At 45.4% G+C, this 60,545-nt stretch overlaps 2 protein-coding genes across 8 annotated transcripts; both read left to right on the top strand.

Annotated features, from left to right (window-relative positions):
• The first annotated feature begins 432 nt into the window (after window positions 1–432).
• On the top strand, window positions 433–36,420 carry LOC118846937 (MYCBP associated protein). Its single transcript, XM_036755607.1, has 19 exons — window positions 433–504; window positions 17,385–17,585; window positions 18,091–18,247; window positions 18,436–18,542; window positions 19,772–19,955; window positions 20,695–20,810; window positions 24,629–24,770; window positions 24,904–25,019; window positions 25,139–25,251; window positions 26,433–26,544; window positions 27,330–27,519; window positions 27,857–28,044; window positions 28,931–29,077; window positions 29,270–29,662; window positions 30,387–30,508; window positions 32,543–32,658; window positions 33,817–33,941; window positions 34,116–34,295; window positions 36,243–36,420. The coding sequence occupies exons 1-19, from the start codon at window positions 433–435 to the stop codon at window positions 36,363–36,365; spliced, it is 2,904 nt and encodes a 967-aa protein (XP_036611502.1). The 3' UTR covers window positions 36,366–36,420.
• Window positions 36,421–38,898: 2,478 nt separating this feature from the next.
• On the top strand, window positions 38,899–59,893 carry EPN3 (epsin 3). 7 transcript variants are annotated; one of them, XM_036756290.1, is made up of 10 exons: window positions 38,961–39,233; window positions 43,295–44,026; window positions 50,808–50,926; window positions 53,664–53,747; window positions 54,129–54,251; window positions 56,048–56,135; window positions 56,520–56,780; window positions 57,088–57,201; window positions 58,283–58,513; window positions 59,071–59,893. In XM_036756290.1, exons 2-10 carry the CDS (start codon window positions 43,456–43,458, stop codon window positions 59,403–59,405), a joined length of 1,926 nt encoding a protein of 641 aa, XP_036612185.1. In that variant the 5' UTR covers window positions 38,961–39,233; window positions 43,295–43,455; the 3' UTR covers window positions 59,406–59,893. The 7 variants fall into 7 exon arrangements, with proteins under 7 accessions (XP_036612190.1, XP_036612185.1, XP_036612187.1 ...); XM_036756292.1 differs by lacking the exon at window positions 38,961–39,233 and adding an exon at window positions 41,185–41,269 and having other exon boundaries at window positions 53,667–53,747; XM_036756293.1 differs by lacking the exon at window positions 38,961–39,233 and adding an exon at window positions 41,185–41,269 and having other exon boundaries at window positions 57,133–57,201.
• The last annotated feature ends 652 nt before the right edge of the window (window positions 59,894–60,545 follow it).

Below are 60,545 nucleotides of genomic sequence, written 5' to 3'. Positions count from 1 at the left end.
AGAGCTATTTGGTGACGGGCCTCGGAGGCGCCAGGGCTGACGGCTCCGACCTAGGGCTTCTGGGGGGCGAGGTCCTGCTTGTGGGCAGGCTGGGCAGGCCCGCTGGCGGGCCGGGCGGGCTCGCTGGCGGGCCGGACTGGAAGCGCCAAGAGGCTCTTGAAATCGTCAGTATCTCGGCTAGCGGGTGAGGATGGCGTTCTCTCCTTTGGGGCGAGCAGTTGCCATGGAGGCTGCGGTTGCCGTGGCGACGGCGGCGCCTGACTAGACTCGCGAACGCGGGCGCGGGCGCGGGCTCGGGCTCTGAGCTCTGAGCTCTGTCGCGGCTGGAGGTCCGCGTATTGCGCTCTAGATCTTGGAAATTGGTAAATTAGTGCGTGGTCCGGCGTCAGGGTCAAGATTAGAAAAAGGGGTGTTTTCGGGGGTGACGGAGTCATGAAGGCTCACAAGAAGGAACCGCGGACCAAAACTCCCCCGGGTAATACCTGGGGTTCTCTGGGAGATGTGGTACTTCTGATACTTGACCTGGGGATGCACGTTCTGGGGGCCTGAGATGGACGTGCTGGGTCCTTGAGAATGGACGTGCAGTTCTGGAGGACTTGAGGTTGGGGATGCACATACTGGAGGGGCTGAGCTTGAGCTGCAGGTGCTGGGCGTGCCTGAGACGGAAGACATACTTGAGGGTGCACCTACTGGGTACTTGAGCTAAGCATGGGGCAGGTGCTCTAAGTTTCTGAGCCGAGGATACCCAGACTGGGTGCCCGAGATTTAGGGTGCAGATGCTGTGGCTGTCAGAGAGGAAATGCATATGATGGGGTCTGAGATTAGGAGTACAGGTGCTGTGGATCCCCGACATAGGCATGTGCGTACTGGAGGGCTTATGCTGGGTGTGTGAAATTGGTGATGTTGTAGGGTTCTGGAGGTGCCCCTGCTGGATGTCTGGGATTGGCGGTGCAGATTCTGGGAAGTGTCTGAGATAAGGATATTCTTTCTGGGAAGACCCTGAAATTGAGGGTTCATATGCTATGGATTTCTGAGCTGAGTATATCCCTGCGGGGGTGCCTGAGATTAGAGGTTCAAATGCTGGGTTAGTGCACATACTTGGGAGGGTGGGGCTCAAGAGAACAGGGAGCCTGAATTTGGGGTTGCAGTTTCTGTGTTAGCCTAAGAAAACGCACATAGGTTATGTTGGGGAGCACGATAGAGGTAGGGATAGTTTGGGAACCTGAGGTTAGAGGTTTAAGGTGCTGAAATTGGGAGTTCCAGGTACTAAGGGTTTGCTGAAATTAGGAGGTACTGTTTTGGATGATGCAGGTATTGGGGAGATTAGTTTATAACTAGTTTGGAGGTATGATATTGGAGGGAATACTGGGGATCTGAGATAGGAAGGTTGCAGGTATTCAGAGGGCTCTAAAATATGCATACACCCCTCTTCCCCACCCCCCCCCCAAGGTCAGTATTCTCAGTGCGAGGAGTGGGATACATGACAGCATCTAATTAAGTGATGAGTTGTTTCAAAGTGCTCTTCTCTGATACAGGAGAATTCAGTGAAGGGCTGGAATAACCAAGAAAATGGTATTTGGTACTGGACTCCAGGGGGTGAGTTTGGATGATTGTCAGTGAGAACAACCAATGTTTTCCTAGTCTGTGGAGGAGACACTAAAATCATGATGCTTTCTCCTCAGTTCCTCTTCAGACCTGAGGACAGCTATGTAGAAAGCAGCTCTTCACTAGTTCATTGGAGTTCTTATCACTTGGACATCTACATCTGATTACCCATTAATCATGGGTTTCTTCCAAGGCACTGTTCTGGGCCCTCTTCTCTTTTCCCTCTGAACCATCTTACTCTATAATCTAATTAGCTCCTCTAGGTTTAGTTATAAACTCTATGGAGATGACTCCCAGATCTCTATTTCCAACCCAAGTCCCTCTCCTGAGCTCCAGTTTCCTTTTGGACATCTGGATGTCCCATAGGCATTAGGCATCTCAAGTTCAATATGTCTAAACCGAACTCATCATATCTTTTACCAGAATACTCCTATCTTCTAAAGTTCCCTATTACTTTATGGGACATCACCATCCTTCCATTCACTCAAACTAGCAACCTTGGTATCATTCTCAACTCCTCACTCTCACCCCATAAACTTAAACTATGGCCAAATCTTGTGGTTTTCACATTCACACCTGTCCTACCAGTTCCCCACTCTCTTCACTCGCACAAAGTGGGCTGCTACCTCCGTTGGGGCATCGAGGTGATACAATGGATAGAGTGCCGGGGGGACCTTGAATCAAGAAGACCTAAGTTCAAATCTGGCCTCAGATGCTAGCTGTGTGACTCTGGGCAAGTTACTGAGCCTCAGTTTCCTCATCTGTAAAGTGGAGGTAATAATAATAGCACCTACTCCCAGGGTTGTTATGAGGATCAAATGAGATAATTGTAAAGGGTTTAGCACAGTACCTGGCACACAGTAAGCACTATAGAGATGCTATTTATTATTATTGTTATGGTTAAAGCCTGCAATATTCTCCTTATTGGTCCCTTTGCTTCAAGCCTCTCCCCATTACATATCTTTCACTCTGCCCTTGTCACCTCCCTCCCCACAAAGCACAGTGGTTGCCCGTTACCTCAAGGATAAAATGTGTAGTTCTCCTACATTTAACACCCTTCACAGTTTGGCCCCAGTTTCCTTCAGGAGTCCGCTCAAATTCCGCCTCCTACAGGAGGTCTTTCCTAGTACCCCACTTATCAATGCTTTCCACTCTGAGATTTTCTTCCACAGCCTTTGTATAGATCTTGTATGTCCCTAGTTACTTACACGCTCTCTTTCCTATTTTAATTTGAAGGCACAGAGCTGGTTTTTTTCTTTTTAATATCTCCAGTGCTTTGCATAGTGCCTGGCACAGAGGGAGGGCTTAATAAATGCTTATTGACTGATTGTAATAACCTCCTAGTTGACCTTTTTGCTTCTAGTCTTTGCCATCATCCATCCTTTATACAGCTGCCAGAATAATCTTCATAACACATAAATCTGCCTGTGACACTCCCCTTTTCTAAAATATCCAGTAAGAACATATTCTCTAAAATATAAAATATTTTGCTAAAATATCATATTGCCTGCATGATATTATCCAGGCTCCTTAGCTTGGCATTGAATTCACTCTACAGTCTGGTTCCAATCTACCTTTCCAGGTTTATTTCACTCAATCGCCTTCGCTCACTCTGTCGGTCAGCCAAACAGGACTCCTCATCATAGTCCTTATTAACACATACTCATCATCGATAGCATTTCTATAGCAACTACTATGTACCAAGCACTGTGCTAAGTGTTTTGTTTTGTTTCATTTTTTTTGCAAAATAAATGTCATTTGATCCTCACAACAACCCTGGGAAGGAGGTGCTATTATCATCTCCATTTTACATATGAGGAAACTGAGGCAATCAGAGGTTAAATCACTTGCCCAAGAACACACAGCTATTAAGTGTCTGAGGTCACATTTGAACTCAGGTCTTCCTGACTCCGGGACTGGCACTCTGTCCACTGTGCCACCTAGCTACCTCATCTTTCGCCTAGGTGTCTTTAAATAGGCCAGCCACATTTTCTGGAATTCACTATCTTTACACATTGACCTTTCAGATTCCTTCATCTTCCTTCAAGGTTCATCTCCACTTTATGGAGCCTTCTCTGAGCCCCTTGGCTAACTGTTTTCTTCCTGGCCAAACAGCATCAGCTGGGTGGTCTTGGGAGAGGTTGCTGGGGCTGAAATCAGAAAGACCCAAGTTTCAAATCCAGCTTAGACACTTAATAGCTGTGTGAACTTGGGCAAGTCTCTTGACCACTGTCTTCCTCAGTTTCCTCCTCTGTAAAAACTGGGATAATAATAGCACCTCCCTTAGAGTTGTCGTGAGTGTCAAATGAGGTAATAATTGTAAAAGCACTTAGCATAGTACCTGTTACACAGTATGCACAATATAAATGTTACCTGTCATCATCATTATTATTTCTGGGGTCCCCCTTCAAATGTTCTGGGGATATATTGTTTGATCTCTCCTTGGCCCCATCACTATCTGCCTTGTACTAAACTTGTCAAGCTACACAGTCATTCTTCCCATCCTCTCAAGTAGAACATAAACTCGTTGTTTTTTATTTTCTATGCTTTGCATTCAATAGGCCCATAATATGGTGGTTTTTAAAAATTTGTTGGAAGATTATTGAAATGGATTTCAGTGGGCCTGGGTTCTAGGCCTGGCTTTGTCAACAGCTAGCTAAGTAATCTTTGGCAAGTCACTTTTCCCCTTCTGTGCCTCAGTTTCCTTCTTAATAAAATGAAAAGATTTCTCTCTGAGTTACCTTATATCTGCTTCATGTATGTTTTACATGTTACTATATACATATATGTTATCTCTCCAATTTAAGTTTCTTGAAGAGAGGGGCTGTTTTGTCTTTGAATGTCTGGTACCTTGCATAAGTACATAATAAGCACTTATTGATTAATTGACTGATTGACGTTAAAGATCTCTTCTAGCTTTGACTCTCTCTATTTCTGAGGTAGAAGCATCGCCAAGTCTCTTCTCCCCTACTACCTGTTGGGTTTTGAAAGATGACGACGATTTAGTTGGGTGGAGGGAAAGAGACCAAGCTTTCCCGATTAGGTGAGTAATGATAGAAAAACAGCTAGGTGGTACAGCAGATAAGAGTGCCAGGCCTGGAGTCAGGAAGACTCATCTCCTGAGTTCAGATGTAGCCTCAGATACTTCCTAGCTGTGTGACCCTGGGCAAGTCACTTAACCCTGTTCGCCTCAGCTTCCTCAGCTTTAAAATGATCTGGAGAAGGAAATGGCAAACCACTCTGGTATGTTTGCCAAGAAAACCCCAAAAGTGGTTCTGAAGAGTCGGACACAACAGAAATGAAAACATTTCTATAAATTCTTACTGTAAACCACTGTGTTAGACACTAGGGATACAATGATATAGATATATATGTATTTATAGAAAATATGTAGATAATATATTATATGGAATATACACAATAGATAACATACATATTATCTTGTATAACTATGTTAGTTATCTTATAATTCACAATGTCACATAATGTATACATTGTAATATAGAAGATACACTATTATATGTGTATTATATACATTCTATATCTGTATATGTCTGCATACATACATATTATATATTATATAACCAAACATAAAAATATATCTTTTATATAAAATATTATTTTATATATAAAAAAATCAAACCAAGCCAAAAACCTTTCTTCAGCAGTCAGTCTGTAGCTTTCACTTCCACCATTTTGCTGAAAGGGTTTTTTTCATAGGCCACTGCTGACCAAGTTCCTAGTCATCAGATCCAAGGTACTTTCTTATCTTTTTTACTTCTTCACACCTTTTGACACTACATTTTTCTTGAAATTCCCACCTCCCTTGGGTTCCCTGATGCTGGACCATCACGATTTTCCTCTCTAACCACTCCTATTTCTTTTTCTGGCTCTTCCCAGCCCCTAAATCTAGTCATCTCTCAAGGTTCCATCTTTAGAACTCTTCTGGCTATATACATTGTTGCCCTGGAAGATCATCTATTCCCACATGATCACAACCATTACCTCTGTGTGAACAATCCCTAAATTTGTCTCTAGCACTGACTGCTTCCCTTAGCTCCCCATCCCAGATTTCCAACCTCATGTTAGACATACTTCTGTGTATATCCTACCGGTAGCTCAAGCTCGCTGGGTTTAAGACTGAACTCATCCACCCTCCCCCACAGATCTCCTCTTTCTGATTGGTCTATTTCTGTTAATGGCACCATTGATTTCCCACTTAAGTTAAAAAAATTCCTAGTCATCCTTAATTACTGTTTTTTCCTTAGCTTCCATACCCAATTAGTTGCTAAATCTTATCCAGCTCTAGAATAGCAATTAGGTCACATATATGTGTATCTGCTTTCTAGTCCCACTGTAACCTCACCCCTTTTCAGGTCCATTTCACCCCTCACCTGGAAAAACTACCTCCTCCTAATTCTTTTCCCTAAATCTAGTCTCTTATTCCTGCTCTTCCATCCTCATGTAGCTTAGGTACAACTGCCATGTTAATTTGATCCCCTGACCTTTGATTGTTGATTTGATCATAGGATTTGATCCATTAAATTGATCATAGGATTATGCATTTAGATCTGGAAGGGACCTTAGAGTTTGATTGTTAATTTGATCATAGGATTTGATCCATTAAATTGATCATAGGATTATGCATTTAGATCTGTAAGGGACCTTAGAGTTTGATTGTTAATTTGATCATAGGATTTGATCCATTAAATTGATCATAGGATTATGCATTTAGATCTGTAAGGGACCTTAGAGTTTGATTGTTAATTTGATCATAGGATTTGATCCATTAAATTGATCATAGGATTATGCATTTAGATCTGGAAGGGACCTTAGAGGCCATTTAGTCCAACCCTGTCATTTTGCAGATCAGGAAACTTGAGATAAAGAAAAATGACTTGTCCAGGTTCACCCACCTAATGAGTGTCTTAAGTAGGTTTTGAACCTGGCTAGGTCTTCCTGTCTCCTAGTTCAGTGTCTTAGCCTCTGTACCAGGCACTTTACTGCTTAAAAACCTTTACTCAGGGGCAGCTAGGTGGCACAGTGAGTAGAGCACCGGCCCTGGAGTCAGGAGGACCTGAGTTCAAATCCAGCCTCAGACACTTGACACACTTACTAGCTGTGTGACCTTGGGCAAGTCACTTAACCCCAATTGCCCTGCCTTCCCCCCTCCAAAAAAGAAAAAAGAGAAAATAAATAAATAAATAGAAAGATAAAGTATTAAAAAAAAAAAAACAAACCTTTACTCAGAAGAAATTCCAGTTTCCCTAGCCTGGCATTCAAGACCCTCCATGACTTAACCCAAACCAGTTATTTCCAGACTGTTCATTCATTGTATCCTATGCTCCATCCAAACTGGACCACTCATTGTCTCTCTTTATATGTGTCTTCTACTTCTCTACCAACCTTTCCCTGGAATGCTCCTTTGCCCCATCCCCTGTCTTTGAAAAAAAATTTTTTTATTGATGCCTTTTGTTTATTATAGCAGTCTTTTTTCAAAATTGGCTCCCCTAGAAGACTCCTTCTATTTAAAATTATTTTTAAATTTAAATTAATTTAAGTTTTTAAATTAAAATTTAATCTGAATTTTTAAACTTAAATTTAATTTAGATTTTTAAATTTAAATTAATTTAATTAAATTCCAATTTTTAAAATTAAATTCCATTTAAATTTAATTTTTAAATTAAATTAAACTTCATCTAAATTTAGTTTAATTAAAATTTAAAATTTTTAAAAACTATAATAGACATGTTTGTCAATGTATTCAGTCAGTAAGCCAGTCAACAAGCATTAATTAGGTACTTAATTAGCAAGCACTTAATAAAGTGCCTACTGTGTATTAGGTACTATAATCTACAATATTTCCATTGGAGAGGAGGGATCTCTGTTCTATCTTCACTCCTTGGGAACCGATATTGGTTGCAATTCATCTGAGTTTAGCTGCCCTTTAGGGTTCTTTTCCCCACCGTCATTGTGGTCACTCTGTATATTTGTCTCTTGGTTTGGCTTTCTTTGTTCTCCATCAATTCATATAAGTCTTTTCATGTTTCTCTGAATTCCCCATATTTAGTATTTTTAAAAAATACATTTATATCTTTTATGTGTACATATCTTCATTTCCAACTATATCCTTTCCCTTCCACCTCCCCATGGAGTCCTCCTTTTTAATAAAGACATAAACTAGCTCAGTAAAACCATCGAACACATAAACCTGTAATCATATGTTATTTCTCGCTTCATTATACTCAGATACTACAGTCTGTTCAGTCTTTTTCAGTAAGTGGGCACCCACTTTGTTTCCAGTGTTTTGCAATCACACAATGGGATGCTCTGTTTCGATGAACATGGCACCTTTCTGTCTTTGACCCTCTGGTCATACATGGGCAGTTGGGGGATCACCAGGTTAAAGGGTATAAATCTTCCCTGTCCCTCCCTTCCCCCTTCCCCCCATTTCCCCTGCTGAAACACTCCGTGTGTTCGAAAGCCCAGCTCAGGTACCACATTTTTCCTTTACCTGTATGCCCCAACTGGAAGTAATGATTTCCGCCTCTGAACTTGTTTGGCGCTAAGAGGATAACTAGGCATTCGGGGGCAAATTCAGTTGGAGGGGGAGGGGAAAGAACCTCCCCCCCCACCCCCACACACCTCGAGCCTGGAACTTCTCTCTCCTCCTGTGCCCAGGGGGCAGACTGAGCTTTCTCAGTTGGGTAACAGCCCACTGGCCCAGTGGTGGGGTAATTGGCCCCGGAGAAGGGCAGTGATGATTTCGGGATCCTTGGAGGGATGCATCGGCCTGGGGCCAAGCTCGGGAGCCAGGAGGGTTTGGCGGGGCCAGAGGGTACTCCCATCTGGGCGGTGGGAGGGCCATCCCCCTTTCTCAGTGGTTAGTATGATTGCCATAGGGTTCGAGGACTGTATCCTTCTCCGGAGCTCTGAGGCGGATAACCAGCTAAATTGCATCTGTGGACCAGGGCAATATCTCGCCGCCGCCGGCACCCCCCGCCCCCGCCATTGTTTTGTTGTTGTTTGTTATGTTTTTTGTAAGGTCCTTATTCCCCCCACCCACTGCTGCCCCTTCTCCTCTGTAGAACGTAAACTTCCGCAGAATAAATTTCAAAGGCTTTTCTGTGTTTGCGTCACCATCCCTGCCTCCTCCACCGCCTTAGTAAATCTTTGTGGAGTGAATAGCAAATATATGTATGTGTGTGTATGTATGGGTGTATGGGAATGTGTAAATATGTGTGTATACACTCACACACCCATATTATGCAAAGCAAGTGGGAACACAGTGCCGATTTCGATTCAATTAATCTTTAGCAAGGTCCTACCCCATGCCAAATATTGCTAGGTTGGGGGTGGGGGGGACTGAGATACATAATTTAGATAAGACAGGTCCGTGCCGTCATTGAGCTTATAGTCTAGTACCAGGAAGTCACATATAAAAGTGATTAGGGGTTAAGTGATAGGGACTGACCTGTGGTTTCATTGCTACAAGTAAGAAAACTCCCTCAATGCAGTTTATGGTCTTAGATGATGGGTTCCAGCACCGAAAGGTTCAGTGAGTATGTGCCAGAGGTGAGACCTGAAGGCATTTCTTCCTGGCTTTGAAGCTGGCTCTCTGTGCACTATAGACACGATTGCTTTTGGAGGCATGCAGCATGTAAACCGATAAATATTATGATATATAATATGTACATTATAATAATAGCTAGAATTTATATGGTACCTCAAGGTTCGCGGAGCACTTTACAAACAACAACCCTGTGGGGTAGATGCTGTTATTATCCCCACTTTACAGCTGAGGAAACTGAGGCAGAGAGCGCTCGAGCAGTTTACCAGCTAATAAGCCAATCAGTATCCGAAGCCAAATTTGAAGCCAAGGCCTGGGCCCAGCTCTCTCTATCCACTGTGCCACGTAGCTGCCGAATGATAATCTGGGGAGAAGGGAGACAGCCCTAATTATTACGGGGACCTGGAAAGGCTTCCCTTTGATGATGGCACATAAGCTGAGCTTTGAGGGAAGCTGGAGATTCTAAGAGATGGAGGTGAAGAGGGACAGACTGCAAAGGCATGGAGGAGGAATATGAAGTGTCAATTTTGGGGAACATCCAAATAGATCAGTTTGGATGTAGATACATACAGTGGAATGTAGAGCACATAAAGAGGCATAATGTGCAGTAAAACAGGACAGATAGGCTGGAGTCTTGAAGGGCTTTGAATGCCAAGTGATGAGTTTGGATTTCATCTTACAGGTCTCTCTGTGCACTATGACACTGCCTTTCTGTCAAGTATAACACAAGTCAATTCCCTCTCTTTAGTGGTTTATGATCGGAGAGAGACAACACTAGGGTACAGCACTGGAAAGGCCTTTAGAGGCTGTGTAGTCCAACCCCCTCGTTTTACAGATGAGGAAAGTGAACCCCAGGGAGGTCTCGACTTGCCTAAGGTGAACCTAAACTATATGCAGTTCAACTAAGATCAGATGAAATTGACCTAACGTATTAGCATTATATGTTCCACATGTTAGATGGAACCTATAAGAAACCGAAGAGAGTAGGAGGATTTGGTTAAATAGGATGAGAGCAAAGAATTAATTAACTCACCTAGGGAAGGCTTCAGGGATGTTGAGGGGTGTTAGGAATTTTAATGAAAGAAGAAAAGGGGTTGAGACAGAATTGAGGTTTGAGGTGGTATTCTTAGAACTAGGCTGTGGCATAGGAGAATTAATCAACAAGCATTTATTAAATGCCATCTGCTTGCTTACTAGGTGCAAAAATGAAAGTGTCTGCCTTCAAAGAGTTTATGTACAACATTACACAAATAAATACATACAAAATAAGGCATTAGAAATAGGACTTTTATGATCAGATAAATAGTGTAATTTCAACAAAAAAAGCAGTAGTAATTTATTTGATCTTTTACACCTTTATATATTTATAAAAAACTAATTGTCTGCCCTGAGGGAGGGGCCATGTTGGAATTATCCTGGTCAGTGCCAAAACCCAAACATACTTGGGTGAACTGAGGAAGAAGCTTTGAAGGAAACTAGAGATTCTAAGGCACAGAAGTGAGGGCGGCGTTCCAGGCATGGGGACAACTTGTACAAAGATGAGATGGAATGTCAGGTGAGAGGAACAGCAAGAGAGCATTTATCACACGCTGCCTGTCGACTTTTGTTGAGTTAGCAATCCATTCAAATTCCCAGGACTTTTTTCTTCCTATTCTTATCTTTTCCCCAAAAGCTGCTTCTTCTGACTACCCAATTTCTGTCAAGGGTGCCACCACTGACCCAGCTACGACTACTTCCAAACTCAGTTTCCAACTTGGACTCTTCTTTTTCTTCACTGTGCCCATCCCAGAAGTTGCCAGTGTGTGTCAGATTCCCCTCTTGAGCTCTCTCATCTGTCCCCTCTGCAGCCTCCCTAGCCCAGGTCCTCATTACCACCTGCCTGGACCATCGCAGAAGCTGACAGCTGGCCTCTTTGCATCCCACCTCTTGCCTCCTCTAGCCCAGCCTTGACACTGCTACCAGATTCATCTTTCTTACACACTGATGGTCCTGTCATTCCTCTGCTGAAACCGTAAAGTCTCTCCCTGCCGCCTACCAAATAAAATGGAAACGACTTAGCCTGATGTTCAAAGCCCTCTACAATATGGTCCTATTTCTCCTCTTTAGCAATGTCTTGGACCCCCCTCTGTGGTCCAACCATGTCCTGAGATCAGTGTGAACAGTGAATCTGGAAGTCCCACAGGATTCAAATTTGCACTGAATATTTCGATTGGACTGGAACCAATTGCCAAACTGCACATTTTTGTCACTTCAAATAGTGCAAATTCAAATACATGCAACTACCTCGCAGAATTCCTTTTTTTCATACTACTCGGAACTTAGCTGTACTGTACATTCCACAGTCTAACCAAACTGGACTACAGCCCTCCGTTTCATCTCTGCACTTTGAATTCCTCTCCTTTTTTCAAGACTGAGCTCGAGGTCTACTTTTATGAAGCCTTCCCAGATCCCCCACGATGGAAAAAATCCTTCCATTGTCATACCTCGTAGAGAATTTGAACTCCTCTGATTTTAGCAGTTATTGGCCCGTGTGTCTTATCTTCCATGGTAGGATGGAAGCCCTCCGAGAGCAGAAAGCATTGTCTTCTCCTTGATCCTTCGATTTCCCCTAACACCTGACATAGTGCCTATCCTTATTTCTACACTTAATAATAAAATATCTAACAATTATTTTCTATTTATAGTAATAAAGTATCTGTACAGCTTTTTGTGACATTTCACATTTTCACATACATCATCATACTTGATTCTTTCAGCAGTCTTTGAGGTGGTCAGGGAAGAGACTGTTATTCCCTTTTTATAGATGGAAGTAAAATGATTTGCTAATGATCACAGAGCCAATAAATGGGAGAACCAGGACTCTTTCAAATCAACGAGTTGATGCTGGAGGCCTGCAAATTCACAGCCTGCAAAATTACCCAGTTCAACCTGAACCAGATTAAAATTAATTAAATTGTAATTTAAAATGTAAAATGTTTCACAAAATATAGAAAAATACAATACAGCATTTGTTGTCATGTTGAGTCTGACTCTTACATGACCCCATGGTCATTATATCCATAGGGTTTTCTTGGCAAAGATACTGGAGTGGTTCGCCATTTCTTTCTCCAGTGTGTTCCCATTTTATAGATGAAGAACTCAGGTAAATAGGGGCTAAGTGACCTGCCCTGGGTCACACAGGTAGATTTGAACTCAGTTCTTCTTGACTCCAGGCCTGATGTTTTATCCACTGCACCATCTAGCCGCCCCACAGTACACCATAGATAATGTTAATTAGATTGTGAGTCCCTTGAGGGAGTATCTTTTGCCTCATTTTTTTAATCCCCAGAGCTAGCACAGTGCTTGCACATAGTAGGTGCTTAATAAATGTTTCTCAATTGACTGACTGGTTTTCTAAGTCATTATGTGGCTTTCGGGGATCCATTTCTATTTGATTTTGACACCATTGCTCTGCATTATGCTGCTTTGCTAAATCAGTGCTTTCTGTAAAAAATGAGATTGTGCCTTTATCCCTGTGAATTCAGTTCAACCAGCATTTGTTCATTTGTTACTGCAGAAATGGACTGCATCTGAAACAAGCACAGATGGTGAAATTACTCAGTATACCATGAAGGACCATCACCATCTTTAGCGAGACGTATTAGTCCCTCTCTTAACCACCTATTCAACGGCATTGCTCTATTGGTCAAAAGACCAGTAATTTATACTTTAAACTGGACACATTACCCTCCCTCCACTACCCCAACTGTATTGTTTTGAGAAAATGTCAAATAATTTTTGAAGGAAAAAAAGAAATGTTTCAGGTTTATATTATCTGCCTCCTCAGTTTTTAAACTTGCTCTGACTTTCTCTTGCTACTCAGCATGCTCTCATCTCCTTCCTCTATTGCCCAGTTTGTACATGCTCAGAGAATGAAAAATGTTTATATTAGTGAAGCGATTTAGGAGAAAAAATCAACCACAGATAGAGATGGCTTTTGGATTATCTGCACACCTGTTTTCATCATCACTGAGAAGCCAGGCAGCTGGCCTCGAAGCCAAAAAGATCAGGGTTCCAGTGCTGCCTCTGACATATATTGGCTGTATGACCCAGGAGGAGTCACCTAAGATCTCAGTGCTCTAGGCAGCTCTCTAAAACTCTGAGCTGTGGAAAAGGTGCTGACTTAGAGTGATAGAATTTCTTCATCCGGGAACCCTAGATTGGTTGTCCTTTCTTCTTGAAGAGAACATGACATCACTGTGTTGGGGTCAAAGTACAGTGGCTGATCAAACCAGTATGAGCTCTAAAGGCTATACCACAGGTCAGGCCCAAATGGTCCATATGAACATTTGGAGTAGGGCATCTCATGCTTCTTTTGAGCTCCTACAATTCTGCTTCGCTCATACAGCACAGCGCCTTCTTTGATGTGGGCACACCATGCTGGGCCAGACTGTGCCAGTGTCTCCCACGTCTGATAATTGATCCCAAAGTTCTTCAGAGAGACCTTGAGAATGTCTTTGTATCACTTCTTCTGACCTCCATGTGAATACCCTGCCTCATGTGAGTTTTCCATAAAATAGTAGTCTATTAAACAAACATATTTTTGGCATTCTAACAATGTAGCCAGCCCATTGGATTAATACTAGATCAATGAAGCAATAGATCCCATTTCTTTCTTACCTTAGCACATTTCTGCCCTGTATTCTGCTCTTTTTCTTTCTATCTGGACATTTTGTGGGGGGGGGGGGAAATTTGTCATGTAATAAACCTTTAAACCCATCTATCTATCTACATGTTGTTGTTTATTCATTTTCCTGTTATGTCTGACTCTTCATAACTCCTTTTGGGGTTTTCTTGACAAAGATACTGGAGTGGTTTGCCGTTTCCTTCTCCAACCCATTTGACAGATGAAGAAACTGAGGCAAACAGGGTTAAGTAACTTGACCAGGATCACACAGCTAAGAAGTTTCTGAGGTCAGATTTAAACTTAGGAAGCAGAGTCTTCCTGACTCCAGGCCCAATCCTCCACCCACTGCACCACTAGCTGCCCTCTATCTATCTATCTAGCTAGCTCTCTCTATAGAGAGAGATACCAATATATAGATAGAATTTTATTGATGTTCTTTTTAAAATCGCTCTCACTTCTTAATGACTTCCTACCCTCAGTAGAGCCCTTCTTTGTACTAGAGAAGTAGAATCTACATATTGTTCTTGCCTGACAAATGCATGCTGCATTCTGCATCTGTAGGAGCGAGGCTTAGTTCACAATCTTTTGAAATTGCCATTGGTCAGTGAATCTGTTGTAATTGTGTGTGTTTCCATATTGATTTCCTTCACATTATTGTGTGGACTGTTTTCTTAATTCTGCATACTTTACGCTGCAGGAGGCCGTATACGTATCCCCAAGTTTCCTTCAATTCTTCAAAGCTTATTTTATACTATACAATAGCATCCCATAACACTTATATGTTGGGGGCAGCTAGGTGACACAGTGAATAGAGTGCTGGGCCTGGAGTCAGGAAGACCTGTGTTCAAATCCAGCCTCAGATACTTCCTAGCTGTGTGACCCTGGGCAAGGCACTGAACTCTGTTTGCCTCAGTTTCCTCATCTGTCAAATGAGCTGGAGAAGGAAATGGCAAACCACTCCAGTATCTTTACTAAGAAAACCCCAAATGGGATCACAGAGAGTCAGTTACAACTGAAACGACCGAACAACAACATTCACATATCAATATCGCCGCAGATTTATTAAGCACTTACTGTATGTAAGCCACTATTCTGGTAGGTATTGGGGATGCCAGGACAAGATAAAAAAAATTCATATGTTTCATTCCTTTATTCTCCCCTAGGCTGTTTTTTCTACCATTCCACAGAAACCTCTGTTTCCCTGAAAGCTCATTCTGCCCTTGGACTTCACATACGGGAAGTAACCTCCACACCTGTAGCCTCTTTCTCTGATTGGCTAGTTCCCCCCAGAAACTACAGTTTAAAGGAGGATGCTCAGGCCAGCTATATCTTCGTTCCTCTCCAGACTGCGCTCTTGACTCTCTGGACTTTCTCTACCATGCCCTCCCCCAGCCCTCATCTCTTCCTCCTCATCTTGTCTCTCCTTCCCTCCATTCTTTCAACTTCCTTTTATATATTGTCTTCCCTTGTTCGAGTGTAAGCTTCTTGAGGGCAGACACTGTCTTTATTTCTGCTCGTATTGGTTTTCTCAGCAGTTGGCGCAGTGCCTGACACATAGTAAAAACTTACTAAATGCTTGTTGATTTGATTTGACCTCTCCTCAAGGAGCTTACATTCTACTCAGTTCCATCCTATTAGATTCAGCTTATCAATACATTTTGGGAGCCAGTTTTGTCATTCAGAGTATTAACCATCTCTCCTCACTTCATGTCATCCGCTAGCCGAAGAAACATGCCATTTATGTCTTTCTCCAACTTATTGGTAAAAATATTTTGCTCTCTATGGTACATGACTTAACACTTCTATCTGGGCACACATCTCCTCCCTCCATTTTTAGTTTTTAAACTGTCTCGATCACCTCAGCAAGTCTCTGGGCAAATAACTTTCTTCCTACTGCTCACCCAGACACGATGTGGGCTTGACCAAGTGTAGAAAGGAGCAATTGAAGGTCCTTGAGCAAGAGAGAATCACATTTAGAGTTGTGCATTAAGAAAATTAGGCAATGGTTTATAGAACTGATATGAAAAAACTAGAGGCAGAGAAACCATTGTCATAGTTTGCTGCTGTCTGTCCTTCATTCTCAAAGAGGACCATGACATCAGGAAGTTGATGCCATGACTTGCAAATGAATTGGATTTAAGTGAGGCAGGGCTGTGCAAAGTCACCAGTCTCACTTTCTCCTCCGGAGCCATCTGGGTCCAGTAGCTAGATATAGATCAGGATGACTGGAGATGGACTCTGCCATAATCTAGGCAAGATGATAATGAAGATACGAATGAGATTGGTGGTTACATTTACATAGAAAGTGTTTCACATGCGTTATTTCCTTTTATCCTAACAACAGCCCTGTGAAATACGTGCTGACATTTTTTCTCATTTTACAGAGGCTGAGTTTACAAGAGGCTGAGTTGTCCAAGCTCACACAAATAATAAGTGTTTCAGGCACGATTCAAACAAGTCTTTTGGCCCAAAGTCTAATGCTCTATCGTCTCCAGTCCACTTCTTTTAGAGAGGGACAGACAGATTCAAGAGAAATTATGGAGGCAGAATTCATAAGGTTTGGGAATAGGATACAGGGGGCAAAAGAGAAGGAAGAACCAAAAATGATTCTGAGGTTATGAACAGGGATTACTGAAAGAACTGTATTACCATTTAAAGAAATGGAAGTTGAGAAGAAGAGCAGGTTTTGAGGGAAAGGTGATGAGTTTTAGGCATTTTATACTTTAGATTCCAACAGGAAGTGCAAAGAGAGACTCTGGCACATGGTTGAAATCTGGAAAAGAAGTCAAGCCTAGCAATAGGGTTTGGGAATCATCTGGATAGAGTCAATAATTAAAGTTATGGGAATAGTCATAGAAAAAGAAGAAAAAAGGGTTGAGGACAGAACCTTGGTTGGGGCAGGGAGCGGTTTCCTGTATCAAAAGAGTCAGGAAAAAGAGATAACAGAGGAAAATTTACTCTGGGGAAAGCCAGGAGAGTTCTGTCTCAGAGAAACCAAAGTGGTAGTTTGGTTTGCAGCATCATATGTGACATATGGGGCAGCTAGGTGGCACAGTAGATAGAGTGCTGGGCCTGGAGTCAGGAAGACTCATCTTCCTGAGTTCAAATCCAGCCTCAGACACTTCCTAGTTATGTGACCCTGGGCAAGTCACTTAACCCTGTTGGCCTCAGTTTTCTCATCTGTAAAATGAGCTGGAGAAGGAAGTATCTTTACCAAGAGAACCTCAAATGGGGTCACAAAGAGTCCAAAGTGACTGAACAACAACAATAACATGCAATGATGATGCCAGGAATTCCTAGGCACTCATCTCCTCCCATTCTCAGTTTTAAAGCCCCTTTTAACCAGATCTGCCAGTCTGGACAAACACTTGAGCTGCAATCTGCCAGGCCATTAGGCCTGACGATTCGGAAGTCATCATTGACCCTTGAAAGAGCCAAATTATAGTGTGAGGAGTGAGTGGGTGGTGGAGTGGAAGGAGGGAAGCTTCCTAGACCGCACCAGGTAGGCTGCTGTCATTAACACATTTGTCTTTTCCTCCACAGAGCCTAATACAGGCCTCTCCTTTAGCACACCTGTATAAAAACGTTTGCAAACAGACTGTCCCTTGCCTTCCAGAGAGGAGACGAGCGAAGCTCACTGAACTCGTCACTCCTCCCATCCAGGAGGAACCGGAGCCTGTCAGCAATGTCCTGCAGGGAGATGATATCCTGGCTTTGGCCATTAAACAGGAGGACTTAAAGAAGGTGGGGATCACACTGGGTGAGCTTTTACTCTAGAGTTGGCAGTAGCACCCATGCCCTGCTCTTTTTAAAACTGAACCACATCCACAATCATCCTTGGCTCACTCCTCATCGTGCATCTGTTGTTGTTGTCTTCATTGTCGTGACTCATCTACCTTAAAGGAAAGACCGATTGCACACAGGCACTCATCATTTCGAATTCCAAAGGAACTCCTGAATCACACATGTTGACATTTCAGATTCTTGTAAGGAAAATAAAATAAGGTTGCATGTGACCACATGTTGTATCTATGTAGGAACTGCCTTCTGAGGCTCCAAATGCTAGAAAGAAACTCATTAATTTTTTTTTCTACATCCCAGTGAGGGGTTTTAGAGACCATCTTTCTTATCTCCATTTCACATTGATTTTCCAGCCCTAAGTAGTTTCATCGAGGAGGAGGTAAGAGTAGCCAGTCTAGTGCACGTTTGTATGTTCTTCTTCTGATCTCATGGAATTTTGTTTCTTTAGCAACACATTCCCCGTCCTCCTGCCCCAGAGGAGAAAACTGTTACCCATCAAGTTTTCATTCGAAAGCATAAAATCCAAAAGGTCAAGAAGGCAAAGCGTCACTTAGTAGCTCGCCCTGCTACTCCTGAAGCAGCCACAAAGCCCTTGGATTACTCTGGTAAGACCAGAATTTATCCTGGCTCCAAATGCATAGGCCATCCTTGAAAGCAAACTGGCCTCTTCTCAGATAGCAGGGGCTCTTTTCAGAAATTTCATGGTTGATAAAGGTCCATGTAGAGATGTGCTTGGTGATTAGTAGTTTTCAACAATTTCAGGAATTTTACCCCTCCTTTTTCCTTTTATCAGGGCCAGCAGAAGAAAGCCCTGATGGCAAAGAACAGATTCTCCCCCACAACATTTTGGGAACTCTTTATGACTTCAAGAGAATCGCAGTTGCCCGAGGAAACACCAAGGTAGAACTGTGCACATGTGGGAAATCACCCAAGGCTTTTTGTCTTCTCCACCACCTCAGACATTTTTAGGCTGAAATCACCTTGAAGTGCCATCTGTTTCAACCTCCTGTAATGGTAACCACACTGGCATACCCAGGATGGCTGCTAGCACAGGTTCTTTGATCTGCTTTTCTAAAGGAAAGCAACTTTAAAAGGTTCAACAATCTTATTTTAATTAAACATGTATACCATTCACTTAGTTCAGGGGGAAAGTCAGCACCTTGAACTTCAGAACAAATACAGACAGAAATTACAAGCAGAAATTAGCAAACAGAGAAAATAACACAAATCAACAGACAGGGCTTCTAACTGTCTGACTGTAGCAATACATGCATAGTTATCAGAGAGAGAAGCACCAATATCTGGGTTTTTCAAAACTGGGAGGGGCAGTCCTTAACGGCTACCCAGAGTCTCATCTGGCCACATCATATGAACACTCTTCCAATGAGTGAGCCCCAAAAACAAAATCTCACCTCAGAGTATACATACCCTTTTCAGAGCCAGAGGGCATCACAACCCTCCTGAGGCAGTGCCTAATCAGAAATTAGCAAAAGGTGTGGGCCTTCCTACACATGAACCTCTCCTAATCAAGCTTCCTTTAACGGGCTCCACATGGAGCCTATTAATGGGCAGGGAAGATCTTCAATCACATTAACATTACACCTTCCAATCAGGGGCATGCTGGAGCCAGCTTGAAATGGCTTGCGAGAGAGCCCATTGTTAAATTGCTTGAGAGAGACACCATCGTTAAATTTCAGTGGCAAGCTTTTATACCTCAAAGCTACAAATAAGGGCTTGATTTATTATTTTTGTTGTTTAGATTTAAGAAATTGATGGAGAAAATAGTAATGGCGCATATTAAACTTAAAAGTGTGTCAAGTATAAATTTTTTCCCCTTTGGAGAATCTGTTGTTAAACATTTACCAGAATACCCCTGTTTGCAGTGCCATATATCAGACAGATGCTCCGAATAAGGGCAGCAGTAACTCTGTTCTGTCATATAGGAAGAACTGACTTTCATTCTGTTATTACCTGTCCAAGAAACCTAAAGGTAAGTGTTCCCATGGAGGAGGCAGGTATTTTAAATGGATTGATCTATATGAAAATGCCTGCTGATCCCCAGGACATCTCCTGTCCAAAGTAGTGGTGGGTGCAAGTAAGGGGATCTTTCTATCTCTTACATTCTCCAGTTAGCCGAAATGATCCCAGAAACCACCGGTGTGGACAGTGTCATCATTGCAGTACCAGAGGAGCCAAAGAAACAACCCAAAAAAGAGAAGGTAGATCTGTGGGTACCACCTTCTCAGCATAAATCTCTGAAGAACTGGAAACGCAACATGACCTTGAGGAAGAAGCAGCAAGAAGCTCTAAGCGGTAAGTAAAGTCTGGGAGCCTTGAGTCTGAACTTGTGTACTACTGTGCTAACCTCCTGTCCAGCTCTCTGGAAGGCAGCCGCTGGCTGGTGGAGAGGGCCCTGGCTGTGGCCCTTCACTAGCCATGGCCACCTTGGGCAAGGTGTTCAACTCCTTACTTATCTGTTAAAGGGGGGGATAATGACATTTATACCAGCTACCTTCCAGGGGGTGGTAATGACCAACTGAGATAGTGGGTCTAAAGCACTTTGTAAATCATAAAGGGGGGATATAATTATAAGTTATTATTACTATTGGTGATGCTAATTGTGATGATGAGGTTGTCCTCTCTTTACCATCTGTCCAAATCCTGGAGCCTGGGACCAAGTTGGTTACCTCTACTTCCGGGATCTGTCTAGGCATGTGTGCCAGCTCAGGCCTCCTGCTTGCTTATTTTCAGTGTGAGCGTTTACATCTTGGAAGTCTACAAATTGGTGCCTGACCTATTGTCTTGTTAATGGTCTAGACTTAAGAAAATTATGGAGAAAATGTTAATAATGCAGGTTAAAATGAAAAGGCGTTTTCAGAGGGCTGGTTTTTAAACATTTACCAGCACACCTGGATCTGTCTCTTTCATAAGTCTGATAAATGTACTAACTTGGCTGCATAAATACCAAATGACTGCTATGAAAAGATAAAATGAGAGAGGCTAATGGGACTGGGTGGCTATGGAACAAGGGGTGACATGTCTTTGTCAATAGAACATCTGAAGAAGCCAGTGAATGAGCTGCTGATGAATACAGGGGAGGGCTTCAGACGGGTACAGGAAGAAAGGAATCTGATTGAACGTTCCATTTCTGTTTTACATTATGGGAAGGTAAGAAGAGACATCCCCCGCTTTTCATTACTAATTTGCACAGTTCATTTTGGGGGGAAAGAGCATAATTTGGACATTAGGGCAAATAATTTCATGTAGTAGAGAAAAGCCTTGCCCATTGCAAACCTTGGGAGTACCCAAGGGACCTCTTCTTAACAATAGCAATAATAAGCATTAATTAAGCACCTGCCATAAGGCAGCTAGGTCATGCAGTGGATAGAGCACCAGGCCTTGAGTCAGGAAGATCTGAGTTCAAATTTGACCCCAGATACTTCCTAATTGTGTGACCCTGGGAAAGTTTCTTAATCCTGTTTGCCTCACTTTCCTCAGCTATAAAATGAGCTGGAGAAGGAAATGGCGAACTACTCCAGTATCTTTGCTAAGAAAACCCCAAATGGGGTTGCAAAGAGTTGGACACAACATGACTCAACAACAAGCACCTACCACATGTAAGGCTCTGCACTAGGTACTAGAGATACAGGGAGAAAACCAAAAACAGACCCTGCCTTCAAGAAGCTTGAACTCTGATGGGGAAAGACATTGTTTCTGCAGATAAATACACACTAGGAGAGAGAGAGAGAAGGGAGAGAGAGAGAGAGAGAGAGAGAGAGAGAGAGAGAGAGAGAGAAGAGAGAAGAGGCAGATAGAGGAGAGAGACAGAGAAGAGACAGAGAGAGATGGAGAGAGATAGAGAGATGGAGAGAAAGAGGAGAGAGGAGACAGAGAAGAGAGAGAAATAGAAGAGAGAGAGAGGAGGAGAGAGAGGGGAGAGGGAGAGAGAGACACAGAGAGATGGAGAGAGGAGACAGAGAAGAGAGAGGAAGAGAGGGAGAGAGAGAGAGAGGGAGGGAGGAGAGAGGAGACAGAGAAGAGAGAGAAATAGAAGAGAGAGAGGAGAAAGAGAGAAAAGAGAAGAACCATTAATTAGAAAGATCAAGAAAGTCTTCCCTGTAGGTGCTGGTACCTGAGTTTGGGCCTGAAGGAAGCTAAAGATTCTGAGAGGTGGAGGTGGAGGTGCAGGTGAAGAGGGAGTACATTCCAAGCAAGAGAAACAGCTTGTACCAGTGCATTAGTGGTGGGAAGTGCATATTGAGTTTGGAAATAGCAAGAAAGCCAATTTGGCTAGACTTTAGAATATATAATGGAGAACAATCTGAAATAAGCCTAGAAAAGTGGTTTGGAGTCAGGTTGTGAAGGGATCTAAGTCCCAAGCCAAAGGATTGGTTTTAATCTATGGGTCATAAGGGATCACTGAAGCTTCTTGGTCAGGGGAATGGCATAGACTTGCACTTTAGGAAGGTGATTTTGGCTGCTGTGTGGAGGATGGATAGGACCAGGGAGAGAGTAGAAGAAAAGAAGCTAATTAGGAGGCGGTTACTATAGTCCAGTAGTGAGGTAATGAATGGTTGTATGGGTAGAGAGGAGGGGATAAAAAGGAGAGATGTTATAGAGGTAGAATTGGTAAGATTTAGTGAGTGATGGAAACGAAAGAGTTAAAGTTGACCCTCCAAGGCTATGGTGCCCTCTCATAGGAAGTTTTGGATGAGAGTTGGGTTTGGGGGGTGAGGTGGGAATAATGAAGTTATGCATTTTAAATATGTTGAGCTTAAGATGCCAATGGGACATCCAGGTAAAAATGTCCAGAAGTCATTTTGGAGATGTTGGACTAGAGTTTAGGGGAGCTATTGGGACAGCCCATATTGATTTGGGTAGATAATTGAACCCAAAGGAGTGAATGAAATCACCAAAAGAGAACATGTCATGAGAGAAGGGCCCAGGACAGAGCCTGGAGGGACCCCTGTGGTTAAAGGGTGGGACGTGGATGATGATCCAGTAAAGGAGACTGAATAGGAGTAGCTCCATAGGTAGGATGAGAAAACAGTGTCATGAAAGCTGAAGTAGGAGGGAGTCTCCAGGCAGAGGGGTAGTCAGCAGCATCAGAAGCTGCAAAGAAAGAGGTCCCCAAGGATGAGGACAGAGAAGAGATCATTGGCTCTAGTAGTTAAAAGACAGATTCATGTTAACCACAGAGAGAGCAGTGTCAGCATGTTTTGGACTCAGATGCCAGACTGTGAGGGTTTGAGAATAGAATGGAGATGAGGAAGAGGGGACAACAATGGTAGAGGGCTTTGTTCTAGGAGTTTAGCTCTCAAAGGGAGGAGAGATTTGGGATGATGACCCGAGGGATTGGCAGGGTTTAAGGACAGAGGAGACCTGGGCATGTTTGTCATCAGCAGAGAAGAAGACTGTAGAAAAGGAGAGACTGGAGATTTAGAAGTGGTAAGCTCTCAGAGGAAAGAGGATCGAAGCTACAAGGAGAAGCATCAGTCTTGTCAAAGTCAGCAAAGGAGAGAGTGGGGAATGATTTAGAGGGCAGTCACTGGTACTATTGACCCTTGAATTGGTACAAGAACTAGACCCTTTGGTGGCTCACTGTTGTTCCTAGGTTAAACCAAAACTCCTTAGCTTGGCGTTCACAATTCTTTACAACCTGACTCTACATTACCTCTCTAGGCTCCCTCCATATTATTTCCTTCCTCCTTTTTGCCACTGCTTACATTCTCCAGCTTCCTTAGAGGCTCTTGTCAGATGTCATTGTTCATCCCCTCCAATGCCCACTAACTGGTCCAATCCAGTAGTTCTTATGGGAAGCCTTTGCTGAGGCCTGGTGGTTAATGCACTATCTCTCCTTAAACGGTCACGTATGTCCTTATCTGCTTATGTATTGTATTCCTCCAGTACAGTTTACACTCTTTGAGGAAGACCAGGATTTTTTCAGTTTATCTTTGAATCTCCAGTGCTTAGCATAGAGCTATATACATAGTAAGATCTTTTTAATAGAAAGCTTTTCTATTTATTAAGTACAGCTTAAAAAGGGGGGAGTAGCACTTTGGGAATTAAGTGGCCCAGGATGTATTGCCATAACTTCAGGGATATTATCCAGCCAAAAAAAGCAAGATTTTCTCCCTTTTCCAAGGACTCACCCAAACAGGTCAATGAACTTCTGGCACCCGGAAAAGGAAAGAAGCTAGCATTTATTAAGTGCCTGCTGTGTGCTAGAACCTTTACTAAGCACTTTTCTAAGCATCCTTTCTCATGTGTCTCTGCACAACACTTCCCAGTGCTTCAAGATGTCAAAAAAAGCACATCCGAAGAAGTGGCCTGCTAAGCACACATTGATAGATGTCTCATTTGATAATAAAAATGTAACTTTCTTACTGAAACATAAAAATTCAAAAATATATAATAGGCACTTAAATGCACTTTGAATTGGTTTGGATTGGCTAATGGGTGTTGGAGTGATTGAGTCATGTCATTTAAAGTGGCCAAGGGGAATGTGTAGGATGATGGGGTCCCAGGTGACAGAAGACTGTAATCATGAGAGAAGTCAGTTTATATATCCTGAAAGCACAGAGTTGGACACAACATTTCAAATAGTCTTCAAAGAAGCTAGGAAATGTGAATGATGAAGATGAGGAGGAAGATCACTCCAGGCATGGGAGAAAGCCTGTGCAAAAGCATAGCCAGTAGCCAGTTTGGTTGGAATGTAGGTAGTCCCCAAAGGGTACTCTTTTGGATCCTGATAATTCTGTATCTGTCCTAAATACATAGCTCTCTCTGCAGTCTCTGTAGAAGTTAGAATTCCTTATCTCAGGAGGAAAAACATGAAAGATTTTTCCTATGACATCACAAGGGGTGCTGTTTCATCAGAGAGAGGATCTGTGTGCACCGAATCAGATGTCCTTGGCTTTCTGGGCTCCCTACATTGGTGCCATTATGAATTGGGGGGAGTCCAATCAATTCTCCTTATTTGCTAGGGCACTGAGGTCGACTGTGATTTCTGGAGCCAGCCTGAGTATATTGGAGATGAACTAACAGGTCTGGTGACCCAGTGGCCTCGTAGCTACCGACAGCCCATCATTCATATAGGGAAGCCCCTGAGCATTCAGATGGAGTCAGGTAAGGAAAACAGCCTGTGAATGTAGTTTTCTCAGAGGTTCTATAGGGATGCTAGAGCTCTTTAGGAAGGGAAGGTGGGTGAAAAGAAACAGGCTGTTCTTCATGTACTGAAGGACCATGGCTTGTTCTCCAGGACTGCCATCCATGAGGGAGCCTTGGTTCCGTTTCACATGGGATAAGAGTCTCTTTTTAATTGACCGACGAAAGGAGCTCCAGGGCATCCTGAAGGAGTTGGACTTCAACCAGCCGGTAATGCTCCTGGACCTTTTGTGCCCTTTGCAGTATGAAGCCCCCAGTGGAATGCTTATATCATTTTAGAAAAGGTGAACACATTCTCCTTTCCTGTTTTTTTCCTCTTTTGAATTAAGGACATTGATGGCCTCGAAGTGGTTGGTAAAGGACATCCTTTCTCATCTGTCTCTGCACAGCACTTCGCAGTCTTTAAAGATGTCAAGGAAAGTACATCTAACGAAGTGACTTCGTGAGTTGGTTTTAATGTCAGGGAAGGGTGAATAATGTCCTTCATGGGACATTATCTCATGCAGTCCTTGTATGTATTCCAGTGTCATAGTCCCTTTTGGCATTGATGTTTGTGTTCAGGGCTAGCTTACCCTACTAACTCTCTAGTAGTCATCACTTCTTAGACTAACCCTTTTCAGGTTTCTCTTTCAGCCATCTCTTTCACACTGTTGTATTCTGCAAGATGATTTTCTTGAACATTCCAGCACTAGTCATGATGAATAAATAATTATCAAATCCCATTCTGCATAAAATCATTCTGTAATTTGAGGACTTGGAGATTTGGGGAATTTCTTCTGTTTGGCTTTTAAAGCCCTTCACAACCTGTCCCCTTCCTGCCTTTCCAGTCTTCTTACATTTCACTCCCTTCCATGTACTCTATGATCTAGTGACATTGGCCTTTTTTGCCAGGCACTTCATCTCCTGAGCCAGTGGCCTTTTCACTTGCTGTCCCCCATGTCTGGAATATTCTCCTTGACCTTGGCCTCTTATTGTCCCTGGCTTTCTTTAAGACTCAGCTCCAATCCCACCTCCTGCAGGAGGCTTTTCCTAGTCATCTCCCACTGCTAGTACCTCCCCTTTGAGATTATCTCCCATTTACACTGCATAGCTCTTGTGTGGACAGTTATTTGCATGTAATTTCTCCCATTGGAATGGAAGCTCCATGAGGGTAGGGAATATGTTTTTACCTCTAGTTGTCTCACAATAGCTATCATTTGTATAGTACTCTAAGGTTGCTGACACCTTTATAATCATTATTGCATTCTACTTTCATAATAACCCTGCTGGGAGATAGGTGCTATTATTATCTGCATTTTCCAAATGAGGCAGCTGGGGCAGGCAAAGGTTAAGTGACAGCTAAGGAGTATCTTGAGGTTTGATTTGAACTCAGGACTTCCTGATTCCCAATCTAGTGGTCTGTCCACTGCACCACTCTAGCTATCATCAGTATTTAGAATGGGACCCAGCACATAGCAAGCACTTGATGAGTGCGTGTTGATGATGAGGATGCTATGTCTTGAGCATCTCCCAGTCTCATCTAGTTTTATCCTGATCTGAATGCCCCCTGGCTGCCCTCTCACTGGGTTCTGCAGAACAACATGAGCCCCCTTGAGGACAATATGTCATTGGTTTGTCTTCCAGAGATCCCTTAGCTGAGTATCCCGATGTGGTTCCCATGCCTTTTCTTGGTCCTTCTTTGCTATTTTGTGGAAAACCAGCATGCTGGATCGACAGTAACCTACCACCGGGAGAGGTAAACCCTGTATACCTCAGTGTACCTTTAAACCCAACCTGAGTCTTTCACCAAAGCCTAGCCCAGGAGAAAGGGTTGGGCCTTTCTACTGTGAAGGTGACTTTGACAAAATCACAAGGAGACTGCAATGTTCCAGTCTGATCACACTTTTAGCCTCCATCCGAAAATGGCAACAGAACTAACTTAAACAAGAATGAAACAGAATATTGTACTCTGGTCCTTAGAATCATAGCTTTAAATCTGGAGGGGAACTTGGAGGTTATCTAATCTAATCCACTCATTTTCCAGATGAGGAAATCAAGGAGCAGAGAGGCTAAGTGATTTGTTTAAGGCCCCACAGATAGTAGTCAACAGAGCAAAGATTCCAGCCCAGGTCCTCAGACTCCAACCCCAGTGCCGTTTTCACTGTCCCACCCCCACCCCTACCTCCTGCCCTTCTTACCTGCTGCTTTACCTCCAAGCAAGTATATAAGTCAACCCTCCCTAAACAGGTATCTCTTCAGGGAAAAAGATTTCACGATATCCTCCGGGCACTAAAGAACCCTCACAGGTGGGAAGTTGTCAATTAGCACTAACTTCAGGGCTACTAGCTACAGTTTGGAACCTATTCTGTCTCTTTGCCTTGTCAATGACAACTCTTGAGGCAGTCACCATCAGGATTTTGCTTTCACAGCCCCCACTGCTCCATTTGAGAGTAGGGTCCTTTCCTGGCAGAGCAGACTGACTTTCCTCTCTTCTTTCCCGTAGAGGCAGATCAGCATCAATGTTCCCTTTCTCTCCCACAGAGGCATATTGGCATCGCTGTCCGTTTGACCTTTGAGACCATGGAAGGGGAGAGAACATCTTCTGTCCTAACAGTTGTAAACAATGGCACTTCAGCTGTTTGGTATGACTGGAGGAGGCTGCAACAGCCTGATGCTTTTGAAGAGTTTAAGGAGAGCAAACGGCAGCGGTTTTACTTCAACACCAAGGAAGGTATATAAGAGAAAATTACTTTGGCCTTCCTGGACCACATGGGTGCTGACCTCAGGCACATCCCTGAAAGAAATCAGGGTGTAATCATTACCCAGCTTCCCTGAATCTGATCTCTCTGTCCCTACCCAAGCCTTGTTTGAGAGAGAATATACAGGTACAGAGGCCAGATGAAAGCTGACTTGGTGTAGGGGGCTGGGCTTGAATCTTGAAGTGACATGATCCCTCCCTGCCACACACGCACCTTCAAGAGATGGAGGAGGTGCTGGATCTGGGGATACAGCTTCTGGGCTCAGCTAACTTGGACTTTGGGGAGACTCTGAGTCCCTGTCCTGTTCAGGTGTGATTCTTCCTGGGGAAACGAAGGAGTATATCTTCTTCTTCATGTCTTCGAACGCGGGAATCTTCAGGGAGAGCTGGGAGTTTGGAACCCACCCAACACTGTTAGGGGGAGCTTTGCTGCAAGTCACTCTACGGGCTGTTGCCCTGAGCCAAGACGTTTTGAAGTCAGAAAGAAAGTTACTGAAGGTAAGGGACCTGTGAGTTTGGCAGATGCAGAGGCTGGATAGATTACCCTCATGTCCTTCCTGGCCAGTGTTCATGGTGATCCTATTACCCCCAGCCCATGGGGTGAGTTACTGATCTTTGAAAACGAGCAGCAACTTTCATTTAACAGAAAATTCCTTTTGCCCAGGGTCACAAGGCCATTAGTGTCAGCGGTGGGGTTTGAATTCAGGTCCTTCAGGCCCATGGCCAGGGCTCTTTCTTTGTACTGCCAGACAAAGGGTATTTTCAACCTTACCTGTTAGACTCTGAAAGAAGTTAGACTAGGCTTGAAAGAATCAGAAAAAACACACTACTTAATTGAACCACGATGGAAGATATTAACTATGGTGCTCTTTCCATGCTGTCTCCTAACATTCATGCTATTGGGCATGTTATTTCTAGCTGGTTGGTGGAAAGGAGTAAGGAATGTTCACGAATCTCTTCCCAAGTCTGCAGATTTTAATGAGCCTCCTACACATTGGGAACTCGCAGTGAAGGTGATGGCCATGTATATCAGCAGGGAGAATAGTTTGTCTCTCCTGTAGTAAGAGCTAGCGTTCAAATGGTGCTTTAAGGTTTTTTTAATTTATTTTTGCCTTAAGGTTTACAAAGCACTTTATGTGTGTTATATTCTTTGATCTCTACTTTTCAGGGTTGCTTGGGAATACCCAGTAGATTTTGCATCAGTAAGCAGCTGTGGGAGACTGGGGAGGGAAGAGACAGACTTAGCCAGAGAGGACTGGGTTGTATTAGTGGGGATTTTTACCTCCACTAGGCATCCACCCTGACATGGTTTATGGAAGGTCTGCAGGACAGATAGATGGGCAGCAAAAGGCTCAGTGCTAATGCTGCTCCTTCCTTTCTTCAGGCCAAACTAGCTTCCCAAGAAGCTGTCACCATTGTGGAGGACATGCTGAATGAGTTGCTGAGAGGGATCTGGCCCACGCAGCGAGCCTCATCCCCAGTTGATGCCTACCTCACTGAGGAAGATCTGTTCTGCTACAGGAACCCTCAGGTATGGGGCCTACCCTGCAGCCAGCCCCAGATGTGTAAGTGCTAGGGAGACAGCAAGGAAGCAGGATGCCCCATGAGTCAACAGGGAGGTGTGGGTGGGTTCTGCTCTGTTCCTGAGCTCTGGGTGTGTGTGTGTGTGTGTGTGTGTGTGTGTGTGTGTGTGTGTGTGTTTCATTCTCCATTTCTCTTATAGCTACATTATCAGCATCAAGTGATCCGAGAACTCCAAGAATTGTGGAATGAATACATGGTCCCATCCCCACCGACCCCCCCTGAAGAGGAGGAAGCTGAACTAGCCCCCGTGGAGGAGGAAGTGATAGTCCCAAAGTTCCCAGTGGGTTCTGATAAGAGCATTACAGGGGAGAAGGCTAAGGGCTCTGTGGGGGAAAGCCAGAAGGGCTCAAAGGGGAGTCCTTCACCCAAGAATGAGTCCAAGGCGAATCTCCTGCCCCAGAAGAATACTATATTCAAGGTGATCGAAAGCCAGAGGGAACCAGAAGAGGAGGCTGTGGAGGTGCCCGAGGAGTCAGACACAACGATCCCTGAGTATCCCAAGTGGAATCTTTGTGTGGATGATTTCAAAAAGGTATTGGCCTAGAAATGTACAGGATGGGCACCAAAAGGGTTCAGAATAGTGTCAACATTGTGCCTTCACCCAGGGTCAGAGGCTTCCAGACAGATCCTAAGCCTCACACATGCGCAGAGGGAGAGTCCCTGCTGTTGGAAATGGCTCTGGGGAGGCACGTCCTCCAGCTATTTCCTTCACAGTTGGGGTATAAGGGCAGCCCCGGGGTACAGGAACAGACATCATAGAATGTCTGGGCTAGTCAAGACCATAGAGAGAATGTAGGGAAGCTCTTTCATTTCTCAGAGGAAGAAATGAATCGCCAGAGAGGGAAGCTGATGTCCAGTGTCCCACAGTAAATGGCAGATCCTGAGCCTAGAATTTGGCTCTCGTTACTCACAGTCCAGTATGCTGTGGGCATTCACCTGGAACTTTTGGCTTGACTTGCCAAGCTTCAGGTATTTCTGAGGACAGATTCCCAGGATGCCTCAAAGACATCTTCAGCCTCCTAGTAGTGGTGGTGGGATGCTTATGAGGCAGAACCGAGTATTCCAGGATCACTTTTATCTCTCCCCAGGGCCCAGATATAACCAAACCACTTCAGGGGGAGAGTCCCAAGTGGAATCTCCTTCCATGGGGTGGAGCTGTCAACATTAACCATGTCCTGTGCCTCTATGAGCCTATAATGGGTATATCAGGGGCCTCCAGGACTCAGGCAGAGTTGCTGTCCTTTTGGACTCCTTAGGCAGTGTTGGATCTCCCTGAAGAGGAGCAGAGAGAGGATGCTCTTACCAGACTCAACAAGGGGGCCCTGGAGCTATGCTCAGAGCAGAGGCCGCTGCAATCAGACCTCCTGTACCAGATGTGGTATGTGCTCCCCGCTCCCACCTCCTGGTATAAATCACCTCATTTTAAAAAAAAAGGTTTTATTGATGCCTTAGACATTCCCCAACATACCACTGCCTTATTGAAAAACAGTTAAGCAAAACTGACCAATGAAATAAAAAGTGACTGGCAAAAGTATAAGCAGTATTCAGCTCCCGTAGGCTTCCACTTATCTACCAAGGAGGGGGAGATAGTTTTCATCATCAGTTCTCTGGGGCCTGGATTGATCACTGTCATTAACCCAAACCCAGCTGCCTTAGAGGGTTGGTTTTTTGCAACCTGCTGTAGAGGCTGGAGCCCTGCACTTGGAGCCAGGCATTCAAATGACACCTTTGATACTTATTAGCTCTAGGTGACCCTGGGCAAGTCACTTGATTTCTCTGACATTTGGTTTCCTCATCCCTAACATGGGAGTAACACAAGTGGTACCTACTTAAAAGGGTTGTTGTGAGGGCAGCCTGTGAGAATTTCAGTGAATGTCAGTTATTATTGTTGTATATATTTTTCTGTTTGTTCTGCTTGCTTCTCTTTGCATTGCTTCTCGCAAATTTTCCCTTGTTGAATTCCTCATCTTCATTGCTTCTTAGAGTACCACAATATTCCATTGCATTAATACCATTTGTTCAGTTGTGCGTCAGTCAATGGCCGCCTGCTTCACTTTGGTTTGCTTTGGTTTATTGCTGCCCCAGAAAGTGCTGCTACGAACATTTTCGTATATAATTCATTTATTCTTTGACGTCTCTTCCACCCCACCCTGGGGAAACGTGCCTAGTACAATCTCACTTGTCTCTCCACAGGAAAAATCTCTTTCCCCTTTTTTCTCTGTTACAGAGAACCCTCCCTCCCTAACTCTGGGGCAGGGGTCTAGCCCTTTTGACTTGGGTTGGCAAACAGTGGCTCTAAACCATTTGTACTCTGTCACTGGCTACCATATTTCCTTCTGTTGCCCTGCTGATCTCTGGTGAGTGCTTACCATAGGAGAACATTCTAAGGCTGCTACTTCATTGTTTTTTGACTAACAGAAGGACAGAGAGAGATTAACCTGGCGTGCCATGAGACAGGGTGCTCCATGGAGTGCTACTTTTATTTCTAAACTGAATGTGAGCTAAGCTTTTTAAATGGCATAATATCTTTACTGGGGAACCTGACCAAACCCAGGTAGCAAAATTTCCTCCCAGCAGAGTTATTCACTGAAACAACTCATTATAATTATTACACTTTAAGCCCCGATTTTTAGGGTCATCAAGCAGGCAAGGTCTGTGTTTTTCCTCCTCAAACATTTCCTTCTCTGGTAAGTTTGTTGGGACAGCCTGTTGTCAGGGGTGGGATGGTCTGAGAAAATGGGCAGCTAGGTGGTACAATGGTTAGAGTGTTTGACCTGGAGTTAGGAAGACCTGTGTTCAAATCCAGCCTCAGATACTTCCTAGCTATGTGACCCTGGGCAAGTCACTTAAGCCTGTTTGCCTCAGTTTCCTCATCTGTCAGATGAGCTGGAGAAGGAAATGGCGACAAGACAAGACAAGACTGAAATGATTGAACAGCAACCAAACTGAGAAAAATAGTCCTCCAGGTCCTCATGTGAGAATGTATAGTCCAAGGTCTGAACCTTTCCTCTGTGGCCAGAGGAAGTACAGGCCCTCTGGGACCTAAAGGAACTTCTTTACAGGTAAATTTTCTGAAGATGCTGGGTGGCAAGGGTTAAATCTAACCCCTCTATCCTCATTTCAGTGGTTCTGACCCTCACCTGGTCGGTCAGGCCGGCATTAACCAGATTTCTGCTCAAAGCTGTGGTCAGTTGCACAGTGGGGCTGTGGATGGAGCAGGATCTCTCCTGACCACGTGGGGTAAGGGAACCAGCATCTTTGAGTTGCTGGTCTCTTGAGTTAGCTGCAGTGAACAGGGCCTGACCACTTCTAGAAGGCGGTGCCCCAGACTCGGGGGTGGAGAAGGCTGCTGCTCCTCCAGGGTCTCTCTCCCAAACACATTCTAGCCTTCCAAAAGATAAATGTTCTCTAGTTTCCAGCTGTGGCGCGATGTAGTTGATGGTCTGGTGAGCCATTCCATGTGGCTGAAGTCTCTGTTCGGCCTGCCTGAGAAGGATACCATCTATCTAGAGGTCCAAGAGGAGCAAGGTGAGATATGATGAGCACTCAGTCTTGCCCTGCTTCTCTATATAGGGACAGAAGGAAACACTGGCTCCCCAGGATTTTTGTACTTTCTGTAGTTGAATCCCAGTTGGGGTTAGCAGAAGAGTCTGGTCTAGAACAGTTTGTTTTCTCTAATCTTCCTCCTGGGGAGTACTGGCATTACCCAGCTAGGAGGAACCCTTGAACTCATCTAATCTGACTCCCTCATTTTTTCAGAGGAAAGAAGATAAGGGAGGAGATAGGCCTACAGTTCAATAAAACTAGTTAGTGCTAATATGCTTTCCAATCTACTTTGTTGATTTTTGCTGTTGTTCAGTCATTTCAGTTGTGTCCAACTCTCTGTGACCTCTTCTGAGGGTTTTCTTGGCAAAGATATAGGAGTGGTTTGCCATTTCCTTCTCTGGCTCATTTTACAGAGGAGGAAACCAAGGCAATTGGAGTTAAGTGATTGGCCCAGTGTCACACCAGCTAGTAAGTATCTGAGGCCAGATTTGAACTCAGGAAGATGAGTCTTCCTAACTCCAGGTCAGGCACTCTATTCACTGCATCACCTAGCTGCCTTGTGGGACCCCAGGCAAATTGAATGTCATCTGAGTTGGGTGGAGGAGGGGAAAGTAGATATCTCAGTTAAGTTGAAGCCCCCAGGTTAATTTCTCATGTTATAAGAATCCTCCCTGGTGGCCAAATGTAGGTTATGAAGTCCCACCAAGGTGCTCCTGGAGGGGCAGCTAGATGGTGCAGTGAATAGAGTACTGGCTCTGGAGTCAGGAGGACCTGAGTTCAAATGTGACCTCAGATACTTTCTAGCTGTGTGACCTTGGGCAAGTCACTTAACCTGATTGCGTCCCCCTGATCCCCAAAAAGAATCGATCCTGTGGCTCAACTAGGTAGGAAAAAGAGGAGGGATAGACTCAGAGAAGGTGATATACAAACAAAAGTCATTAATAGGCTTTTTTTAAAAATCCTTATTTGGAACAAACGAGGCATTTTGCAGTTCAGTGCTACAAGTGTCTTTTATCCGGCTTTTTAACAGCAGAAATCCTGTACCCCTAAGCAGGAAATACCCTTCAGCTTTAGAGCCAGTGGCCCCTGGGGAATTGTGTGGAGGAGCAGAAGGGTGTCACAGGAATATTTCCTCTTTAGTCGAAGCAAAACCATCTGGGAAAATTGGAAAAGAAGAACGGAAACCTGCGGCTCAGGAAAAGAAGCAGAGTGGTGGGAAAGAAAAAGAGGAGAAGAAAGGAGGTGCAAAGTCACCAGGAAGAGAGGTGAGTCATAGAACTTGATGGAGCCTTTGGCCTGGGGGAGCTCACTAGCTGGGGAAGATGCACCTCGCACAGCGGTGGGCCTTTCTCCATCACTACCACCATTCTCAGAGAGGCTGCTGGGGATGAACTTGCCCTTTTTATTTATCTTAACAAAACGCTGGCCACTTTTTCCAGGATCGTGCCAACAGCAAGAAGCACAGGGGAAGGGAAGAGAAGAAATTACAGAAATCCCCAACTCGGGATGCGAAAGAAAGAGTATCTTCGGAAGAATTACCTCGTGAGCAGACAGCCTCCCCATTTGAACCAGTAGATCCTCTAATCCAAGAGAAATATAATCAGAGGCTTTACATCGAGGTGAGCCTGGCAGAGGCAGGCAGGACCTCCTCTCCCTGGCCTCTCCCTCTTTGCACTGTCTCCTGTGTTGTATTTTTCCTTTACCCTTTCCCACTGCCTTTCCAGGTTCTGCTTTCTCATGAGAATCCCATTTTTTGGGAGAGGACCATCATAAAGTTGGTTGAATTTCTCTAGGAAGTGAGGGTTTTTAAAGCACTAGTGCATGACTTATTTCAAAAGGGCCTACTCAAGAGAGAACCTTTTTTCTAACTTGAAAATCAGAGAGTGAGTTAGGACCTCTCCTACTCCCTAACTCCTCCAGGTTAGTTAGATGTATCCTCTTTGGAGATGGGGGTAGAGACAAGATTCAGCTAGATTCAGCAGGCATTTACAGAGTGTCTACTATATACAAGGCTCTGTGCCATGCTCTAGGGATAAAAAAAAAGCCACAAACACAAACCAGTCTTTGGCATCCAAGAGCTTGCATTCTGTCGGGAAGAGGTATGGGGGGAAACACATGTACATAGAAAATGAAATACAAAAACATGCACAAAGCAATTTCTGGAACAGGGAAGGGTGCAGAGCAGGTCTAATATGAAGGGCAGTTTGTTAACAACAGAAAGGGGATTCCAGAGGGCACAATGGAAGGACGTGGTAGAGTGGGATAGGGGCATGGGAGGGAAGGGGTCTGGCGTGGGAGCTAGGGAGTAGTGATTAGGGAAGGGAGCTTTGGCCTTAGGGAGCCTACATCTCAGAATTGTTGGGATCCTGAATGAAGCATGTGAAATCCTGGTCCTACGTGATGACTAAGGCTAAGGTTGGTAGAATCCTAGGGTGTTGCTGATTATAGAGGCATGTTTGAGGTATTTGCTATATGGTCCTCAGCCAATTCAGCTCTATCCCTTGGACTACTCCATGTTAAATAGATTATCTCTTTAGTGTTAGGAGAGGCTTAAAGAGGATCTTGGGTCCTGGACCGGTGACTACTGTAGAGAAGATAAGTCCACGCAGGTAAGTTCCTGGCCCTGTCTCTTGATCAAGGGAGACCTTTCAACCAATTTTTGGATTTCATGGGGATGACAAGTGCCTTTCAGGGACAAAGATTAACAGGAAAGGCATGATACAAGCTGAGCATCAGTCAAGGATCACTCAAGGATCCTCAGTGGGCAGTGCTAGGTCAGCCTAGAAGTCCCTGGTAAGTCTGGGGAGACAGTTTATTACCTTTAATGTCAATGAGCTTTGATGTATGTTCTCCTTGTTAAGTAGAGGGTAGTCCCCTGGTAACCTGGACTGGAAAAATGAGTGTGCCCAGTGTTAGCAGGGTTATGGAAAAATAAGCGGGGGTGTGTGTGTGTGTGTGTGTGTGTGTGTGTGTATACGTGCACAGAGAGAGAAATGTTTGCATGTATGGAAAACTAATTAAATTAGTATGAGTGGTACTCTTCCATATATGAAACTGTGTATATTTTCATATATGGAAGAGTACCACTCATACTAATTTTTATATGTGTGCTATACATTTAAATTATACATTGAATTATTAATTAAATTATTATAATTTAATTTAATTAATCTAATTAATTAAATATACATTGAAATAAATTAGAGAAAATTTAAATTCTAAACTAAGTATGAAATTTTAAAGTAAATGAAAATGGCAAAATACAAAACAATAATACATAGAATATTGCAACCCCATAAAACCTTACCTTCCTTAACAAAGAACAGAAATTAGATGGATGGGAATAGAATTCGTTAGGTTTTTGTTGTTGTTGATTTAATATGGAACAAGCCAAGGTTATGGTGTTTTGTTAAAAATAAACCAACCAACTCAAAAAGGGTCTTTTCACCTCCTCTGTTGCTCCTGGGGTGGCTGTCCCTCCCCTTCTCTGCACCGTGTATTTCCCTTTCAGTGGTGGCTTATCTGCTCCGGGGACAGTCTTTGATATGCTCTGCCCTGTCTTTCAGGTCTATGGGCTGCTGGACTCCTTAGTGACTGACATGATGCTCCTATCTGATGAGCTGAAGACCTCCACCGCAACCCAGCTGGAAACTCTCAAGCCTCTCAAACCTTTCTCTTTTCCTGCCTGACTCTGTCTCTGAGCAGCCTTCAGGGAAATAAAAATAAATGTGTAGGCTTCCACAACTCCCGCTGCTTCTATGCATCTCTCTAGATCTCAGAGAACTCGGGTCATTGGCAGGGTCCTTCCTCATCTTCCACTACACTCAGATCTCCCCAGGCACCAGCTAGTGCTTCCTTCCAGCCCAGGGCATCCTACTGCAAGAGGGGAATGATGTGGCAGGAGGAAATGACCTCAGGAGTGACAAGTAGAAGAACTAGTTGGTAGGGGACTGGTTGGGACATTGATGAAGGTGATTTGAGAAGGAGTCACCCCTGTTTGGTCCCTTCCATTCTGTAGCCTTCCTTCAGGCTTCCCAGGCCCATGTATCTTGAGGCTGGCTTCGTGAAGCTCCTTCTCTGCATCTTGTTGTCAAAAGCCAGCATCTGGGATGTCTGGGCAGTGGAACATGGTGGGGCAGATCAAAAGTTACACTTCCCTCACCTGACTCTGCTTTGAGGTTCTATGTCAATTGTGTGTGTGTGTGTGTACGTGTGTGTGTATGTGTGCATGTATACACATGTGTAATGGGGGTATCTTTGTTAAGGCATATAATTAGTCCATTCTAACTGGGATAATTGGGGCTGAAAACCATTTGGGGTAAATCATCCTAACCCATTCTTCTCAAAGATCACATATAGGCTTTGGTCGTCATCCTTCTAGCTGTTCCTTTGTTTAAATTCCATATCAGATACTTCCTAGCTGTGTGTCCCCAGGCAAGTTACTTAGTCTCTCTGTGCTTCCATTTACTCTGCTATAACTTGGGGATAACAGTAGCACCTGCTTCTCGGGGTTGTTGTGGGGATTCAAATGAATTGGCATATGTAAAATGCTTTGTAAATCTTCAAGTGCTATCTATATTAATGTTAACTATTATTATTATACTATATAATACGGAGTCCTAGATTCAGATCCCCTTCCCCACTTACCTCGTCTCTCTGAATTGTAATTTTCCTCTCTATCAAATTTCGGACATAATTTATGTTCCACCCCTCAGAAGGAAGAGATGAAATGTGGGTGCTGCTTAGAGTCCTTTGGAAGAAAGGTGTTTGTGTGGTCCTCAAGTGCCCATTGTAATTATTATTATCAATAGTAGGAACAGTGATGATGCTGATGGTGATGTCCTGAGCTCTGCTCCGTGATGGCTGAGCCGAAGAAGCGGCAGTGGCCCTAGAGGGCTTTGGGCATTAGGTAGAGGCTTTGAGCTTAGACAATGAGTCTTATTTAGTTCGGGGGTCAGGGAAAAGAGGAGAAACTATGACCTTAGTTCCAGGCTTCTACCTTCTCACAGCCTTTAGTCACATGTGATTTATGATGATGGTTTCATTAGCATTACCACTGTCCTTTTACAGATGGGAAAATCAAGGTTGGGGTTAATAGGGACTGGAGCTTGATTTTATTCATTTCCGAGTAAGGAAATTTCCTCTCTCACTGCAATTTAGAGTCTTAGAGAATGGCCTAGAGCAATTCTCTACAATGATAAGTGACTTATCCAGGTGGTTGTTGTTTGATCCTATTCGACACATCATGACCCCATTTGGGGTTTTCTTGGCAGAGATATTGGACTGGTTTGCCATTTCCTTCTCCAGCTCATTTTACAGATGAGGAAACTGAGGCAAACAGGTTTAAGTGACTTGCCCAGGGTCACACAGCTAGTAATTGTCTGAGGCCAGTTTTAAATTCAGGAAGATAAGTTTCTGTCTCCAGGTCCAGTGCTCTATCCACTGTGCCACCAACTGCCCTGCTATATACAAGTATAGTATGAAATTCTCGATGTCATACAGTGATGAGATTGCTTGGATATTTGCCAGATGTCTACTTCATTTCATGTGTTATGTAGCTGGTGTTCAGTTTTTTTTAAGTCATGCGTGACTCTTCGTGAGCCTATTTGAGGGTTTCTTGGCAAAGGTACTGGACTGGTTTGCCATTTTCTTCTCCAGCTCATTTTATAGGTGAGGAAACTGAGGCAAACAGGATTAAGTGACTTGCCCAGAGTCTCACAGCCACTAAGAGTCTGAGGCTGGACTTGAACTCAGGAAGATGAATCTCCCTGATTCCAGGCCTGACACTCTATCCACTGTGCCACCTGACTGCCTGAATATATGGTAGCAATTCTGAGGTAGAACTTAAACCCGGGTCTCTTTATCCACTCGGCCATGAGCCTCTTTATCAAGTTCAGATAGCAAAACCTGGGGTCATAACTTACACCTCTGTCACTAGTAATCAAAATTAGAGTAGCTTTGTTGCCTTGCCAGGTTTGTGATCCATTTTTTTTCCTGTACCGTAGATCTGGCCAGCCGAAAGGGGTCTGTGTTTGCATTTCATTCAGCCACTTTGCCTAGAGGAGTGGCAAGCAAAAGGTTAATATGTCTACCCACCATGGGCTAGCAATTAGGCGATGCCCAGGTCTGCACTGCTCTTTGGGACAGCAGCACTCAGAGAGCGTCTTGGCACTTTGTGGGCAGGAAGGGGTTAATGAGCCCTGCTGATTCCTCCTGTGTCCTGTTACTGCTGAGGCAGACCTGCCCAGCCAGCTGAGCAACTTTCTCACCGGGTATAGGAGGCAGAGCTGCTCCCCAGTTTCAGATGTCTTGGGACCCCCGCTCCCTTTCTGGTATGGAGGGGTCTGCCTCTTCTGGGCAGCGTGGGTTGCCAGAGGGCAGTATTGGATGGATGTGAAGACACTGGGACTGTCCTGTTCCCAGTCTGCTGGGACTGGCAGGTCACTGCAGATCCTGGTCTCTGGCTCCTGGGCTGAGCTAAGCCTCCCAACACTGCCGCTGGCTGCCACCACCCCTGCTGCTGCTTATGTAGAGGGAGGCTGCACCAAAGGTCAAAGGTAAGCACTGCTGTCTCCTTTTGGAGGGGCAGGGGGGAGGGAGAGGTCTAGGAGAGATGCCCCTAAGCCCAGAACTGAGCCCCCGGTGCTAACCCTCCCACAAATGGGGAAGGGGAAGGCAGGATAGAAACAGATTTCAAACTGTCGCTAGTCCTTACTAACCTGGCAGGGATGAGGCTTGGGGCCCAGGGCCAAAGTCACAAGATGGAGTGACTGAGGCGGGCTATGGGGGATCCCATCACCAGAAACTCCAGCGCTGTGGGTACTGCTCAGACGCTTCTTCAAGTGGCTAGGTTCACCTGCTCACCCAGCCCCTAATAATGTGTTTCTAAGACACTCAAGCAGCAGAGTCTCCCCATCCCTCCTCCTGTGGTGCAGAAAGCTGATCAGAGCTATGACCTCTCTTGCCCCCCCACCCCACCCCATCACATTGTTTTCACTGCCCCGCCATTAGCTGTGCCTGGTACTCAGTAGGTGCTTAATTAATATTGATTGATTCATAGTCGAACTAGGAAATGACTCATAGGGATCTGGGAAGCAAAAAGGCCTAATCCTGAATGTGTGGCCAGACGGGCCTGGGCCACATACTTCAGAAGGCTCAAGGTCAATGTGGGATGATCGGGTGGGTTTTTTTTTTTTTTGCTTTTTCTTGTTTTCATCCTTATCTCCCCTGCCCCTCCTCTCAGGCTCTGCCTGGTTACGGGAGATCTTGGTAGAATCCCTGCTCTCTTGGGGAAGTGAGGAATAATTACCTACCTCCCCCCCCCCAAAAGCATCTCTCATTTTTCCTTCCAGTTCTTGGACAGCATGGGGAGAAATCCAGTATGCCTGGTCTCTGACCTCCCGCTCTCCATCCATCTCTCCCTTTACCCACCATCCCTCCTCTCCTCTGGACACTTCTCCACCCCATCACATCCCTGGCCCTCTCCCATTCTGCTCTTGGCTCGTGCCTGCCCCATTCTCACCCTGTACCCTGTGCTCCTTCTCCCACTCTCGTGCCCTCCTCCACCCCATCTGTGCCAAGAAGCCTGGGTGCTGGGTTGTGTCCTCTCCACCTGACAAGCTCTGGCTCAAGGTCACTGCAGTAATTCCATACAAGACTGGCTGGGGCTGCTGCTGCCGCCTTATCAGCTGCCTGGTTTCTATTTCACTCCCCTTTATTCCTGGGCATATTGTGTTCGATAAAACTCTTTGCTTTTAACACTACTGGCAGCACTCCCAGGCTTCTCCCTCCTTCTCTCCCTCCTCCCTCCCTTCATTTCTCTGTCTCATTTTTTTCTCACTGCTGCACTGGCATCCTCCCTTCCCCTATAATACTGGCCCCTTTAAACTTCTCAGAAGTTGAGGAATATGAGGAAAGGACCCAGGTACACTTCCACCTAAGTTCCCTTCCTCTCCCCCAGTAGAGACTGATGGAGACAGTATCTCTTTCATATACACACTGCCCCCATCTTTTGGGGAGGGCTCCTCCTTTGGAGGGAACCTGGGAAAGATCCAGCTGGACTCCCAGGCCAGCTTTCTCCTCCCCAGGTTGGGCAGGCATCATATTGGCATTTCCTGAGCTAAGCTGGGAGAAAGAAAAGTTCCCTAAGTCCAGTCTGGGCTTGCTCCCTCCCCAAGTATGGCACAGCGCCTGGGGCAAGAGGGTGAGGGTGGCCCTGCCACAGGCTGGGCTCCTTTGTGGAGCTATGATGCCCAACTGGCTTGACTGGTTTTCATCGATGGCCCTCAGCAGTTGCGTGCATTTTGGGGGCGGGTTTTGGTATAAATTTTTTTCCCATATTTATTCCACCATCCCATCCGCCCAGCTGGGAGGTGAGGACAGGCTGCTTCTGAGTCACCCACAGTTGGGGGAGGGAGGGAATAGGACAAGTTGTAGCAGCTGAGCTTCCCCTCAGAAGCCACCCCCCTTACTTCCCTCCCCAAGGACCCAGCTTCTGCTCCAACAGTCCAGTGTCTATCAACCCCCGTCAGTGGATGGCTGGGGTCAGGAAGAGGTGGATGTGAACTCAGTGGGATTCTCTTGGAACCTCAAGGTCAGGTCTGGGCATCCGAGGGAGCTGTGCAGGAGGCTGGAGAGAGGGAGAAGGCAAGAGTGGAGGTGGTGGGAGTCAGAGATGGGGGAGCAGGCACAGAGTGGGGTCAGTGCTGGGGAAAACCCAGGCAGACCCTGGAGTTGCCTGCTTTCTGGACCAGTAGGAAGGCTGCTGGGGGACCAGCCATGACTATAATCAGGAATGTTTTCATGATGGTGTGGTTGAGATAGGAGACTGAGCTCGACTTATTGGAGCTTGAGGAGATCCTGTAGGAAGAGTCCCTATTAACCCATCAAGGCCCCAGGATAATCTTTGGGGTGGTCTCTATTTCTGCTTTGGGAGCCATAGTGGAGGGCATCCCAGCCTGAGTGAATGAGTTTATGTGTGAGCATGTATGTGTGTGTATGTATGTGTGTGTATGTATGTGTGTATATGTATGTGTGTGTGTGTGTGTGTGTGTGTGTGTAAGTGTACACACGGAGTGTTGGAGGAGGGGGGAGGAGAAGGATATTATCCACATTCTATAATGGAAGGGACTGGATTTGAAGTCCAAGGACCTGGGTTTGAATTCCAACTCTCTGTATTACTTTGGCAAACTATCCTTCCTTCTGTGGGCCTCAGTTTCTTTATCTGTTAAATCAAGGAGTGGGATGGTTGGACTAGATGACCTCTAAAGTCCTTTCCAGCTCTGAATCCTATGAGAATGGTTTCCTCTCAGTTTTAATGCCAAGAGGACCACATCAGGATGTTGCTGGGACTGGGGTTCTATGTTCTCTCCATTGGGTCCAGGCTGCCCTCTCTAGGTCTAGTACTTTGGGAATGCATAAAATAAAATAGATGGGGTTACAGACATTAGTGAAAATGAAGATGTGATTTTTTTTTCCCAACCAAATGCATAGACTCTAGTTTAAGAACCCTCAGACTAGAGGATCATGTATATGAAAGATTATTCATTAACAGATATCTGGGTTTAGTTAGAAAACTTGTTTGGCACTTACCTGTATGACCTTGGGCAAGTCATTTTGCTTCTCAGGACAGCCATGTCCATCTGTAAAATGAGAGGCTAGACCAGATGACCACTAAGGTCACTTCTGGCCCTATCATGATCCTCTTATTTTCTAGCGTGGGAGCTAGTGAGGTGCAGAAGGTACAATGACCTGGAAGTTAAGGGACCTCAGTATCAGCTCCAGCTCTGCCGCTGATAACCAGGTGACCTTGGCCAAGCTCCTCCCCTTTTCTGGGCCTCAGTTTCTTCATCTTTAAAATGGGCTGGTTGGACTAGGTCCCTTCTGACCCTAATGATCTATGATTAGGAAGAGTTTGCTTTGTGCCCAGCCCTGTACAAAGACCTAAAAGGAAAACAACCAAGGACACCATCCCCGCTTTCAAGGAGATGACAGTTTCATGGGGCTAGGGGGTGGGATAGGGAGTTGGGGTACAGCTAGACCAACATAATGAAGCAACCGGAGAATAATTACACGCTGACCTATCTGGGTGCCCAAGATAAGGACTGAAGGGGTTCAGAGAAGGGAGAGGTCGGTGGGAGCTGAGGTAGTCGGGGAGGCTTGGTGGAATGAGATTTGAGCTGGTTCTGGAAGGACGGGTGGGATTTAGAAAAGGGAGGGGAAGGAGGGAGAGACTTGGAGGTGGGGATGGGGGTGGGAGGGCTCTGGAATGACTGTTTCCAAGTTAAGTACTCCCTTTGTGCTGAGAAAAAAATCAATAACCAACCATTACATTTAGCTAGCTCTGATGTGGTTGAAACCAGAAACCCTGGGTTCAAGTTACTGGGCAGCTAGATGGTGCAGTAGGTACAGCAGCAGCTCTGGGGTCAGGAGGATCTGAATTCAAATTTGGCCTCAGACATTTACTAGCTGTGTGACCCTGAGCAAGTCATTTAACCCCTATTCCCCTCCACCCTGCCCCCCCCCCACACAAATAAAAGTAGTTGTAGATGAAAGCTCACCAGGGGCCTGGGATGTTGTCCCTTAAAGTCCCAAACATTAAGTTTCCTACTTTTTTCAGATCCATGAAGAGCCCTCCGCAGCAACGGCCCCTTTCCTACTGAGACCAACATTCTCCGTCCACGAATTTCTTGGGGTCAGAGCCTGTGAACATTAAGCTCCTGCCCTCCGTGCTTCCTTTCTGGCTGGGGGAGGGGACAGCTATCCCCAGTGCCCCCAGCCATGACGACCTCAGCTCTGAGACGGCAGGTAAAGAATATCGTGCATAATTATTCAGAAGCAGAAATTAAAGTACGTGAAGCAACCAGCAATGATCCCTGGGGCCCGCCAAGCTCCCTCATGTCAGAGATCGCCGACCTGACTTTCAACACCGTGGCCTTCGCCGAGGTCATGGGCATGATCTGGAGGCGGCTCAACGATAGTGGGAAGAACTGGCGCCATGTCTACAAGGCTCTGACCCTGTTGGACTATTTGCTGAAGACTGGCTCTGATAAAGTGGCCCACCAGTGTCGAGAGAACCTCTACACCATTCAGACCCTCAAGGACTTCCAGTACGTGGATCGAGATGGCAAGGATCAGGGCATCAACGTTCGGGAGAAGGTCAAGCAGGTGATGGGGCTGCTGAAGGACGAGGAGCGATTGAAGCAGGAACGGACTCACGCACTCAAGACAAAGGAGCGCATGGCCCTAGAGGGCTCTGGCATTGGCAGTGGGCAGCTAAGCTATGGTCGACGGTCCTCCCACTATGGGGACGAGTTCAGCCGGACCAGAGGATCTCCTTCATCCTACAACTGTGAGTGAGGGGTCAGGCTGGGCAAGGAGATGGGGTGGGGAGGGGGGAACCTTGGAATGAGGGCTTTGTCCAGATCAAGGCCTCTACTCTGGGGGAAAAAATTAACAGCAGCTATATGTACCATTAGTTGATGTCCCAGGGGATGGATACGGTAGCAATAGTCCACACCTGGCTTATGCCCTGCTTCCTACAGGCCAACACAAGAACAGGCTGTCGCTTAACTAATTAATTAACCAGGAAGGGACTATATTATAATGTAATCTTGCCATCAGGTAGCACTCTGCTCAAACCATGGGCCCAGAGAGAGAGGGGGCAGTTGGTTTTTCCAGTTTGTATGAGAGATCTCTTCCTCCACTTCTTGGCTGGACAGGTTTATTCACTCTTGGTAGCTGTTTTTCAAAATTAAGTCTAGGGGAAAAAATGAAATATCATTCTGAATTATGAGAATTATGGAATCTCTATCCCTTGTCTTTGAGATTTCCTTCAATAGGCCTAAACCTGTATATGTATATTACCCAAGCAGTAAACACTGTGCTCACATGGTTTATTTAATATAGTCAAGTAGCCAGGCATGATGGTACATATCTGGAGGCAGAGGCTAATGGATTGCTTGGGCTTGGGAGTTCTGAGCTGCAGTAGGGCTAAAATCAATGGTGTGTCTGCAATGTCTGGTCTACATATGGTAGACCCCTGGGGGCAAGCACTACCAGGCTGTCCAAGGAGGAGCAAAATGGCTCAGGTCAGAAACAGAGTAAGCCAGAACTCCTGTGATGATCAGCATTGGGATCAACCCATCAGTTGCTGCTGCCCTTCCAGCCTGGGCAAAGCAGGGAGGCCCAATTTTTAAAATAACAACAATAATAACAGGGAAATAATAAAGTAATTCACCAAACAACTACCAAGTGCCCCCACTCATAGAGCACTTCACCCATTCGTTTTCCCCTCTTACAAACATCCTCCTAGCCTGTAGATCCTAAGAAAAGGGAAAGGATTTCATGTTGAGATCCCACCAGGAGTGACTCTGCCCAACCATGGAGAACTGGGAAAGCACTGGGTAGGTCTGGGTCTCATCTCCTGGCCTAACACCAACATCTACAATTTCATGGTAGCTGCCAAGCCATTGTCTTCCCCTGGTCGCTGGTCTGCCTTGTCACATCTCTACCCATGGTCTCCATCCTGGAGCCTCAGCTGCCATGGCAACTTTCCAGGATCTGTCCCAACTCTGTTTCTGGCACTCCCAGCTTGAGAGGCAGCAGCTTAGTGACAACAGAAGGCAATAGTGAACAAGTCCTGGTGTCAGCCACCTGTCCCACCAGCAGCTCTTAATCTTTGTTTCTCTGTTCTCAGCTGCATGGAAGTAGCGGGAAGGGAGGAGGGAAGAAAAGGCTGACTAGAAGAATCTTTCAAGGGCAGAAAAAAGAAGTGGGAATATTGGGATGTGTGTACCTGCATACAACCGCCTCCATTCCCAGATGTCTCACTAATCTATTTCTCTTTTTTATGAGTTCTGAGCCTCCCTGTAGCCCTCCGGTGGGTTGGAATGCCATTGTAAAAACATTCATTACAAATAATAATAACATATAACAGGGAGAGACTTTGGAGTCAGCAAGACCTAGGTTCAAGTTTTACCTCTCACCTATATTAGCTATATAACCATAGACAACTCCTTAAGTTGCAGGTGAGTTGCTAATCTGAATCCTTGGAGGAAATAGCAATGAAATCACAGGTCTAGAGATAATTACACGTAGCTGTGGTGTGATAAAGGGAGCATAGTACATGGAGTTTAAAAAAAAAAGAAAAGATAAAAAGCTCAGGAGAGAGACTGGGGCTGGATATATAGCTTTGGGAATGATCCAGCTAAACCTGCGGGAGCTGATGAGGTCATCTAGTGAAAAAATAGAGAAGAGAGAAGGCCCAGGTCTGAACCTTAGGGTATATCCCCCTTAGGGGTCATGATGTAGATGAAGAGCCAGCAAAAGAAACGGAGAAGAAGTAGGTTTACAGGTAGGAGAACTAAGAGAGAGCAGGATCCCAGACCCAAGAGAGGTGAGTATCCAAGAAGAGAGAGAGGTTAACAGTGTCAGATACCTCAGAGAGGTTGAGAAGGATGAGGATTTAAAACAGGACATTAGATTTGGCAGTTAAGAGGCTATCAGTAACTTTGGAGAGAGAGCAGCTCCCCTTGGGTGATAAGTTTGGAAGCCAGATTGCAGAGGGTTTAGGAAAGAGTCAGGAGATGAAGTACAGATGACCAGTATGTATGCAGCTTTTTCTTTAAAAAGAATAGTATTTTATTTTTTCCAATTACATGTAAAGACATTTTTAACATTCTTTTTTTAAATAAAATTTTGAGTTCTACATTTTCTTCTTCCCTCCCTAACCTCCCTCCTCCCTAAGATGGTAAGCAATTTTATATAGATTATATATGTATGCAGCTTTTTCAAGGAGTTTGGCTAAGAAAGGGAGGAAGGATATAGGACAATACCTGGCAAACAGAGTAGGAACTAATGAAGGTTTTTCCATGTTTGTAGGCAGAAGGGAGGAAACAGTAGCTAGAGAGAGACTGGAGATCAGCAAAGAGGAATGATAGTTGGGGCAATATGCTGGAAAAGATGAGAGGGGATGGGATTGAGGGTACATATAAAAGGATACTTATTGCCTGTGTGACCCTGGGCAAATCACTTAACTCTGTTTGCCTCAGTTTCCTCAGCTGTAAAATGAGCTGGAGAAGGAAATGGTAAATCATTCCAGTATTTCTGCCAAGAAAATCCCAAATGAGGTCATGCAGAGTCAGATGTGACTGAAACAACTGAACAACAGTTCAGGATTGGTCATGATAAGGAAAAGGACTAACTCTGTCCCAGAAACTGAAGTAAGCAAGGATATACTAGGGGACGGTGTCAGGGGGTTGTGAGATGAAGAGGAGGGGAATAAGAAGGAACTTATTTCAAATAGTCTCAATTTACTTAGTAAAGTATAAGGTGAAGTCCTCAGCTGAGAGTGTAAGAAGATGGCGTGGTGTAGGGTGGGACAGTGAGAAGAAAAGGTTTGGAATGGCTGTTGTAGTGAGCAGGGCAGAGAACCAATTAGGGAGAAGTAAATAAGATGGTCTTACTCCAGTGAAGGCTTATTTGAGATTAGATAACATAAATTTATAGTGGATCTAGTTAGTATACAGTTTGACATTATCTCATTTGGTCCAGTCTCATGAAGGAGGAAGAACAGGGTATTACTTCCTCAACGCAAAGATGGAATTAAGATCAGGTTAAGCCGCTAGCTCATGGCCACATGGCCAGTGAGTGGTAGTGGCAGGATTAGATCCCAAGTCTTTTGACTGCTAGTCTGATACTTTTTCTACTATACTACCGTGTCTCCCCGAAAAAATGATTGCAATAATAACCACAAAAACAGTAATTTGTCTAGCATAAAGATATCCAAAAGAAGGCTATGGCTGAACATGTTAAGAGATTCATTGGCGTACTGAAATCAAAGCTTAAATGGGAAGAATATATTTGAAGCAATTAACAATTATTCAATATCAGTATTTTTTTTTTTGCAGGGGGGAAGGCAGGGCAATTGGAGTTAAGTGACTTGCCCAAGGTCACACAGCTAGTAAGTGTGTCAAGTGTCTGAGGCCGGATTTGAACTCAGGTACTCCTGACTCCAGGGCCGGTGCTCTACTCACTGCGCCACCTAATTGCCCCCAATATCAGTCTTAATGTACATTTTTGGAACTATAAAAATGGACCATGACAGATTTGAAAGGTATCCCAACAAAATCCCATACTATGTTAAGGAAACATGGGGTGCAACTCCCTAAGGTAGTTATTAAAAATAACACTTCTTCATAAGAAAAGGAGAAAGAGGATTGATAGATATCCTTAGAACACATGGGAAATTGGTCAGAAATCTTCAGAAATATTTTTGGAACAAGCAGAGGTAATGTCACTGAGTAGTAATAGAGGCTTACAACAACTATTCACCACTGAATTTGTCAAATGCAACCAAAAGTGGTTTCCCTCCAGAAGAAGCCTATGAAGCACCTAAGGTCCAAGAATGGAAATACAAAGGCCCCTTTATAAGCAACATCTCCATGAGTCTGCCAACTACTTTCTGACAAAGAATCAAAGAAGCATCAGAAAAGTGGCCAAGTGATAGGCATTGGTTTTTAGAAATGAACGGGTGGAGTGGTGTTAATTCAGTACAGCATAATTACCACTCCAGAAATTACAGAAAAGTTATACTTAAGAAACACAATCAGTATCACTCATGCAAGGAAATAGTACCTGCCAAGTGTAAAAAATATAGCACCTACCAAGTAGCAAGCCATGACCTGGTGACTAGAATAATGTTGGGAAAGCAGTGTAAGAGAAATAACCGAGTCAGGCAGGTTTATGGTTAGAAATGAAGGGGTTTACATGAGTGATTCAGGATCAGATCATCACCACAAAAATTTAAAGCAAGGTTACTCTTAAGGAGCCCAGATGTATTGAGCAATGCAGATTATATAATTCGTTGACAGAAATGGCAACTGAAGGTTGCAAAAATTTATTATCTGCTAGCTACCTAGAAAGGTACAGCCAGGAGGCTGGATTTATACACTAGAAGCTTACTTTTATTCTATTTATAAAGAGGGATTTGGTGCCCCTTCCCTCCTAGCAAGCTGATGTAATCACACATGAAAAGGTGTTAACCTCCAGTGATTCCTTTATAAAATATGAACACCTTTCTCTGAATGAAATGGAAGGGGCAACCCCATTGGCTAAAGGAAGATGGACACACCCCTAGGTGACCCTTAAAAGACAATCTGACACTTCAAGTGGAGGAAGAACTCAGCCCCTGAGAGGGAATTGCTGAGGGCAAGGGGAAGGGTCTTCCTCTCTCCCTCCCCCCTCTCAATCTTCTACTGCGGTTTCTAGATGCAAAACTACTAGCTCTGAGGGAATCACTCCATCCAGCAATCGGAGACCGTTCAAAAAGAAAAGGCTGAAATTTGTGCCTGGTAGGTAGCCCGCCTCACCATTGCAGTCCTGAGAAAGCAGAGTTTCTACCAGTACTAGGTGCATGCCCAAAAGAACACAGCAGTACCACAGCTGAGAGCTGTAGCTGACCCGAAAGCAGGAGAAGGTAGAGATGACAGCTGCCCAGGAGGAGCAAGCCCCGGATGGCCACCTGTGAGCAGCAAATCTAGCCCAATAGTGGTGCAACCTACCCAGAACAGAGGTGGGGCCCATCGTGGAGCAGCATAAGGGTAGAGCAAAAAGCAGGCAGTCTTGAAGCCCTGCACAAATTGCCTTGGTTTCTTGGCTATGCATATTCCCTACATGTGTGTCTTAACACCAGAGTGCTCTGGGCTCATCCTTCCAACAGATGCTGTGCATATTTGTGGGAAAGTGCTCCCGCTTTTGGAGGGGGAGAGGAAGTTTTATAGCTATTCTTACTATATCACTTGAGTAAATGCCATCACTTTAGGTTAATTTTGTCTTCATTTCTATAAACAGAGTTAATTTTGACTGTTAATGGAGAAGTCACACCAGTTGGGGCTCGTGAGTTCATTTTAGATAGGTGACTTCACAGAGATATACCCCTTGAACTCAAAGTGGCAGTGGCCCAGTGGGGACCAACCTCTGAGTGTAAATGTAAGTTTAGGGACATTATGCTTTTTTAACATGACAAATCTCCATTCTGTAAATTCAAACCTCCAAAAGAGAGAAGAATAAAATATGTTGAGAAATCAACCAATAAACTATACTGAACCTGGAGCATCTTAACAGAACAGTTGCCCCCAATTTCCAGGACCTAACATTGATCCATAAAAACTAGAATGATGCTTTTAATGGATGTCAGTATGTCATACTCATGCTCTCCAAACTACATGGAATAAAAAACTTTTAAAACATAGAGATCTAGATGAAGAAATTAAAACCATGTGGGACCAGGATGAAGCACAGATCATCTCTGCCATCCAATCTGTCACTGGAGTTGACCTGAAGGTGCTTTCCACAGAGGATGAACTTATAACTTATAAAACTCGGTCACTTTATCCATCTGCCCAATTGTCAGCAGAACACTGAACGTAAAAGAATAGCAGGATAACAACTTTTCTCAATCTTTTTTCTATTGAAACTTCTTCCCAGAAAGATGATAACAACAAAATCATAATAGAGGGCATCTATATAGTGCTTTCAATCCACTATTGCCTTCAATTCCCACAGCAACTGTCTGAGGTTGTTGTTCTGTTCACGTTTCTGTTAATTCTGTTGTTGTTCAGTCATTTTAGTCATAGCTGACTCTTTGTGAATTTGGGGTTTTCTTGGCAAAGATACTGGGGTAGTTTGCCATTTCCTTCTCCAGCTCATTTGACAGATGAGGAAACTGAGGCAAACAGGGGTAAGTGACTTGCTAGGGTCACACAGCTAGTAAGTGTCCAAGGCCAGATTTGAACTCAGGAAGATGAATGAATCTTCATGACTCTAAGTTCGGGGCTCTATCCACCACACCACCTAGCTTGCTGCCCCAAGGTAGGTACTACCAGTGTTATTACCTCTATTTTACAAATGAGGAGAGTCAGGCACAGACATTAAGTAACCTGTTGGTGATCACACAGCCAATAAGTGTGGTAGGTGGGATTGGAATCCAGGTCTCACTTGACCTCGTCTGACACTGTGTAGTCTCCCTTACCTACCCCAAACTCAGACCTCTGCCTGTTTCAAGATGGACCCTGAACATTTTGAATATAACAAGGATTTGGGGAGCCTAAAAACTTTATTCCCTATTCCAGCCTCATCCTCATCTCCTCGATTCACCTCTGACCTGGAGCAAGCTAGACCCCAAACAACAGGAGAGGAGGAACTACAGCTGCAGCTGGCACTGGCCATGAGTCGGGAGGAGGCAGAGAAGGTAATGTTATCATGGGCTCAATAGGATTTGATATGTATGTGTAAAGGGGGTATAGACAGGAGCTAGGGACCATGAAGCTGAGGCTCTGCCCTGGAAAGGTAAGGCCAACCCCTCTCTGGCAGATTGTAAAGCCAGTCATGGTAGCACACCTGAGGACTGCTGCTGTGAATAACTTTAAGGGTCTAATCACATAGTATAATGAACTCTCTGTTTATTCAGAACTAAACATTGTTCAAGGAACTAAAGCATAAGATTCACAACAATGTAACATAATAACTTAGTAATAAGGTGGCCACATAGTCTTAAATAAAACATATCATTCAGTATGTCTTACAGCATTTCTCAGAATGCCCACACAACATATATCATCACATCCCGTAGCATTCCCCAAAATACTTGTTTACACAAGCAGGGGATCCCAGGTCACGGTCTTCCCTAGAATAATATGTCATCCTTAAGGAGTGGCAGAAAATACAAACACCATCCACCCCTAGATTGCAGTAAGTTACAATCTCCTCAGTCAATACAGAGTGTCCAAGTCCTCTTTTATCTTGACTGGAGGCTGATTTCCAAACCCCATGGTTCCTTTTCCATGGGCCAACCACTCCCAGCTCTTGCCTGGATTCACACAGATGCAGCTCTCTGCTACTACTCCTTGTCTCAGCTCACAGGGACTGCTCCACTTCAAGGTCTTCCTGCTCCTGCCTGATAGCAGGCTCCAGGGGCTCCTGTCTGAAGTTTCTGTTTCTGGGAAAGCAAAGATTAACAACAATATTTATACACATTCCCAGCACCATAATTAATGTAGACCCAACAGACAGGACTTCTGTTCGAGAAATTAACACACACCAACCTGCATCACAAACATTCTTTCTGTTAGGCCTCCCCACAAGCAAGTTCCCCTAGCTGCTCACCCACGCTTCTCTTTCTCAGCTTTGCTTCTCTCTTCACCTTCACTCTCCCTCCAAGCAATGCAATATATACTGTTGCCAATCAAAGACTCTTGATTCAATCAAAGGCAAGACTCAGTCAAGGGCACTTGATTGCCTTAGGGCTGAGAAACTTGGAGGTCAGCACTTAATTAAATTCACCTTACATTAAGCACTTAATGTATTACAGAAACTTAACTCCAAAAGAAAAAAACAGCAAAAAAAATATCCCACTTTGCTTGCCTTTACACAGATGCAGTGAGAAAGCACCTGCTTTACAGGAGGGGGTCCTGCTTAGAGTCCTGAGGCCACTGGGTACCATGTTGTTATAGCCAGAGGGTGACTGTCGCAGATGGAACCAGGCTAGGTCCATGTGTTTTCTAGATTGAAGTAACCCCAACCTCATACACCCAACCCCAAGTGTGCCCAGTGAATATCCATCTGCCTGATTCCTTCTGCTGTTGGAGTCTTTGGCTTATAGACTTTTCCTGAAGGAAAAGGGCTAGCACCACCTTGAAGGGATAAAGGGCTGAAGGACCATGGTCCTCCCCAGCTTCTATCTGAACCACCCAAGGGCAGGGCCCTAGCAACCTCATACTTGTTTGTCTCTGCAAGCATCTTTCACCATGACCCTAAAGGACTCATGGGGAGGGCAAACCTGTAGAGACAGAGGGATAGGCACATGGGGTGCCTCCCTGGGCTGTAGGCTCCTCCCTCTCTGGGCACGAATATAGTGGGGCAAATTGCCTTAGGGCACATCTCCTCCCTAAGAAGACCACAAGGGGAGACAACTCCAGCATCTTTTGTGCGACTCTTCCTCCCCAAGGCTTCACATTCTCTTTGCAGACCCTACCTGATAAAGCTGAGCACACTCAGGTACAGTGTGGAATGGTCTTTTTCCTCGGCTGGGCTACCACGTCCACCCAGCAATGGTTCAGATGTACTCCATAGAAAGTGGAAAATTTAAGGGATGGGAAGAGAGCATTTTGACACATAAACCTTGCAAATGTATGCAAAATAATGTGCAAAGACACTTTTTTTTCCCTTTCTGTTAGCCTGGGGCTTGGGCAGTTGACATCACAGGACTGTAGCCCAGCTTCCCCTTTGTTCTCTTCCCTTTCCCAGTTTTCCTTTGCCCTAATATTACCTGTCTCAAATCCCCTCTGCCCCTCAAGACTATTTCTCTTCTACAGTCCCTGTGCCCCCTTCACTGCCCATCTTTTTCCTCTCGCCTCTCCAGGTTCCCTGGACACCATATTTCCTACTGTTTTGGCCATTTTTCCTCTTGTCCCATATCTCACCCTGCCCCATTACTTTCCCACCATCCCCCATCTTCCTCCTGCCCCATGTCCTAGCTTCCCTCCTACCCCATCTCACTCTGCCTTGTCTCTTTTGGCTCTCCACTCCCCAGCCTCATCTGTCGCCTACCACTATCCTGCTTTCTCCTCCCAGATCTCCTACCCCAGGGGTGGGGAACCTGCAGCCTCGAGGCCACATGCATCCTTCTGGTCCTTGGATGCAGCCTTCAGCCTTTTGACTGAGTCCAAGTTTCACAGAATAAATCCTTTTATTAAGGGGATTTGTTCTGTGAAGTTTGGATTCAGTCAAAGGACTGCACTTGAGGACCTAGAGGGCCATGTGGCCTTGAGGCTGCAGGTTCCCCAGCACTGTCCTACTCTCTATCCTTCCTCTCTCTCTGTCCATCCCCTCTATCCCCCTTACCCAAGACTGAAAGCTGAAAGGGTGGGGGAAGGTGAGCTGAGCCAAGGAGGGGAGCCCCATTTCACTCTCTCTTCCTTCATCCCCAGCAGCCGGTCCCTCCAGCCTCCCACAGGGACGAGGATCTGCAGCTGCAGCTGGCACTGCGCCTGAGCCAGCAGGAGCATGAGAAGGTAGCAGAGCCCCCAGATCCTGCTCTGGGACTGGTGCTGGTGCTGGTGCTTCTGGGCACTAACAGGGCTCCTCTCTGCAGCTCCTCTCGGTTTCACTTGGCGTCTCTCCAGCTCCTTCTCGCTCCCTCCTGGCTCCTTAACCACTTTGTCACCTAGCCTGGATTTTCCCCTGCTATCCTCCCTGCCCTCATCTCCCCACCCCCACCCCTGCTTTCTCTTCATGTCTGCAGGCTCCCGGTGGATTCTCTGGGGAGCTGAGCATTCTCCTTAGCCTAACATTGGATGCCCTGGGTTCTAGGGCCCTGGGTCCCAGGGTCCCCATGGCTCCCAAACTTAGCTGGTTGCTCCCCCTGCTCCACCACCAATCTGTCCCAACTGCAGGAGGTGAGGTCCTGGAGGGGAGATGACTCCCCCTTACCCAAAGGCGCTGGGGGCCATGGTCGCCGGGACCAGGACCCTGAAAGAGAGGAGGAAAAGGAAGGAGAGAAACTGAAAACCAGCCAGGTTTGTGAAGGGGTGGAGGTCTATGGAGGGGAGGAAGCATGCTGGGAGGGGGGAATAAGGAATACAGCAGTCATGAGGGACATGCAGAAGGGACCAGGGACCGAAGGATCAGGGTTAGAGGTAGTACCATCCTTCGGGTATGACAGAGCTGACTGCCCCAGGCTCCATCTGGGCTCTGGGGGTGCTACATCAGCTATGGTCTAATGGAGAGCACTCTCAGCTGACTGGGCCCTAGTCCAGGTTCTGCTCATTGTGTAACCTTAGACACTGACCCGCTCTGGACCTCTTAATGTCCTCCATAGTAAAATGAGAAGGTTGGACCAGATGACCACTGAGCCCCATTCTAGCCCTGGCGTTTATGACCCTCGAGGTCTGTGATACTGTTGGATTGGGTTGGTGACAATCAAGAGGAGAGTAGATAGAAAAAAGAAATATCAGTCAGCTAGAGGGTTTGGGGGAGGGTGGCATTTCTATACATCTAAGTTAAGGCAACATCAGGGTTTCTGCCTACCTCGAAACAACGACCCTTCCCCAAGTCTTCCTCTGGCTGAACTAGAACTTTTTGTGAATCTTCTCCCCTCGAGGCCAGCTTTGATGCTTATTTAAACCAGATTCTTCCCGTATATGAAAATGTTAAAATAAGGGGGTTCATGTTATGACTTTCTCAGAAGCCCTAAACCTGCCTAGAGATGTCCTGGGTAAGCATTTATTTGGTGTCTATTGTGTGCTATGCCCTTGGGATACAAAACAAAAAAGGAAACAGTCCCTGCCCTCAAGGGGCTTACATTATATAAGGGTAACAACACACATAAATATTATGTGTATATATGTGCGTGTGTGTAGTTGTGAAAAAATATTAAAAAAATGTAGGGGCAGCTAGGTGATGCAGCGGATAGAGCACCAGCCCTGGTGTCAGAGGGACCTGAGTTCAAATCTGGCCTTGGACACTTACTAGCTATGTGACCCTGGACAAGTCACTTAACCCCAACATGCCTATACACATGTAGTATGTCTATGTGTATGTATATATGCATGTATGTATATACACATGTATATATGTATGTATATATACACATTGTGTATACAATATATGTGTGTATATGTACATATGTAAATATGCATGTGTGTATGTATATGTATACATTAAATATGTAATATATATAAATGCATTGTAATGGAGGGGGAAGCACTGGCAGGTGGGAGGTGAGGGGGGAGGAGGAAAGGCTTCATGAAGATTTTGAAGCAAATAAGATTCTAGAGTTGGAGGCAGTGCTTTCCAAGCATAGGGGATGGACAGAGACCTTGTGTAAAGACATGGAGATTGGAGATGTATAACCATATGTATGGCCCAACAAAAAGGCCGGTGGATGGTGGAGAATGTGAAAGGGAGTGATGCATAATGTTGAGTGAGAGTCTGAGAGTCAAGACTGGCCATGTTATGGTGGAAAGAGCCCTGGATTTATTAGGCAAGTCATTCTCCCTCTACGGGCCTCAGTTTCCCTAATGAGGGGGTTTTAGACTAGGTGATTTCTTACGGCTCTAGGACCTATGACCTTAGGATCCTTCTGTTGACCATACAGCCTTCCCCTGCTGATGGACAGGACAGGAGAGGGCAGGACAGGACAGGAAAGGGTTGGGAGCTATTTGTCCACCAGAAGACTCAGTCGAGGTGTTTAATAAAATAGTGGAATTGAATGAGTAAGAGAAGTTGAGGTTCTGTGGCTCTGCCCCCAACTAGAGAGGAGAGCTCCCACCACCAGGGTGCTCAAACATGTCTCCGCTGTCCTTCTTTGTAGTCTTCCATCCTGGACCTTGCTGATATCTTTGGACCAGGACCAGCTCCACCTTCCACACACAGCTCTGCTGATCCATGGGATATCCCAGGTGGGGTGGTCAGATCCTAGGAGAGACACACATACCCCTACCCCCTGGGATCTAGAGATAATCCTCCCATAGCCAGTCTCTGGGTAGACTTCTCCCCATTTTCCTCTTTTAGCTTTCTTTCTCTATTTTCCTTTTCTTCTTTCCTCCCCCTCCTAGGGACCTTCCCTGGTAGGAATCTAAGTGATCAGAAGGGAGACAGAAGACTCCAAATTTCCCACCTAGTGTCTCAGTTCCCCATCCATGATTGGTTACTATGTTCTCTGTGATAAGGAAGGTGACCAGGAGAGTAATGAGGGAGGGAGTAGGGACGAGATGTGGGATGGAGAGAAGTAACTGGCGGTGGGGATAGAAAATGATGGTGTGTCAGTGCTGTTCTCATTTTAGGTCTCAGGCCAACTGTGGAGCCTGCTGGCTCCTCTTGGGGACCCTCTGCAGACCCTTGGTCTCCAGCGCCCTCTGGGGATCCTCTGTCCCGTAGCCAGCCTTGGGACTTAACCTCTATGCTCTCATCTTCGGAGCCCTGGAGACGGACTCCTGGCCCACCCCTTTCCATGGATGCCTGGGTGAAGGATTCCCCCCACCACAAACCCTCCGGCACAGGGACAGACCCCTGGGGAGCTACCTTAGACACCCCCAGCACACCCAGTAAGTGAAAGAAAGCCTATTGTCCTCCTAAACCATCCAGTCTGAAGGTGGGAGGTGGGATGAGGTAGAGAGGGATTGTGACTCCTGGCTCCATCCCTTATCCCAGAGACTTGGCTCTTGAGGTTTAAATCTCTCTGCCCTCAATGAGTAAGGGGTGTCTAGGGTGAGGGATGGGAAGAGGGGGTATAAATTGAGTCCTCTCCAGGACACCCCCAGAAAGGAGAATACCTCATTCATTTCTTGGGAGGGTGCAGACCCATTTGTCCTCTTCCTCCCTATCTGTCCGTCTGCCCCTCCCCCACAACAGCAGCTCTAGGTGGTTCAGCCTTTGACTTATTTGCCAAACTTCCAGAAACAACAGAGACCAGAGAGGGGTCTGAGAGTGCCCAGGCCCTCCCCACCGTGCGATCTGGCAGCCCTGGTAAGCTAAAGGAGAGCAGCTGGGTGTGTGGTGGTGGTGGTGGTGGTGGTAATGAGAAGGAAATGAAGGAGTGGGATGGGAAGGGGGGGCCTTGGGAGGGGAGGGTGAGGCACAGCTGATAGCAGTGGAGTCCTGATGGCTGTGGCCAGACGACTTGGGGTGGGGGGCCCTCCCCTTGCCCAGAGCTCTGTTTGCTAGCAAACAGAACCCTGGACCTGGCAATCTCTGAGCCCCACCCTGACCTCCCATCTCAGATGCCCTATTTTTGGACACTCCCATCCCTCCCTTTATGGGACGCATTGTGCTGTAGTGAAAAAGGGTTCAAGATTTAGAGTCAGAGGACCTGGGTTTAAATCAGCACTCTGGCACCAAGCCTCAGCTTCCTCACCTATAAAATGGGGATATTAATAGCACCTACCTCACAGGGCTGTTATGAAAATCAAATGGGATAATACATGTAAAGTGCTTTGCAGACCTTAAAGTGTTACATAAATGCTAGTTTTGATGCTGATGGGGCAGCCAGATGGTGAATTGGACAGAGTATATGGTTTATATGTTATGTTATGTTATGTTATGTTATGTTATGTTATGTTATGTTATGTTATGTTATGTTAGTATGTTTGTATGCATGTATACACGTGTGTGCAAAATATTAAAAATGTGGGGGTAGCTAGGTGGTGCAGTGGATAGAACACCAGCCTGGAATCAGGAGGACTTGAGTTCAAATCTGGCCTCAGACACTTACTGTGTGACCCTAGGCAAGTCATTTACCTCTGTTTACCTTAGTTTCCTCATCTGTAAAATTAGCTGGAGAAGGAAATGGCAAACCACTGCAGTATCTTTACCAAGAAAACCTCAAATGGGGTCATGAAGAGTCAGACATGACTGAAACAAGTGAACAACAACTATGATGATGATGATGAGACGAGTCACTTAAGCTCTCTTAGCCCCAGTTTCTTCATCTATAGACTAAAAGGATTGAACTAGATGGTGTGAGGCCTCAACCAGCCCTAAATCCATGACACTGTGGTTCTGCCCTCTCTTTCCCCCAGTATCTGAGCTCCCCCTACTTTTTTTTCAGACCTAGACCTCTTTGGAGACCCTCTCCCTAGCTCCAAGCAGAATGGCACGAAGGAGCCAGATGCATTTGACCTGGGAGGACTTAGTGGGGCATTGACTCAGGCAGGCAAAGATGGTCGAGCCTGCCAGACCCCTGAGTCCTTCCTGGGACCCTCGGCCTCCTCCTTGGTCAACCTGGATTCACTAGTGGTAGCTCCACAACCTACGAAGACAAGAAACCCGTTCCTTTCAGGTAGAGTACAGAGATGATACTTTCTCCTCCCCTCCCCCACAACTTCCCATTCCAGTCATTTGTCACCCTCTTCCCCCAGATTCATACTTTGAGATGTTGACATTTGGGACAGCGGATGGGAGAGGTGAGGGTAAGGCAGGGGAGCCCCCCTAGCATTTGGTCGGTGGGTGGAGGAGGGGCCTCCCAGAATGGCCAATATTGTGGAGTTAGGGAGTAGTTTATCTTAGGTGTGGCTGTCAAGAAGTGGGAAAGCATTCAGCATCCTCTCACTTTCAACACCCTGAGGAAATACTCCAGTCACCTTACCCTAGTTTCATCTCAGCTTTTCCCTTACCCCCTTGGCAAATCAAAGTCCATTTCCAATCTACTCATGGTCTCTGCCCATCTTTCTGTCTCTCTCTCTCTGTCTCTCTGTCTCTCTCTCTCTTTCTCTCTCTGTCACACACACACACACACACACACACCATTAAATCCAAGTCTTAGTCTACAATTTCCCTACCTCAAACCTCAACTGCTAGGCCTCTCAGCTTCCTGATCTGTTTTCTCTTCTCCAACAGGTCTCAGTGCCCCATCCCCTACCAACCCATTCAGTTTGGGTGAGCAGTGCAAGCCAACTCTCAACCAGATGCGGACAGGATCTCCGGGGCCCAATCTGGCCTCCTCAGTACCTATGGGTGCTCCCGTAGGCTCAATGACCTACAGCGCCTCTCTGCCCCTTCCACTCAGCAGCGTTCCAGCAGGAATGAGCCTTCCTGCCTCTGTCAGCGTCTTTCCTCAGGCTGGCACCTTCCCTCAGCTGCCCGGGACCTTGCCCCAGCCCCTGCTCCCCATGTCTGGTTCAGTGGGACCCCTGAACCCCTCTTCTCAGGCAGGCACCAACCCTTTCCTTTGAACTCTGCTCTCCTCTGCTCAGCTCTCACTTCTGGCACCTTTTTCCCTCCTTCCTGGAAATAGTTTCCATGTCTCTTCCCCTCGCTTCTCTGCCTCTGTGCCCGGGTCAGCCGCTGGCAGCTGACCAGAGCTTTTCCCACCCCCTGCTTAAGGGGCTGGGGCAGTGGACAGGGGCACCGCCCCCACTCCACTTAGGTCAGTATGAATGTTGCCTGGGTGCTCGGTTCCCTGTCCTGCCTCAGGAGTGGGAGAGGGTCTTGGAAGCTCAGGGAAAGGACATCACAGGAGCCAGCATCCCCCAGGTTTTGTTTGGGCTGGAGGAGTGGCCTTCCAGGCTCCAGCTATCCTTTGAAAGGGCTCATGTATGTATGCGTGGAGGGCTCCAACACCACAAGTACTGTAGTGCATAGCACAGAAGAAACCTGGTGACCAGAAGCCTTTTGGAGCCGAGGCAATGGTCCCAGAATAAATACCTGAACTAGCACGATAGAGCCGAGTTGTGCTTGTGGCCTTCTTGTGTTGGTGAGCAGGTCTACTGGGAATGTCTCTCCGTGAAAGAGGAGGAGGGGACGAGGCAGGAGCATTCCTTCCTTGGATCCCTCCCCAGCACCCATCTCCCCAAACCTCTAGAGGTAGGAAGGGGAGGGGAATGGGATCCCAAACTCAAGGTCAACTCTTGGGTTTGCATAAACTGGGCACATCTCTCAGAAAGCTCAGTCCACAGAGATGCTTCACCTGGGTTGGGTCTCTAGTTGCCCAGGGCCTGAACTTCACTCTCTAATTCATAAGGATTCTTAGAATTAAAAAAAATTCAGATATTAGGGGTAAACACCTTGGGAAATCGATAGGATGGAGGCAATGCAAGAAAAGTAGAAGGCATTCTTCCTCATTCCAAATAACTTGTAGAACTACTGGGTAGCTACATATGGACACCAGAAAACTTGAAGTGTTCCATGGGCTTATCATGTGAAGACTGTCCTCCTGAAAGCAGATGGAAACCTGTCCGTATCGCCTCCTCTTGGGTGACTGGTCCACATCCTGCCGTAAATCCTCCGTTTATCTACTCAGTATGCTGGCGGATTGCCTCTAACTCTTTTAATATATTTCATAGCTAACTATTCAGCTACATTATTCATTCAAC

This window comes from Trichosurus vulpecula, chromosome 4 (assembly GCF_011100635.1).
Source record: "Trichosurus vulpecula isolate mTriVul1 chromosome 4, mTriVul1.pri, whole genome shotgun sequence".
Lineage (NCBI taxonomy): Eukaryota > Metazoa > Chordata > Mammalia > Diprotodontia > Phalangeridae > Trichosurus > Trichosurus vulpecula.
This window is presented reverse-complemented; position numbering and strand designations above follow the sequence as displayed.

What these genes read in the sequence shown, in the direction of transcription:
- LOC118846937 (XM_036755607.1), top strand. Translation starts at nt 433, where the DNA reads ATGAAGGCTCACAAGAAGGAACCGCGGACCAAAACTCCCCCGGGTAAT. An exon ending in AACAGGAGGACTTAAAGAAG is followed by an intron (nt 17,586 to 18,090) that starts GTGGGGATCACA and finishes TTGTTTCTTTAG; the next exon opens with CAACACATTCCCCGTCCTCC. An exon ending in ATCAGAGGCTTTACATCGAG is followed by an intron (nt 34,296 to 36,242) that starts GTGAGCCTGGCA and finishes CCTGTCTTTCAG; the next exon opens with GTCTATGGGCTGCTGGACTC.
- EPN3 (XM_036756290.1), top strand. Translation starts at nt 43,456, where the DNA reads ATGACGACCTCAGCTCTGAGACGGCAGGTAAAGAATATCGTGCATAAT. An exon ending in TGATCCATGGGATATCCCAG is followed by an intron (nt 56,136 to 56,519) that starts GTGGGGTGGTCA and finishes TTCTCATTTTAG; the next exon opens with GTCTCAGGCCAACTGTGGAG. An exon ending in CGTGCGATCTGGCAGCCCTG is followed by an intron (nt 57,202 to 58,282) that starts GTAAGCTAAAGG and finishes CTTTTTTTTCAG; the next exon opens with ACCTAGACCTCTTTGGAGAC.